Below are 72089 nucleotides of genomic sequence, written 5' to 3'. Positions count from 1 at the left end.
TGATAAGCGCAGGCATGCTTGCGCTCCTCAGTGTCTGGCTGTGACGGCATCCAGATGAGCCGACAATGAACTCAGCTCACCTCATGCACGTCACTGACAGCGTGGGAGAATTCTCCTGCGCATGCGGTGAGCGTGAGAGACTCGGCTCATCTGTATGCCGTCACAGCCTGACACTGAGGAGCGCAAGCATGCCTGCGCTTCTCAGTGTCTGCCTGCGGCATGACAGGCTGGATGGCAGCTTTCTGCTGCGATCCAACCTGTCATCTCGATGTAGCAGAGCTGGAGCTGTCCTGGGAACCATCGAAAGGTAAGGATGATGTTGGTTTATTATTTTTCTTTTATTGCAGGAGATTGTTGGCTTCAGCTGGAATGGGCGTGATGGTAGGTATGGTTTAATTTAGAACAATAAAGAATTGTGTGTTTATTTCAATTAAAGGACTTTTTTCTGGGTGTTGTGTTTTCTTTAAATACTTTACTAGAAATTCATGGCGGTCATGTCTAATAGTGGTGTGACCCCATGAATTTCGGGCTTAGGGCCAGCTGATAATACCAAGCTGGCCCTAACCCCTTTATTACCCAGTGAGCCACCGCACCAGGGCCCTGGATGAGTTGGGTACTTCTGGCGCTTCTATGAACGCGCCATTTTCTGGGGTGGCTGTGGACTGCAATTTGCAGTGGGGGGGCAGAAAGCTTGGGCCTCCCTGCGCTGCAGATTCCAGCCTCCAGCTGCGTAGATGTACCTGGCTGGACACAAAAATAGGGCGAAGCCCCACGTTTTTTTTTTTTTTTAAATTATTTCATGAACTAAATGAAATAATTAAGAAAAAAAGGGCTTCCCTATATTGTTGTGTCCAGCCAGGTACAAATAGGCAGCTGGTGGTTGGGGGCAGCCCGTTCCTGCCTGCTGTACCTGACGGGACACAAATATAGTGCGAAGCCCCACGTCAATTTTTTTTTTAATTATTTCGCACTATATTTGTGTCCAGCCAGGTACAGCAGGCAGGAACAGGCTGCCCCCAACCACCAGCTGCCTATTTGCACCTGGTTGGACACAACAATATAGGGAAGCCCTTTTTTTCTTAATTATTTCATTTAGTTCATGAAATAATTAAAAAAAAAAAATGTGGGGCTTCGCCCTATTTTTGTGTCCAGCCAGCTACAACTAGGCAGCTGGGGGCTGGAATCCGCAAGCTTTCTGGCCCCCCCGCTGCAAATTGCAGTCCGCAGCCACCCCAGAAAATGGCGCGTTCATAGAAGCGCCATCTTCTGGCGCTGTACCCAACTCATCCAGGGCCCTGGTGCGGTGGCTCACTGGGTAATAAAGGGTTAGGGCCAGCTTGGCATTATCAGCTGGCCCTAAGCCCGAAATTCATGGGGTCACGCCAATATTAGACATGACCGCCATGAATTTCTAGTAAAGTATTTAAAAAAACACGACACCCAGAATAATGTCCTTTAATTGAAATAAACACACAATTCTTTATTGTTCTAAATTAAACCATACCTACCATCATGCCCATTCCAGCTGAAGCCAACGATCTCCTGCAATAAAAGAAAAATAATAAACCAACATCATCCTTACCTTTCGATGGTTCCCAGGACAGCTCCAGCTCTGCTACATCGAGATGACAGGCTGGATCGCAGCAGAAAGCTGCCATCCAGCCTGTCATCCCGCAGACACTGAGAAGCGCAGGCATGCTTGCGCTCCTCAGTGTCAGGCTGTGACGGCATCCAGATGAGCCGAGTCTCTCACGCTCACCGCATGCGCAGGAGAATTCTCCCACGCTGTCAGTGACGTGCATGAGGTGAGCTGAGTTCATTGTCGGCTCATCTGGATGCCGTCACAGCCAGACACTGAGGAGCGCAAGTAAAGGCTAGGTAGTCAGCTGGGGGCTGATATAAGTAGCCTGGGAAGCTTCGTGGGTATTTTCCCCTTCCCAGGCTTCAAACATCTGCCCCAGCCGTCTGCTTAACTTCCGCTAGAGACTAAAATTACGGGGAACCCCACGCCAATTTTTTTTTTAATAAATTCTTTATTTTAACACTAAATGACAAGTACAGTAATCAACACTGTCACTGTACTTATTATATATGTGACTGACATGTTTCTATCTATCTAATCTATGTGTGATGCTCTATTCTTTCTGTTCTAAATTGGCGGGTACCGGTATATGCCGCTGATGAATTGCCGGTTTCACTGTGAGCACTGTTCCCATCGATTTGGGCAACCACTGTAATGCCACAACCACCATGGCTGTGGCATTAACGTCTTAAAAAAATATTAATTCCTGCTATTCCATTTAATTGTAATGTAAGGGAGATAATGTAATGTCAGCGCTTGAGCAGGAGAATTCTCCCACGCTGGGATGGCATTCTGATGACAGGCTGGATCGCAGCTGAGCGCTGCCATCCAGCTTGTCATCCTTCAGAGACACTGCAGAGCGCAGGCATTATGGGAACTTCCGATTCCGGTATTCGATATTGTAAAAATATCGGAACTCAGTATCGGAACTCCGATACCACGAATATCGGTCGATACCCGATATTTAAGTATCGGAATGCTCAACACTAGTGATAACTTGTTTTAACCAAAGAACCCATTTAATGCAAACTGCCGTAACTGTACATCCCAGTTAGAGTCGCACAGTAGATGTGCAGGAGCCGCCAGTCAATGCTCCACTATAACAGAGATAGCGGATAACAGATATTTGCATATGTCAGTAGGTGGGCCCCTAGAGTCAGTTCTCCCTGTGGGCCCCAGACACCCCAGTCCGACCCTGACAGTATGTACCCTGCGTGTCATTTCTCCCAGGAAGTCCTGTAATTGAGCTTGTTGCAGAAGCAATGGCAGCCCGTCCAACATCAACTCACACTTGTCGGTGGTGCTTTGACACACACACACATCTTTCTTTGCGCATTTAATTTCTTGAATACAGAGTTGGACAATGGCCTGATATGTAATGCTTTTTGAGAAATAACATGCATAAGCATGGCCAATCCACATTAAAAAAGCAGCCATAGAGTGTCCAGGAACCTTCCCCCACACTTTTCTTAGCCAGGGCTGCTTTTCGACAGGGTTGGATGGGCCCACCAGAGAACCAGAGACTCCTCCGGCAGGCCCTGGCTTCTCCTTCAGGAGAGTTCATAGTGCCAAGGTGAGGCCATGATGATGATAGAGACCACCATCTGCTTAGTTTTCTGTTACTTGGAATGCTAGTGCAAGTATGCAGCCAGCCACCCACCCACCCACAGGCCGCAACACGAAACTGCCAGATTTCAGGGCAGCTCTTTGCACTTGAAATATGGCCTTTTAAGCTCATGGAGGCGGAAGCTTTTCACAACCTCATGCCGGCGGCGGCCGGGTGTCCATACTCGGTCCCCAGCCGCCACTATATTTCCCGGTATCGCCTCCGCCTTCCACAAGCACGGGTCCCACAACATTACCCGTGCCCTCCCCAGTGCACTTACTGGGAAGGACCGCCTAACCACAAACACATGGACAGGTGAATGTGGCCAGGGACGGTAGGAGCCAGTCCACAACTTTTTTTGCTAAGAGTTGTATTTAGCTCGGTGAAAGGACTAGCATAGAGGGAAACCGTATCTACCCTGCGTGTCATTTCTCCCAGGAAGTCCTCTAAAGCTGCTTGCGCTTGAAATGTGGCCTGAACTTACTGCTGGTACTTTTCTGTGGGAATTTGCTTGCCTCCTACCAGCCTAGAATATTTCCAGCAAACTATGGTACGACGCCATGGTATTAGCACTGCCCCCAGTACCAGTAGCGAAGCCATCCCCAATTTCCTTCTCAGGAATTTTATTTGGTAGACTGAGTGGCTGCCCAAATACATTTTCTCACAAAGGAGCTGAAGATAGAGTGGCAGTAGGTGCAAGTTTCCCAGCCTGTTAGATATTAGAGGGTGAACGGCAGCACAGTGGATCAGTGGTTAGCACTGAAGCCTTGCAGCGCTGGGATCCTGGGTTCAAATCCCAGCAAGGACAACATCTGCAAGGACTTTGTATGTTCTCCCCGTGTTTGCGTGTGTTTCCTCCTCAGTAAAAAAAAAAGCAGCCATAGAGTGTCTGGGAACCTTCCCACACACTTTTCTTAGCCAGGACTGCTTCTCAGCAGGGTTGGATGGTCCCACCAGAGAATCCTCTGGTGTGCCTTGGCTTCTACCTGAGGAGAGTTCATGATAGCGTTACCTTTGCAGCTGCCCTGGGGCTCTTGAGCGGGTGAGAAAGGTTAGCCCTCAGAATCAAATCCTCTGGTGGGCACAATGTTTTTCAATCTGAAACAGCTTCTCAGTGGGAGTTGTATTTCACCACAGCCATATTCTTTAGCTTGGTGAAAGGGCTGGCATAGAGGGAAACCGTATCTACCCCAGCTGTCATTTCTCCATCACTAGGTTCCGCCCATTGTCACACACGAACATGCCTGGCTGTATGTTCAGCGGTGAGAGCCACAGATCAGGCTGCTGTTACAGCTTTCAACCCTGTAGCGCTGGGCGGTTTGTCAATTAAGCATTAAGCATGTTATCTTCAGCACAGCCTGTTGCCGCTTGGCCAAGGCAGTGCTGCAGTGCTGTCAGCTTGTGACTGATGTGGTCATTTCGGAGATGGAGGAGGAGGTGCATGAGCTGAACAATGTGATTACATTGAGGTTAAATTGGTGATGCTGTTTTTTATACTAAAGAAAGATCCTATTTTGTTTTGTTTTTTTACGTTATTTTTTAAGACAAATGCATTCACCGGGAAATGTCATTTTAACATTTTACAACCTTATCTGGCAATGTGGTGTGTGACACATCAGACACATCCTTTTTTATTTATGATGGAGGGACTCTGAAAGTCATAAAGCCTATTTTTACAGGGACATCAGACGGCCCTTACTATTTGTGGAGCCCTGCTGTGCACTGGTGCCACAGAGCCCAGAAGGGTGCATGGATGGACTTCTCCACAAGAGGCCCTCACTACATACAAACACCTCCACCCTACCACCTCAGACCAGCAGAGGGAGCCCTGATAGGAATATATATAGGGAGGGTGGAGCTAGGCAGCTCAGTCGGAGTTTAGTTAGTCTCTCAGTCAGAGAGAGAGCGTGCTGATGCTCAGAAAGCAGTGAAGAGGCAGCACGCTGGCTGCTGTGCTTAGGCGATCCAAGGCCTACAGCACAAGTGAAGGCCTATTGAGGGCCCTGAGTGTGGCCGAAGGCGAGAGGAGAAGGAAGAAGTAGTGAGGGGGCAGAGGAGCATACCAGGCTCCCCCCGATTTATATACAGGACACCGGGTCTGCGCCTACGGGGTCCCTTAATACCCAGTAGGGAAAACCGGAACCCCTGGAGGGCTACAGGTCCCAGGTTTACCAAACGCTGACTACAGTACCAGGGCTAGGAGTCACGGAGGCCCCAGCAACCAGGGAGAGTGATCTCCAGGAGAAGGCCCTACCACCAGGTCAGCAGGTGCAAGAGAGACAGTAACCAAGCTAGGCCTAGCTCCAGGCAGGTCAGAAGCTCAGCGAGTAAAGCCACAGATCAGGAGGCCCTATACCCGCTCACTGGGGAGAGTCCAAAAGTGCGCCCTTCATCCAGAGTACCCTGGACCGTGCCTGTATCATCACCAGTAAAGGTACTGAAGCTTACCCCCGTGTGAGTGTTCGTCTTTCCTCTGGGGCCGTCTTGCCGTCTCTCCCCTGCACCACCATCCATTACATCCCACGCTGCCCTGAGGCCCGCTCCACCTGTGGGGAGCCGTTCCATCACAAGCTGCCCTACCGTCTGCCTCAGAGGACTGCTCCGCAGCGGCGGCCCCCTTTAGCCGCATTTCACAGGTGGCGTCACAAACTTTCCAAATCCCATATAAATAATCCCCCCTTTTCATTGACTGCCCTGGGTCACGGACCAGGCCAGCCACCGTGATATCCCCTATACCGGCATCCATAGGCCCGGCTGCCGAGTACCCCACGGCCCAGGGGGCGCGTCACTATTCTTAAAAGGCCATCAGCCGGCTATGCTTTGTTGTTCCCATTATTAACAAGTGGGTCTCCTATACTATTATTGCATATCCAGTGACTGCAAGGGCTGCCAAAAATTTGGATGCAACCCAATACCCCTTTGAAGAGACATAGAGGAGGGACTCGGTAAAAAAAAATATATTCCCATTATAAAGGAGCGGGTCTCCTATAGTGGTAATGCCCATGCTGTGACTGCAAGGGCTGCCGAAATTTGGGAAAAACCCCACTAAGAATTTAAAGACACATAGAGCAGGGCCACAGTAACAACAAATTCCCATTAGAAAGGAGAGAGTCTCCCATAGTGTTCGCCTATGCAGTGAATGTAAGGGCTGCCAAAAATTTGGAGGCACTTCAATGCCCCTTGGAAGAGACGTGGAGGAGGGCCTCCTAAAAAAAAATGTTCCCATTAGAAAGGAGCGGGCCTCCTATACTTGTAATGCCCATGCACTAAGTGTATGGACTGACAAACATTTACCCCTGGGGGGTATATGACTCGCCCCCTGGGCCGTGGGGTACCCGGAACCGGGCTTTAGTGCGATGCTGGGAGTAGTAGTAGATAACTCCCCACGGGAAGAGTGTAGCCTCAGGGCAGTGTAATAGGATGCTGGGGGTGATGGTGCAGGCCGCAATAATAAGGGTTCAGAGTCTGCTTCAAACAGTCCAGGGTCTTTATTGTAGTTAGTACTAATGACCCAACAGGAGTACAGGGTAGGAATGGGCCTGGGGGTCTGAGAGCATTCGGGCGAGCCCCACTGATCAGGGTAAGTGGGTAGGCCTACCATTCTCTCTCTGCCCTTGCTGACTATCCCCCTTTTCGTGGTGTGATAGCCCACGTCCCTGAGCTGGCCGTGTACTACGCCTGTATGGCTTGCGACTCGGGCCTTCGGTACCTGTTGCTTCTCCATGCTGTACCGGTCCCTCTGTGTGGCGGAGCCTCCAGGCTTCTCAGGCCAAGGGACCTGAAATCCCTTGCGGGTTGGTTATCTGCTGCAGGGCTTGCAACCCTGACAGCCTCGGACCCCAGTGTCCAGTTGTGTAGTTCTCTCTCAGCCAGGACCGGCTCTCGTCGCCTCTGTCCCTGGCTTACTGTTCCTCCTCTGCCTCCCGGACTCCTCAGCTGCTGCTGACCTGTCCCTTTCCTCTGGGAACCCTCCTGGATGCTTCAGAAGTGGGTCCTGGTCTCTCTAACCCTGCCCTCAGTTCCAGCTTTTATAGGGGCAGCCTGCTCCCCCTACTGGCCTGGGACAGGAGGTGCTGCATGCTAATGGTCCCTGACCAGGAAACCTCCCTCCTGCTCTCAGACACAGCCTTTAATATTTGTGGCATCCAGGCCTGGGGTGACACATTCCCCCCTAGTAAATTTTAGTACTCCGGGACGAAACAAGAAACACAAATACAGGGTATAAATGCATGACCATAAACACAACAGGGAAAGAAATAACAAACAACACCACATATTGAGTTCTTTAGTTCACAGTATGGACTGTGACCGGGTGTCCATATCACCAACAAAAGAAGAGGGTCACAGTATGATCCGTGACCGGGTGTCCATTTCACCCCATAAGGCGAAGATTTTGAGCGATGTGGGGACCTGTCCCTATAAACCCCAAGTTCCTGGCCTTGGGCGTGGCGGCAAGGCTGAGCTACCTACTTTGGACCACAAGGAGGCCACGCCGGACAGGTTTTTCTTCTGTGGCCAACTTCACAAGAGGGCACCAGGTGCAACTATGTACAGTCATGGCCAAAAGTATTGAGAATGAGACAAATAGTAATTTTTCCAAAGTTTACTGCTTCATTTTTTGTAATGGCAATTTGCATATACTCCTGAATGTCAAAGAGTGATCAGCTTAACAGCAATTACTGTACTTGCAAAGTCAATATTTGCCCAGAAAATGAACTTTAACCCCCAAAACACATTTCAACATCATTGCAGTCCTGCCTTAAAAGGAGCAGCTAACATCGTTTTAGTGATTGATCCATTAACACAGGTGTGGGTGTTGATGAGGACAGGACTGGCGATCAATCAGTCATGATTAAGTAAGAATGACATCACTGGACACTTTAAAAGGAGGCTGGTTCTTGGTATCATTGTTTCTCTTCAGTTAACCATGGTTATCTCTAAAGAAACACGTGCAGCCATCATTGCACTGCACGAAAATGGCCTAACAGGGAAGAGTATCGCAGCTACAAAGATTGCACCTCAGTCAACAATCTATCGCATCATCAAGAACTTCAAGGAGAGAGCTTCCATTGTTGTCAAAAAGGCTCCAGGGTGCCCAAGAAAGACCAGCAAGCGCCAGGACTGTATCTTAAAACTGTTTCAGCTGCGGGATCGGACTACCAGCCGTGCCGAGCTTGCTCAGGAATGGCAGCAGGCTGCTGTGAGTGCTTCTGCACGCATTGTGAGGCGGAGACTCTTTGAGCAAGGGCTGGTTTCAAGGAGGGCAGCAAAGAAGCCACTTCTCTCCAGAAAAAACATCAGGGACCGACTGATATTCTGCAAAAGGTACAGGGAGTGGACTGCTGAGGACTGGGGAAAAGTCATTTTCTCTGATGAATCCCCTTTTCGATTGTTTGGGACATCTGGAAAACAGCTTATTCGGAGAAGAAGAGGTGAGCGCTACCACCAGTCTTGTCTCATGCCAACTGTAAAGCATCCTGAAACCATTCATGTGTGGGGTTGCTTCTCAGCCAAGGGAATCGGCTCACTCACAGTCTTGCCTAAAAACACAGCCATGAATAAAGAATGGTACCAGAATGTCCTCCAAGAGCAACTTCTCCCAACCGTCCAAGAGCAGTTTGGCGCCCAAAATGCCTTTTCCAGCAAGATGGAGCACCTTGCCATAAAGCAAAGGTGATAACTAAATGGCTCATGGAACAAAACATAGAGATTTTGGGTCCATGGCCTGGAAACTCCCCAGATCTTAATCCCATTGAGAACTTGTGGTCAATCATCAAGAGACGGGTGGACAAACAAAAACCAACAAATTCTGGCAAAATGCAAGCATTGATTATGCAAGAATGGACTGCTATCAGTCAGGATTTGGTCCAAAAGTTGATTGAGAGCATGCCAGGGAGAATTACAGAGGGCTTGAAGAAGAAGGGGCAACACTGAAAATATTGACTTGCTGCATTAACTCATTCTAACTGTCAATATAACCTATTGGTACTCATAATATGATTGCAATTATATTTCTGTATGTGATATAAACATCAGACAAACACTAATAAAAACCAGAGGCCAGCAGATCATGTGAAAATATAATTTTGGTGTCATTCTCAAAACTTTTGGCTATGACTGTACATGGCTGTTCCGGTTATTCACTGTCCATAACCTGTCAGTCCATTGCATCTAGGAAAACTGGAGAAACCTTTTTAATAACCAGGGTACAAACATAACACATTAAATGTATACATTATGCATTTAGATCTTCCAGCGAGCTGGTATTTGACCCCTAGTGCTCCGGGCTGACCTCCGTAACCCATTGTCTGGTGGTGATCTAACCTGGCTTTCCCCACTAGTATTAAGGGTATTGCTACTAGCTGGGTTTACAGGCAGGGCAGGCAGCTGTCTGCGGGTTCTTTGGCTTACCGCAGGCATGGCAGGCTCACTGTCAGCAGAGGGTTGATTCTCCTGAGCTGCTGGCATGAGTTCTTCCCCCTCCGGGGCTGCTTGTTCTTCTTGTTCTTCCTGCTCTCCTGTAGGCTCTTGCTGGGTAGGTTGAAGGAAGTGTTGGACGGGTACCACTATCGCGTTGTTTATTCGAGTCCAGGTCCGAGGGAACTCTCCGAGAACTGTGCTGATCATCTCTTCCTTGTCCTCTGCGGGTTCAAGGTCATCTTGATCTTCACTTGGACTCTGTAGCTGCTCGGGGCACCGTTTTAGGTGGTCTCTGGAGACGGTGCTAGTGGTTTCTCCTCCATCCTTGGTAATCACACATACCTTCGGGTTGTTGTGGTCGGACTGCAGTACTGTGTACGGGTCTCTCTCCCACTGGTCGTCCAGCTTGTGAAGCCTTCTCTTCCGCTTCAGTTCCTGCTCACCAGGTTCCAGGGGACCAGCAGGGGCTTGTTGGTTGAAGAGCCTCTCTTGCTTTTCTCTCGCTTGAGCCAGACTCCTCTCCACACTCTCCTGTACCTTCTTGTACTGTAGCCGCCGTTCCATATCCCAGTCCGCATCTGGGGAGGTGTCCTTGGGTGTCAGGACTCCCATCTCCAGGTCTATCGGCAGCTTACCTGGTCTAGCCCGCATCAGGTAAGCCGGGGTGCAATTTGTAGCATTCACCGGGATATGTTTGCACAAGTCAATCAGGTCTGGCAGCTTCTCCGGCCACAGGCTGCGTTCTTCCAGGGGCAAAGTCTTGAGGAGATCAATGACGATATTATTCATTTTCTCACACAGCCTGTTGTTTTGTGGGTGGTACGGCATTGTCTGAATCTTCCTACAGCCGTAGAGGTTGCAGAACTCCTGGAAGACTTCCGCCTCAAACGTTGGACCTTGATCTGTCAAGACCTGTTCCGGATACCCATGTGGATGGCAGAAGTGTTGCTGGAAGGCTCTGGCCGCTGTTTGGGCTGTCAGGTCTTTAACAGGAACCACCACCAGGAACCGGGAGTAATGGTCCACAATCGTGAGGGCATAGACATAGCCGGACCGGCTTGGAGCCAACTTCACATGGTCCAGAGCTACTAGCTCAAGAGGCTTTCTGGTGACGATGGGCCTCAAGGGTGTCTTCTGGCTGGTACGGTCCTTCCTTCTGAGGTGGCATGGGCCGCAGTCCCTGCTCCACTTCTCTATGGCCCCTCTCATACCGATCCAGTAGAACCGCTCTCTCAGTAGGAACTCCAGTTTCTTCCACCCAAAGTGTCCCGCTCTGTCATGGTAGGCCTCCAGGACCATTGCTGCATCTCGCCTTGGGACCACTATCTGCCAGGTCAGCTCGTGCGTCCGGTGGTTGACAATCCTTCTGCACAGCTTGCCCTCGTAGAGGAGTAGCCTGCTTTTCTCCTTCTATAACTGCTTGGCTTCCTCTGGAGCGTCCGGGCCAGGGCTAGCGTCTGCCTGGGTTAACAGGTCTTTCACCAGGCGAACTGCAGGGTCACTATCTTGCATTTCAGCCCAGCTGTGGTGGCGTAAGGGGTTGAACATGGCGGTGGTTAGGTCTTTGTCTCTTACCTGGTGAGAATACTGAGTGGCCCCACACCGGTGGAACGCCGGGAGCTCTACTTCCTCCAGCTCTTCCGAGTCGTCTTCTCCTTCAGGTCGGTGGGGCATTCTTGATAGGGCGTCTGCATTGGCGTTGGTTCTGCCTGCCTGGTATTTGATGGTGAAGTCATAATTGGATAGCCGGGCCATCCACCGCTGTTCTAGGGCACCTAGTCTTGCATTGTCCAGGTGTGTCAGCGGGTTGTTGTCCGTGTACACAGTGAACTTTGCGGAGGCCAGGTAGTGCTTAAACCATTCTGTGACGGCCCACACCACAGCCAAGAATTCTAGCTTGAAGGAGCTGTAATTCTCCTGGTTTCTTTCAGTGGGCCTCAGCTTCCGGCTGGCATACGCGATCACCCTTTCTCTGCCCTGTTGGTTTTGTGACAGTACGGCTCCCAGCCCCCCATTACTGGCGTCTGTGTGGAGGATAAAAGGCTGGCCATAATCGGGGTAGGCCAGGATCTCATCCCCCGTGAGCGCCATCTTCAATTGGCGGAAGGACTCCTCTTCCGGCTTGTCCCACTTGAAGGTGGCTTTTGGCTTCTGGTCCTAGACTGACCTATCAGGAGGTCCTGCATTGGAGCTGCCATCTTTGTGAACTCGGGGATGAACCTTGGGTAGTAGCCTACCAACCTGAGGAACTGCCTCACTTCTTTGATGTTTGAGGGGCTTGGCCAGCACTTGATTACTGTGACCTTGTCGGGGTCGGGGGCTACTCCTTCTGCACTCACCACGTGCCCTAGGTACTGGACCTTCGGTTTCAACAGGTGACACTTTGAGGGTTTCACCTTCAGGCCATAGCCTGCCAGGGCTTCGAACACCTCTGCCAGGTGTTTTAGATGGTCCTCGTAGGTCTTCGAATAGACGATCACGTCGTCCAGGTAAAGTAGGACCGTCTCAAAGTTTTGGTGTCCTAGACAGCATTCCATCAGCCTCTGGAAGGTCCCGGGTGTGTTGCAGAGCCCGAATGGCATACAGTTGAATTCGTTCAATCCCATCGGGGTGGTGAAGGCGGTCTTCTCCTTGTCAGCCTCTGCCACAGGAACCTGCCAGTACCCACTAGTAAGGTCCAAAGTAGAGAAGAAGTTAGCTTATTTTAGGACTGCTAAAGACTCCTCCATCCTAGGTAACGGGTACGCGTCTTTATGGGTGATACGATTGATTTGTCTATAGTCCACACACATTCTCATTGTACCGTCTTTCTTTTTAACCAGAACCAAGGGGGCTGCCCAGGGGCTACAGCTATCTCTAATGACCCCTGCTTCTTTCATTTCTCTCAGCATGCCCTTTGCGTTCTGATAATGTGCAGGGGGTACAGGTCTGTGTCTCTCTTTTATTGGTTGGTGGCTCCCCGTGGGGATATGGTGTTCTACTCCCTTTACTCAGCCGAAGTCTAGTGGGTGCTTACTAAAAATTCTCTCGTACTCCTGAACCACCCGGTAGACTCCTTGTTTTTGGTGCAGGGGAGTGGAGTCAGCACCCACATGGAGTTTCTGGCACCAGTCCTCCTTGTGTTTCTGGGAGCCATTACCCTCCACCGGGGGAAATGGAGGCAAGGGTTCCACGACCCTGATAGCATTGTGTTCGACGGCAAACAATTTGACTAGTGTAGCATACCGGGGCAAGTGTACTTCCCTTTCCCCAATGTTTAAGATCCGGACGGGCACCCTTCCATGGCAGACATCAACCACCCCCCGGGCTGTCAAAATGGTGGGCCTGCTGTCTGAGTACACGGGTTCTACCATGGCTTGGTAGTCTCTCGCTCTTAACCCGATTGCAGTCCGACGCCAGATCATCATTTCACTTTTGGGAGGCATGGCAATGGGGAACGGGTCGCTCATCCTCACGCTACCGATCTCACCACCAGACAGTTCTACCTGTTGCCGTCTCATCAGGGCTCTTATCTCTTTCTGGAGGACCCTCTGTTGGCTGGAGCTCGCATTCATCGCCACCTGCTGCAAAATCACAATTACTTCTGAAAGACAGTTTTCAATCACATTAGTACCCAAGGTTATTTTAGGGTGACTTTCACGACGGTCAATGTCCACAATGATCACTCCCTGTGCCGGCAGTTCCACCTTACCAATCTTGATGGTCATCTCTCTGAACCCCACCTGCGGCACGGGTTGGCCATTGCTGGCAATGATGCTTAAGTCATCGTCTGGATAACGGGTTATATCCGCGTCACTCCAGTACCGCTTGAAAAGTACGTAGGGGATGGTAGTCACTTGGAACCTGGTGTCCAGCAGTGCACTCATGGGGATACCGTCCAGCACCACGGGTAAGACCGGGCGTCCCCCCACGTACTTATCACGCCAATTAGACGGGCCTGATGACCTTATACCTGGGGGTTGGCCCTCTGCCCCAGGTCGGACCCATTTAAAGTACAGTACTTTCCTATGTGTCCTGGCTGACTGCAACGGCGGCAAATCGGCTGTCCATCCTCAGTGTAACGGTCAGCGGGCCTCCCTCTGAACGACGGGATCCTCTTCTGTCGACGCCACGGGACATCCTCCGGACTGGAAGCCAGCTTGATTGGTCTTGACGGTTCCACCTGCAACGACTGTATGGTCCTGGTCAATGCAGCCACACTCTGTTAGTTCTTGGACCTGATGGTGCAGGTTTGCGGGCTGGGATGGATTTAGGGCCTGTGCATCAGCCCCCACAAGGTCTGCGGGGTAGGGCGCTGCCTCCTGATGGTAAGTGATGGCAGGGCGCCGGGGAACTACAGCACCACTTGGTGCGGGTTCTCTGAGCACCCGGATGGCCCTATTCTTGAACTGCGCAAAAGTCAGATCGGGGTTCTGTAGGGCCATGAGGCGCAGCTGGGTTCTGTGGGCGCTGGACAGCAGACCTTCTATGAACTGGTCAGTCAACAGTTTATCGGTGTCCTGCACGCTGCCAGGGTCAGCTTGTTTAATTGCTCCCAGAGCTTCTTGCAGGTTCAAGGCATAGTCTCTGATACTATCTTGGGATCGCTGCTTACAGCCATAGAACCGCATTTTGATTTCTGCTGAGGTACGGGTATCAAAGGTACTCCGCAGCCGGGTCAGAATGTCCTTTACAGTCCTTTTCTCCTCATCTGACCATGATTTCACTTCCCGCTGGGCTGCACCGATTAGCTGCCCCATCAGAATGCTCACTTTCTGTTCTTCTGTCAGGGTATAAACTTTAAATAAACTGTGCAGTCTTTCCTTAAAGTCAGTTAACGTATGGGATTCCCCTGAGTATTGGGGCAGCCAGGCTGCTCCGGGGATGTAGGGCATGGAGAACGGCATCACCACTGCTGCAGCCACGCTGGTGGTAGAAGGTCCCTCCGCGTCCGTCATCTTCCTCCCCCCTAGTTAACCGTGGCCTACCTTCCGTTGATCCTCTTCCGTAGGCCGCGGCTCCGCTGGTGCTGCTCCGGGCGAGGACCTTGCGTCGCGTCCTGGTGACGTCAGCGTCGCTCTCACTCCTTCCAGGACCTTGCGCAGCGTCGGTGCGTAGGGCGGGGCTTCAGGTCAGGTTTGGACGTCCACGCTCCTCTTCTTCCCGCGCGGCATCCCGAAGATGGCGCCCGATGGCGGGAACACGGCTGAGGATGGCGGGAAACAGCTGAAGATGGTGGGAAACGGCTCCGGATGGCGGGAAACCTCTTTTTCAGGTAAGTGTACAGACTTTTTCAGGCACGCAATACCCGTTTGTGGTTGGTTGGTCACAATCCTGCCGACTACGCCAAAGCTGACTCGCCCCCTGGGCCGTGGGGTACCCGGAACCGGGCTTTAGTGCGATGCTGGGAGTAGTAGTGGCAACCCGATCCCGTAGCTCAGGGTGGTCAGACCAAATGCTGTGGCAGTCTATTTGTAGGGTTTTGAATGTCCGACTACGCCACCCGTGGATTGCGGTCAGAGATGACCGCCGCTGCAAGGCAGACCGCTGAGGCTGATGTTGGTATGCAGCACAGGGATAGGATAACTCCCCACGGGAAGAGTGTAGCCTCAGGGCAGTGTAATAGGATGCTGGGGGTGATGGTGCAGGCCGCAATAATAAGGGTTCAGAGTCTGCTTCAAACAGTCCAGGGTCTTTATTGTAGTTAGTACTAATGACCCAACAGGAGTACAGGGTAGGAATGGGCCTGGGGGTCTGAGAGCATTCGGGCGAGCCCCACTGGTCAGGGTGAGTGGGTAGGCCTACCGTTCTCTCTCTGCCCTTGCTGACTACCCTTTTCGTGGTGTGATAGCCCACGTCCCTGAGCTGGCCGTGTACTACACCTGTATGGCTTGCGACTCGGGCCTTAGGTACCTGTTGCTTCTCCATGCTGTACCGGTCCCTCTGTGTGGCGGAGCCTCCAGGCTTCTCAGGCCAAGGGACCTGAAATCCCCTGCGGGTTGGTTATCTGCTGCAGGGCTTGCAACCCTGACAGCCTCGGACCCCAGTGTCCGGTTGTGTAGTTCTCTCTCAGCCAGGACCGGCTCTCGTCGCCTCTGTCCCTGGCTTACTGTTCCTCCTCTGCCTCCCGGACTCCTCAGCTGCTGCTGACCTGTCCCTTTCCTCTGGGAACCCTTCTGGATGCTTCAGAAGTGGGTCCTGGTCTCATTAACCCTGGCCTCCGTTCCAGCTTTTATAGGGGCAGCCTGCTCCCCCTACTGGCCTGGGACAGGAGGTGCTGCATGCTAATGGTCCCTGACCAGGGAACCTCCCTCCTGCTCTCAGACACAGCCTTTAATATTTGTGGCATCCAGGCCTGGGGTGACACATATACATGAACATACTGTATAAAAAAAAAATTTCACGGGCATCATAAACACCCTTTAAAAAAATTATGTGGGTGTTGCATCACTGACCACGGTCACCCTGGTGATATGGTGATGGAGGAGGACAAGAGCAAATAGCCAAAATCAGGAAGCATATACCCATGTGTAGGTGTGAAGAGGTGCATGGTAAGCGGTCCTGGAACTGAATGCGGAGCACACCCCGACACGCGTTTCGGACACGTAGGTCCTTCGTCAGGGGATAGAGTTCCATAGAATCGGAGAAGTTAAAAATAGGTGTATAGCCAATCAGATGTCCCCTGCATCTGATAGGTGTATAGCCAATTTTTAACTTCTCCGGTTCTATGGAACTCTACCCCCTGACGAAGGACCTACGTGTCCGAAACGCGCGTCAGGGTGTGCTCCGCATTCAGTTCCAGGACCGCTTACCAGGTACAACATACAGTTCCTCTACCCTGCTCTTGTCATGAATCTTCTATAACAATCATGTTGCCTCTTTTCTCCCTCACATGAGGGGGCTCCATGTCAATTGTTTCGTATTTTTCTTCTCATCATAGGGTATGTGGTGGTTGGTTAGCGTTACAATATTGTTACTCATTGACTGTATGGTCTGTATGCCCATTGGTATAACTTTATCAGTATTTATTCATTATTATACACTACTACCTCAGTTACTTTTATGTGACCAGTGGGCCAATACACACCATCCAGTGTGCATCAATTATTGGTGCTTTGCTTCCCTATTTAGACATGTTTCTTCCATCAGGTTTTCTTTTTTCTGATTTTGGTGTGGCACTAAAGGCCACAACGCTCTTTATGTGTCGGCGGTCTGTCTTTTATACACATTGTTTTTATGCATAATTTTGCATTGATGTACTATATTTTGTCTGATTTTTTTGAATTATCGGAATATGGGCACTCTTGTCCTTATTGTGTCTCTGTAACCAATACTTCAATAAAGGTCTTTTATATATCAATATATACCATGTTGATAATTGGACCCTACATTTGGTGATTCTCTTGGTTGCTGTGTGTTTTTAACCGAATGGTCTGCCATTTATAATTTGTCCATATAGCACTCAATCCTGATATGATGGGTATTTTATACTGACCAACTGGTCTTTGATGAAAACCCCAATATATGTGGATTTATCCTTGGTGTCTTTTTGCTTGCTCATTTTTATAAGAGTCAGCCTGTCAGCATTTTCAGTTGACAGGCGGATGCGCTTATCAGTTATAATTCCACCAGCGGCACTAAAAACCCGCTCTGATAAAACTCTGGCAGCAGGGCAGGCCAGGACCTCCAAGGCATAGAGAGCCAGTTCATTCCACGTATCCAGCTTGGATACCCAGTAATTATAAGGCACAGAAGAATCACGGAGGACGTTGATACTGTCGGCAACGTACTCCCTCCGCATCTTCCCAAACTTTGCACTCCTTGTGAGAGTACCCCGCGCCACAGGGCCTGTCCGATGGGAGGGTCTGAGAAAACTCTCCCAGTACTTTTGACAGTGTTCCCCTGCCTCTGCTGGATTGAAGTTGTGTCTATCTCGCCTGTACTCCTTGGTTTTCCAACGAAGTGTGCCCTCTGCCGCCAGCGTTTTCAGATGGGAATTTTTTTAATAGTTCCGCAACAAGGGCCTTCTGGTACAGCCCCATTTTTGTAGACCTGTCCGCCTCAGGAATAAGAGATATAAAGTTCTCCTTGTAGCGTGGGTCTAGAAGTGTCACCAACCAGTAATGGCTGTCACCCAAAATTTTGAGAACACGAGGGTCATGGGAAAGGCAGCGTAACATAAACTCAGCCATGTGTGCCAGACTACTAACAGGCAAGACTTCCGTGTCCTCACCAAGAGGATGACTGACCATGCTCTCCTCCTCCTCCTCTGTCCTCTGGCCATCCACGCTGAACAGACGGTATGACAGCTGTGCAGGTAGTACCGTCTATAGTGCATGAAACTAGCTCCTGTCCCTCCTCTTCCTCACTGTCACCCAATCCACGTTGGGATGAGATGAGGCTTGGCTGTGTGTAATCACCCTGTATGGTTCCTTGCTCCATCTCATTGTGCTCCGCCTGCAATGCATCCTCTTTGATTGTGAGCAGAGAGCATTTCAGAAGACAGAGAAGCGGGATGGTGACGCTAATTATGGCGTCATCGCAGCTCACCATCTTGGTGGAGTCCTCCAAAGTTTTGGAGGATGGTACATATGTCTGACATCCATGTCCACTCCTGAGGTCTTATGTGTGGAGTCTGAACTGAATATCGACGGCCTTGTTGATGCTGGTACTCAACAACTGCCCTCTTCTGATCAAAAATCCTTCCCAACATCTGCAGTGTAGAGTTCCAACGCGTGGGGACATCACACACCAGTCTGTGAGCCGGAAGCTGCAAACACTGCTGAAACTCGGCAAGGGCGGCGGAAGCTGTAGCTGACTTTCTAAAATGGACACACAGGCGGCGTACTTTAACAAGCAGATCCGGCAGCTCCGGGTAGGATTTGAGAAACCGCTGAACCACGAGGTTAAGCACATGGGCCAGGCATGGTACGTGTGTGAGCTCGCCTTGCCTCAGAGCCGCCACCAGGTTCCGGCCATTGTCACACACGACCATGCCTGGCTGTAGGTTCAGCGGTGTGAGCCACAGATCTGCCTGCTCTTTCAGAACTGTCTACAACTCTTCAGCATTGTGCGTTTTTTCACCTAAGCATATTAGCTTCAGCACAGCCTGTTGCTGCTTGGCCAAGGCAGTGCTGCAGTGCTTCCAGCTTGTGACTGATGTGGTCATTTTGGAGATGGAGGCTGAAGTAGAGGGGGAGGCTGAGGAGGATGAGGTGCAGGAGCTGTAGACTGTGGGGGCAACCGTGATTGACCTTGGGCCCGCAATCCTTGGCGTCGGGAGGACGTGTTCCGTCCCAAGGTCCGACTGGGTCCTGGCTTCAACTATGTTAACCCAGTGTGTCATCAGCGAGATGTACCGTCCCTGCCCACAAGCACTTGTCCACGTGTCCGTGGTTAGGTGGACTTTACCGGTCACAGCGTTGTTGAGAGCACGGCTAATGTTTTGGGACACGTGCTTGTGTAATGCGGGGACGGCACACCGGGAGAAATAGTGGCGGCTGGGGACCAAGTACCGAGGGACGGCCGCCGCCATCAGGTTGCGGAAAGCTTCCATCTCCACGAGACTAAAAGGCAACATTTCGAGCGCAAGCAGTCGTGAAATGTGAGAATTTAGTAGTGGGGCGTTGGCTGCATATTTGCGTTTGCGTTCCAAGGGCTGGGGTATGGACAACTGAACGCTGCGCTGGGACAAGGACGTGGACGTGTTTCCTGATGCTGCTACTTGAGAGTGTGCAACGACAGGTGCAGGGCAGGAGGCATCTTCGCATGCACCATGGACAGGAGATTGGCTTGCATGCACAACAGCGGAAGAAGCAATGGTGCCACCCGCAGACACTGTTCCTGGACCCTGGGGTTCGGCCCACAAAGTCAGGTGCTTTGCTGCCATGTGCCTGATCATGCTGGTGGTGGTCAGGCTGGTCGTTTTGCCACCCCTGCTGATGCTGGTCTGGCAGGTGGTGCAAATGGCCTTTTTGGGGTTATTGGCAGAGCCTTTAAAAAACAACCAGACTCGGGAAGACCTAACAGTTGTACTGGCAACTTCCTTCGTGTTGGTGTTACGGGGAACGGTTGCCTGCCTTCTGTCTGCGGCCACCACACTGCTTCTTCCTGCCTGTTGGGGTGCTCTGCCTCCCTCCCCCTGTGTGCTGCTGTCCTCACTCTGCATGTCCTCCTGCTGGGAAGACCTAACAGTTGTACTGGCAACTTCCTTCGTGTTGGTGTTACGGGGAACGGTTGCCTGCCTTCTGTCTGCGGCCACCACACTGCTTCTTCCTGCCTGTTGGGGTGCTCTGCCTCCCTCCCCCTGTGTGCTGCTGTCCTCGCTCTGCATGTCCTCCTGCCAGGTTTGGTGAGTTACTATATCGTCCACCACCTCGTCTTCCACTTCCGCACCCTGGTCCTCCTCCTGACTTTCTGGCAATTGTGTCTCATCATCGTCCACCTCTTGTGACACTTTCCCACCGTCGCCTTCTTGTGACCGTGGCTGCTCAAATATTTGGGCATCGCTACACGCCTCTTGCCCCGCTTCGATAGGCCCGAATCTATAAATGGAAAAGTGAACAGCTCTTCAGAGTGTCCAAGTGTGAGATCAGTTGCCTCTGGGTACTCGGCATGGTGGGAGGAAGGAGGATCAGGGTGAGGAATATGCGGTCCAGACTAACAGCTATTGAGACTTGACCGTGTGGAAGACAGGGTGGTGGTGGTTAAGTGACTGGAAGCATTATCCGCTATCAACCAACAACCTTTTGACACTGCTCTGGGTTCAATAGTGGTGTGCTGCGGTCCCCTAGAAATTGGGACAGGAAGGTCAGGCGAGAAGATGTGGGTGTTTGTTGTGGCACAATTTCGGCTTGCCCACGGCCTTATCCTCGGCCTCTGCATGCACCATTACCATCATGTCCAGTTCCCCGTCCCTTGCCATGTGCCTTGCCCATTTTAAATGGAGGACAGTATCTTCCACTCTCACTACAAATAACTGAGTTTGGATCGAACTTATATGTGATCCGTTTGACAGAGAAAACACAGTTGTAAATAGCTGGATTTCTAGCGCTCTAATATGGAAAGGACCTGGCTGTATTCTGCAGTGCCGACAAGTAAATGGAGCAGAAAAAAACGGTTTTCTCTGGATTGTTTTTCAAGCAAATAATGAGGATTAAGATCCAAAGAAAAGTATTCCTGGCCCCTGAGACCTGGGCCTTTGTATAGAAATATCTAACAGCAGCAGAAGGCAGAATTGGAATGGAGCCTCTTGTGCTATATGCACTGCAGTCTGCTATATACACTGCCTGCCTATACACCCTGCCTGCCTGATATCTCAGCAGATAAATTAGTCCTCAGAAGGACTGTTTGTTAAGATGGATATGTGTAATGTACGGTTTTTCTCCCTACACTACCTAATGCATGATCAAATCTCTCCCTGACACAGCAGCAGCTCTCCCTACACTGTCTGATCTGGAGTGACTGTGATGAGCATGGCGGCACCAGGTCTGATATAGACCTGATGATGCTGTGCGGCCAGCCACTGTAATGCCCACAACCAACATGGCTACAGCATTACAGTGCATGGCAGGCAATCCCTGCATGTTCATTGGCTCTCTAAAGAGCGCCAAACATGCAGGGAGGGGACCTGATTTCCCGCCCCGAGCAACCCATAAATACTCGGCGAGCGCCGAGCATCTCAAGCAGTGAGATGCCCGGGCGAGCACCGAGCAGTAGCGAGCATGCTCGCTCATCACTAGTCCTTATTAGTGTTGAGCGAGTATGTTCTATTAACCCTTTCGTCGAGTATGCTCGGGCCGAGCTCCGAGTATTTACAGCTGCTCGGTGATATGGTTGAATCACTCCCGTGTGCATGATTTGCAACTATTTAACAGTTTTACTACATGTGAGGAATGTCTATTTCTTACACATTCCTCACATGTAATAAAGCTGTCAAACAGTTGCAAATCATGCACACGGGAGCGATTCAACCACATCACCGAGCAGCTATAAATACTCGGAGCTTGGGCTGAGCATACTCGGACAGAACATACTCTCTCAACCCTAGTCCTTATGTGTAATGCGGTTAAACTGCCTATAATCAACACACATCCTCACTGTACCATCTTTCTTTCTAACAAGAACAAATGGAGCTGCCCAGGGGCTACAACTATCTCTGATAACCCCAGCCTCCTTCATCTCCCGTAACATTCCTTTGGTGCATTCATAGTGAGCTGGGGGTACAGGCCGGTACCTCTATTTAATGGGCGGATGATCTCCTGTGGGGATATGATGTTTATACTCCACCTGAGGCAAGGGCTGACCATTGCTGGCAAAGATGTTAATATGTTCATCTGGACTGCGGGTAATGTCTGAATCAGTCCAGTATCATTTGAAAAAGATATATGGCATCGTTGTCACCTGGGAACCAGTGTCCAGTAACGCGTTCATTGGGATGCCATCAAGCACGACTGGTAGGACCGGTCGTCCTCCCACGTACTTGTCTCACCAGCTTTGTGTGCCTGGTCGTCTTACTCCTGGGGGTTGGCCCTCTGCCCCAGGGGTTGCTCGTTTAAATCGCAGAATCTTGCAAGGTTCCCCGCCTTTTGACAGCGGCGGCAGATGGGTTGTCTGTTCTGGTAGTAGCGATCGCTGTTTCTCCCTCTGGTCGGTGGAATTCTTCTGTCGTCGCCACGGGACGTCATCTGGATTGGAAGCCAGCTGGATTCTTTCCTTTGGAGACACTTGCATGGCCTGCACGGTTTTGGTTAGTGTAGCCACACTTTTGGTCAGCTCCTGGACCTGAAGGTGTAGGTCTGCAGAGGGGTCATTATCTAGGGCCTGCGCGTCAGCCTCCACAGGGGAAAAGGACGCCACCTCCTGGTGATGATGGGCGCCGGAGGGGGTGCAGTGCCACTTGGGGTTGGTTCTCGCAGCACCCGGATGGCCCGGTCTTTAAACTGCGCAAAGTCCAAATCAGGGTTTTGCAGAGCCATTATGCGCAGCTGTGTCCGGTGAGCGTTATACAGGAGCCCCTCAATAAACTGCTCAGTTAGCAATCTGTCCTCGTCTCACACACTGTCAGGGTCTACCTCTTTAATGGCCCGCAGCGCCTCCTGCAGATTTAGAGCATAGTCCCGTACACTGTCCTGCACCCTTTGTTTGCACCTGTAGAACTTCATTTTAATCTCTGCTGCTGTGCAGGTGTCAAAGGTATCCTTCAACCAGGCCAGTATTTGCTTAACAGTGCTTTTATCCCTGCCCGGCCAGGACTTCACCTCTCTGGGCCGCACTGATTAGCTGGCCTATGAGGATGCTGACTTTTTGCTCCTCAGACAGGGGGTACACTTGAAACAAACTGCGCAGTCTCTCCTCAAATTCGCTCAGGGTGTGCGACTTCCCTGGGTACTGGGGCAACCACGCCGCCCCTGGTATATACGGCATGGATAAAGGCATTACAGTGGCGGTGGCCGCGCCCGCAGCTGGATCCTCTCCAAGGTTGGGCATCTTCCTTACCCCCCACCCCTTACCCCTAGTGAACCTCAGCCAGGCCCTGGGTTTCTGCTAGCGTACCAGTATGCTGCTCTGCAGGCGAGAGGGATCGCTTACCCGGCGGTTCCGGATCGGGGCCTCCTGCTTCCCCTCCGCTGACCTCAAATCACGAGATTATACAGCTCGGCAAAGTCTATGGCACACAGTACCCGTTTATACCGGGCTTCGAATCCTGTTAGTGACGCCAAGTTGACGCGCCCCCTGGGGCCGTGGGGTGGTCGGTGCTGGGGATGTCATGGTGGCAGTGACCCGCTCCGTGACCCAGGACGGTCAATTAAAGGAAAAGTAAAAGGGGAATAAAGTTTTTAGAGATAATGTTCGTGACGCCACCTGTGGTGTGTGGCTATATGGGGCCTCCGCTGCGGTGCAGATCCACTGGAGCTGATGGTGACGCAGCAGAGTTTGTTAGAGCAGACCGGGGCACGGGTACTAGCTGGTAGTGGAGGTCCGGGAAGCCTGGAAGCAAGTTGGGGATCTACCTCACCAGGTAGAGTTGTAGGCCTTCCCTCCGCGCTATTCTCTCTTCCTCACCCGTATGGCAGGCAGCTCGGGCCTTCCTCAAGTGTCGCTCCCACGTGGCAGTGCTTGGCCCTATGATGCTGCTGAGCCTCCGGGCGTCTGGTGGGGCCAGGAGACCTGCAGTCTCCTGCCCTCCGGATTTAGCTGCTGGGCCTTCAGTGCCCCACAACCACGGACTCCGGTGTCCGGTTCACTTGCGCTTCTCTCTTGGGACGAGTTTATCCACAGCTCCCTTCCCCAGGTCCTTCCTCGTCGTCCTCCTGTCTTCAACTCCTCAAAAAATCACTTTCTAACCCCGCCTCCAGATTCCAGTTTGAAGGGGAGGAGCTCCCCTTTCTGGTCTGGAGCCAGGAAAGTGTTGTATGCTGGTATACCTGATTAGGGGACCCCTCATTGCTTCCAGGCATGGCATCACCCCCTGTGAGGGAGGCAATGCCACTGTGGCAACTGGACCCCTGGGGTGCCACAATATTCTAATTTTCTCGCCAGATTTGGACTCTCACCAGGAACATGTCCGGGTTGTGCTACAAAGGTTAAGGGAGAACTCTTTGTTTGCTAAATTGGAAAAATGTGTTTTTTCTGTTCAGGAAATTTCGTTCTTGGGGTTCATCCTGTCTGCAGAAGGGTTTAAGATGAACCCTGGGAAGGTACAGGCCATAATTGACTGGGTTCAGCCCCGTGATCTTAAGGCTTTACAGCGTTTTCTGGGATTCGCCAACTATTATAGGAAATTTATCAAGGGGTTTTCTCAGATTGCTAAACCTCTTACTGACTTTACACATAAGGGGGCAAATCTCAAGATCTGGTTGCCGAGTGTTATCAAGGCTTTTGAAAAATTAAGAGTGTTTCATGTCTGCCCCCATTCTGATCCAACCGGATCTCCAAGAAACATTCATTGTAGAGGTGGATGCTTCGGAGGTCGGAGTAGGAGCGGTTTTGTAGCAGGGGCCCAAAACTCTGACTAACTTGCGTCCATGTGCTTTTTTGTCTAAGAAATTTTCGCCAGCGGAAAGAAATCATGATGTTTGGAATCGTGAATTACTTGCTGTAAAATTAGCCTTTGAGGAATGGAGGCATTTTTTGGAGGGGGCGGTTCATCCAGTTACTGTGGTCACTGATCACAAGAATCCAGCCTATATTGAGTCAGCTAAAAGGTTAACTCCTAGACAAGCCAGATAGTCCTTGTTTTTTTTCTCAAGGTTTAATTTTTCGATTACATTCAGACCGGGATCGAAGAATGTGAAAGCTGACGCATTGTCTCATAGTCTCGATCCAGTATCTCCTCTAGAACCTCCATCCTCCATTATTCCTCAGTGTATTGTGGTTTCTATGGTAACCTCAAAAGTGGAGGAGGAGATCCGTAATGCCCAATCATTGGCTCCTCCCGCTACTCCTGGGTCTAAATTATTTGTGCCTGTGTACCTAAGATTGCATGTGTAACCGGAATTTCATGATTCCGTCTTGAGTGGTCATCCTGGGGTTACTGCTACACGGAAAGTCATTGCCAGACCTTTTTGGTGGCCATCCATGCTTAATGATATCAAAGATTTTGTATCTGCTTGCGAAGTCTGCGCACGCGCTAAAGTCAGTCATAGCCGGCTGGCTGGGGAATTGGCTGCATTGCCAATTCCAGAAAGACCATGGACTCATTTGTCCATGAATTTCATCACGGATTTGCCTCTGTCTGATGGGAAAACTGCAATCTGGGTGGTAGTGGACCGATTCAGCAAAAAAGCTCATTTTGTTCCCTTGTCTGGATTACCTAATGCAGAGACACTCTCCAGGTTGTTTATTTCCCATATTGTAAGGCTACATGGTATCCCTCTTAACATTGTGTCCGATAGGGGAGTACAATTTGTCTCTAAATTCTGGAGAGGTTTTTGAAGTAAACTCGAGATTGACTTGTCATTTTCATCTGCCTACCACCCTGAGGCCAATGGTCAGACAGAGGCAAATCAATCTTTGGAACAAATTTTAAGGTGCTTTGTGGCAGGACTGGTCTTTGTTTTTACCTCTCGCTGAGTTTGCCTTTAACAGTTGAGTGAAACAGTCTACTGGAACCTCTCAGTTTTTCTGTACTTATGGGTTTCATCCCCATTTTGGTGAATTTTCTAGGATTAGTTCTGAATGTCCTAGGGTGGAGGTCACTGTACAAAAACTTGGATGTTTGGATGGAGGTTCAAAAGAATAATGGGACTGCTCAGACTCGGCAAAAACTGATGGACGATAGACGTTAAGTGGGTCCTGTTTTTAAGATTTGATATAAGGTTTTTGGTTGTCATCCAGGAACATTAAACTTTAAAGTGCCGTTGGCAAACTTGGGTCCAAAGTTTATTGGTCCTTATGAGATCCTTGAGGTGGTCAATCCAGTGGCATTCAGATTAAAGCTTCCTCCATCCCTTCGCATCCCTAAAGTCTTCCATAAATCCTTATTAAAGGAGTTTGTAACCTCGCTATTGTCTCCCTCATCCCCGCCTCCTACAGTTTCAGTCGACGGTGGCTTAGAGTATGAGGTTCAGAGAGTGGTGGATTCTTGTAGGGTCCGTAATTCCCTCCAATACCTCATGCACTGGAGGGGATGCGGACCAGAGGAGAGATCATTGGTCCCTGCTCGAGATGTGAAGGCTGATCGGTTAGTCAGGGCCTTCGATCTAAAGCTTCCTGGTAAGCCTGGGGGTCTTGGTGGCCCCCCCTTAGAGGGGGTACTGTCACGGTTCCACCCCTCACTGTGTTTGGGATGCAGTTACTGACAGCTCAGCCGTCCAATCTTGTACAGGATATACAAATTCAGATACACGTCACTCCGGAAAAAATGGTGCTCGGAAAGGATACCACTCCTGACTAAATATAGAAATTTATAATCCGGCACTCGTATAATGATATGAAAAATGAATTCTTTAATGAAATGTTCATTGTTCTTAAAGGTAATTTTTTCACAAATAGCAATCCATACAATGTGTAGATAATTTTTTCACAAATAGCAATCCATACAATGTGTAACGTTTCGGTCGTCAAACTACGACCTTCATCAGACACGAATTGCTGGTGTATTGTGTTATGCAGAGAACGCCCAGGGTAACGGTCACCCAGACCTCATGCAGTAAGAGCGCAATCTTGTACAGGGGCGTGCTGGAGCTGTCAGTACTGTCATTGACAGCTCGACCATCCAATCTGGTATAGGGACCTGCAATAGCTGTCAGTGTGATGGTTGACAGCTCGGCTGTCCAACCTGAGACTGGGAGGCACTGGCTAACTTCAGGTGTTCATTATCCCAGTTGAATGCCTGGCTACTTAACTGAGCTGTTTCCCCCAGATCTCTGCCAGACGTACATTCAGCTAGTGTGTGGTTTGTTCTCTGTTCCTTGAGTTCTGTTCTTTGATCTTCTGTTGCCTGACCTTGGACCTTGTTCTGACCATCCGTCTGATGATCTACGGAACGTTACCTGACTATGCCTTTGCCTCTTCCCTCTGTTTATGACGTACCCTCCTGGCTTTTACTTCGGACTCATTGACTATCCCGTTTCACGACCTGGCCATGAAAAGTGACTCAGCATCACACCGACTTTATAAGGTCATGCCACAGCATCCCAATCGGATTAAGGTCAGGACTTTGACTAGGCCACTCAAAAGTCTTAATTTTGTTTTTCTTAAGCCATTCAGAGGTAGACTTGCTGGTGTGTTAGATCATTGTCCTGCTGCATAACCCAAGTGTGCTTCAGCTTGAGGTCACAAACAGATGGCCGGACATTCTCCTTCAGAATTTTTTGGTAGATATACGCGTTTCAGAAAAACCTTCCTTAATCCTTGTCACAGACAAGGATTAAGGAAGGTTTTTCCGAAACGAATCTGTTTCTGAGCATTTCTCCAGTGTTTCACACTTTTTTGTCTTTTGGAATTTTCCTTTTAATATGTTTCTAATAAAACATCCATTTTAGAAGTCAATTACGCTGGATTTTTTTCTTTCCTACACCAGAATTCATGGTTCCATTTACCACAGCAAGTCTTCCAGGTCCTGAAGCAGAAAACAGCCCCAGACCCTGACACTACCACCACATTTTACTGTTGGTATGATGTTCCTTTTCTGAAATGCTGTGGTACTTCTACGCCAGATGTAATGGAACATACCTGCCAAAAAAATTCAACTTTTGTCTCGTTACTCCACAAAGTATTCTCCCAAAAGTGTTGGGGATCATCAAGATGTTTTTTGTCAAAACTGAGATGAGCCTTTATGTTCTTATTGCTGAGCAGTGGTTTTCATCTTGGAACTCTACTATGCAGGCAATTTTTGACCAGTCTCTTTCTTATGGTGGAGTTATGAACACTGACCAGGGGCGTACATAGGAATCATGCGGCCCCATAGCAGAAGTTCTAATTGCCTCCCCCAAAAAGTAAATAATTGTCGGGGTCACAGAAGAGCAGATCTCACAACTTTCCAGCCTTTACATAGTAATTTTCCTCCTGCTGAAGTCCTAGATTCCTTTTTCATTGCCCCATAAAGTGTGATGCCAATAAAAGTGTCCCCAAATACAGTATGATACCCCCATGGTGAATTCCTCCACATTCACAGTATAATGACCCTATTGTACCCCACCTCAACTCCCAAGGCAAAGTATGATCCCCCAACTGTGACCCCCCAACACAGCCCTCCATGCAGTATAATGGGCCTACATACAATATAATGGCCCCACACCTCTCCACATTCCAGAGTATAAGGCACTCGCCATGGTCCTCCATACAGTATAATGCACTCGCCATGGTCCTCCACGCAGTATAATGCACTCCCAATGGTCCTCAACACAGTATAATGCACCCCATGGTCCTGTACGCAGTACAATGCAGCCCCCTATAGGGTAAAATGCAGCTTCCCCCCACCATAGGGTAAAATGCAGCCCCCAGTCCTCCAGTTTTATCAGTACTCATTGATTTATAAATAAATACATACTTACCGCTCTTCGCTCCCCGCTGCTTCAGTCTCTGCAGCGAATCTATCATCACCTCAGCAACTGCCAGCTCCACTGTCTGACAGAGCGTGGAGCGTCATCACGCCGCTGCGTCAGACACAGAGGAGGAATGATGAGACGTTCCCTCCTCCATCATTGCTATCAACCAGGGCCGACTCCAGGTTTTCGTGGGCCCTTTAATACATACCAACATTCATGATGCCCAGATACGGCGGAGAAATATAGGTATAGTACACAGGGCCCAGGCTGTCCCCTCATCCTTCATATACGCAGACATATGCAGACATGCGTGCACACAGTACACACACGCACGCGCACACACAGACGCGCGCACATGGTTTACTATGTAAACTATGTAAGCAGACGAGCGCGCACACGGTAAGCAGACATGCACATACAAACAGACATACGTACATATTTGAACACATTCTTAAAAACACATAAAACCGACTATATATCTATATCATACACACTGACATACACACAAGACACATTAGAAATATATTTAATATGGGGATTGGGGAATCTGGCGACAAGCCTCACTCACCAGCCCCTTGGCCTGTGTCCAGTCCAGCTGTGCAGGGCCGCCGGCTTGTCTGATGGCCATCACAGGCCCTGGACCATCAGAGGGGCCCACTCGCCGTTGGGGCCCACACCGCTTCCCCAGCATCTCCGCAGGGAGGACCTCCGGCGGTGTTTGATTGCCGACACTTCATCAGGGCCCCCCTCCTGCTCCCACCGGCGCTGCTTAATTGATGGCACTTCATCAGGGCCCCCCTCGGGGCCTCCCTTCATTAGGGCTTCCCTTTATCAGGACCCCTTCTTCATCGGGACCGCCCTCCTGCACCCCCCCCCCGCCCTGCAGCTTGATTGACGCCACTGCCCCCCAGCACTGTTTTCAGGTATGGCCGCGCGCAGTGCGCTGTGTGGCTGTGTCTGCTAGTAATGATGGCAGGGGCGACACAAGCACAATTAAAGGCGCAGTGTCGCCCCTGCCGTGTCATTACTACAATACACAGCCGCACAGCGCACTGCGCGCAGCCATGCCTGAAGACTGCTGCCACCCACCGGCACTATCAAGCAGCTGAGCGGGGAGTGCAGGAGGGGGTCGACCGCTATGGGGCCCCCCCAGCTCACGGGCCCCATAGCAGTCGCGTGGCCTGCCGCCATTGGCGGTACGCCACTGATACTGACCTTGACTGAGGCAAATGAGGCCTGCAGTTCTTTGGATGTTATTGTGGGGTCTTTTGTGACCTCTTGGATGAGTTGTCGCTGCGCTCTTGGGGTAAATTTGGTTTGCCGGCCACTCCTGTGAAGGTTTACCACTGTTCCATGTTTTCGCCATTTGTGGATAATGGCTCTCACTGTATTTTGCTGGAGTCCCAAAGCTTTAGAAATGGCTTTTTAACCTTTTCCAGACTGATAGATCTCAATTACTTTGTTTCTCATTTGTTCCTGAATTTCTTTGGATCACAGCATGTCTAGCTTTTGAGGATCTTTTGGTCTACTTCATTTTGTCAGGCAGGTCCTATTTAAGTGATTCTTGATTGTGAACAAGTGTGGCAGTAATCAGGCCTGCGTATGGCTAGGGAAATTGAATTCAGCTTCCCAAAAATTTGTTTTGTGATCTGAAATATTTATATGTGACAAACATGTAAAAGAATAAGAAATCAGGAAGGGGGCAATCACTTTTACACACCACTTTAGATATGAGATAGATATTAGATAAATTATAGATATTAGATATGAGAGAGATACAGGTGCATCTCACTAAATTAGAATATCATCAAAATTAATTTACCGTATTTTTCGGACTATAAGATGCATTTTTTTCCTCAAATTTTGGAGGAAAGTGGGGGGTGCGTCTTATAGTCCGAATACTATATACCTGGTGGTGGGTGTGGGGGATCAGCATGGCACAGGAGGCAGCAGCCGCCTGCGGCAGCCTACGCTGTGCCCGTTACTAAAGAAAATGAATATTCCCTGCTCCCCACGCCCATGGGCGTGGAGAGCAACGAATATTCATTTCTCTCAATAGCCGCCACACTGGAGCCGCGGCGCGGCTCCTGCTGCCGCTCTGCGGTCTGTGTGCCCGCTATTAAAGCTCATGAATATTCCCTACAACACACTCCCATGGGTTGTAGTGAATATCCATGGTCTTTAATAGCAGGCACACTGACCACAAAGCGGCAGCAGGAGCCGCGCTGCGGTACAGTGTGCGCGCTATTGAACAGACTGAATGGTCACTGCTTCCCACGCACAGAGTCCCAGGGTGGGGAGCAGTGACTATTCCAGCACAGTGTCTCACACTGTGTGAGAGCGCATGGCAGTGACGCCATGCGCGCCCTGCCATGCGCGGCTCACACAGTGAGAGTGTCGGCAGCAGAGCGGGACAGCGCTGGAGGAGAGAGGTGAGTATGATTGTGTGTTTTCTTTTGGTTTTTTGTGGGCAGCGTAATGGGGGCTCAGGGGGTGCCATGCATACCAGGATGGGGGCTCAGGGGGTGCCATGCATACCAGGATGGGGGCTCAGGGGGTGCCATGCATACCAGGATGGGGGCTCAGGGGGTGCCATGTGACTCGCCCCCTGGGCCGTGGGGCACCCGGAACCGGGCTTCAGTGCGATGATGGGGGTAGTAGTGGCAACCCGATCCCGTGGCTCAGGGTGGTCAGACCAAATGCTGTGGCAGTCTATTTTTAGAGCTATGAAATGTCTGACTACGCCACCCGTGGATTGCGGTCAGGGATGATAGCCGCTGCAAGGCAGACCGCTGAGGCTGGTGTTGGTGTGCAGCAGAGGGATAGGACAACTCCCCACGGGAAGAGTATAGCCTCAGGGCAGTGTAAGTGGATGCTGTGGGTGATGGTGCAGGCGCAGCATAAATAACACAGAGTCCAATGATGCAGTCCAGGGTTTTTACTCACAGTTGTTATCCATGTCACTTCTGTCAGCAATGACTGCCCAAGCCGTGCTGCGTCCACCAGGTGAGGGGCTCGGTCAACCCCCAGGCAATTCAGGAGTATGGCACAGGACCCCCTTCTGTCCTTTCTCTGGCCTCTCGTGCCCCACCAGTGACCAAACTTCTGTCCAGTTGCCGCGGATCTTTGCGGGCAAACGTTGGCCCCCGTTTCCCGCTATCCTATATGGTGCCTTCCTAGCAGGTTTGGCAGGGGGTCGCACCAATAGATGATCACGACCTCCGGTTTTTGTCTGAGGGATAATTTACCTCCACCAACTTGGGAATCCGGTACCCTTCCACGACCTGACCCTTCACCCGATATAACGCGAGTTTGCAACGATTGCTGTCCGTTCTGCTCTCTCTTAGGGTCCCTTCTGCCTCCTTGTTTCTGCAGCCTTTCTACTCCTCTGTCTCTCCTCTTTCCTTCCTTCTCCTTCTCCTTCTCCTCTCTGGCCCCGGCCTTTTCTCTAGGCCTGCCTTCTGAGCAGAGCTCCTACAGAGCCCCTGCTCCCTGTCACTTCTCCACTGTACTGACTGCTGAACTAAGATGGCTCCCACCTTTTATCTGCTTCTGTGTGTGAGCTCAGGTGACCAGCACCCAACGAGCTCCTTCCTATGCTCCAGAAACCGTCCCCTCTGCTCCTACATCACTGGGTTTTCCTCCCCCCTCCCCACTCCAGCCAGGGACATGGTCAGTTGTGCCTGCAATAAATGGGAGCACCGTCGAGCTGTCCCCCGGAAATGGGAAGTATGTAAGTGTAGGTATGCAGCTAACTGAGCCCTGGTCCATACTCCATCCTTACCTGGGAGTGAAATATCACACCTCTGGTTGAGGTGCAATACCCCTGTAGCAACCGAACCCTCGGGGCGCTACACATGCATACCAGGATGGGGGCTCAGGGAGTGCCATGCATACCAGGATGGGGGATCAAGGAGTGTCATGCATACCAGGATGGGGGATCAAGGAGTGTCATGCATACCAGGATGGGGATGGGGGACCACGTATACCAGGAAGGAGGGGCCATATATACCAGGATGGAGGATATTAACAGAATTGGGGGACATTACCCCAATACCAGTGTCAGTAGCAGACTCCCTCCCCCATAACAGGGCATCATGACCACATTTTTTGCTTACATTTTTTTTCCCTATTTTCTTTCTCTAAAACCTAGGTGCGTCTTATGGTCCGGTGCGTCTTATAGTCCAAAAAATATGGTATTTCAGTTCTTCAATACAAAAAGTGAAACTCATATATTATATAGAGTCATTACAAGCAGAGTGATCTATTTCAAGTGTTTATTTTTGTTAATGTTGATGATTATGACTTACAGCCAATGAAAACACAAAAGTCATTATCTCAGTAAATTAGAATACTTTATAACAGCTTGAAAAAGGTTTTTAAAATCTGAAATGTTGTCCTACTGAAATGTATGTTCAGTAAATGCCCTCAATACTTGGTCGGGGCTCCTTTTGCATCAGTTACTGCATCAATGCGGCATGGCATGGAGGCGATCAGCCTGTGGCACTGCTGAGGTGTTATGGAAGCCCAGGTTGCTTTGATAGCAGCCTTCAGCTCCTCTGCATTGTTGGGTCTGATGTCTCATCTTCCTCTTGACAATACCCCATAGATTCTCTATAATAGATTCTCTATGGGGTTAAGGTCAGGCGAGTTTGCTGGCCAATCAAGCACAGTGATACTGTTGTTTTTAAACCAGGTATTGGTACTTTTGGCAATGTGGACAGGTACCAAGTCCTGTTGGAGAATGACATTCCCATCTCCAAAAAGCTTTTCAGCAGAGGGAAGCATGAAGTGCTCTAAAATTTCCTGGTAGACGGCTGCGCTGACTTTGGACCTACACCAGCAGACGACACGGCTCCCCAAACCATCACTGATTTCACAATCCTCAAGCAGCTTGGATTGTGGCCTCTCCACTCTTCCTCCAGACTCTGGGACCTTGATTTCCAAGTGAAAATTGGAACTCTGTGACCTTGTGGAGTGTGTCAATGACTGCCTTCTGGACATCTGTCAAGTCAGCAGTCTTCCCCATGATTGTGGAACCTACTGAAACAGACTAAGGGATCTTTTTAAATGCTTAGGAAGCCTTTGCATGTGTTTTTTGTTAATTATTTTAATTTACTGAGATAATGACTTTTGTGTTTCATTGGCTGTAAGCCATAATCATCAACATTAACAGAAATAAACACTTGAAATAGATCACTCTGTAATGACTCTATATAATATGAGTTTCACTTTTTGTATTGAAGAAATTAATTAACTTTTTGAAGATATTCTAATTTAGTTAGATAGATATGGGATGGAGACAGACGCACTTTAGATCAGACCTGGGCAAAGTGCGGGCCACATCCGGCCCTCTGGCTGTTTCAGTGCGGCCTGCAGACCGAGACAGCCGAGGGGCTGATAACAGCGACCCACGGGCCGCACTGTGCCCTTTCCTGCCCGCACGCCGTCACCGCTGTCTCCATCCACGGTGAATCTGCATCCGCAGTGAATGCATTGGTGGATGAGGGGTCGCGGCCCCCCCCTTTCACCAATCAGCGTGAGAAACCGCTGACGCGATGACGTCATGACTGCGGAGAGTCAGTTCATCGCAGACTCAGCAGAGGCAGAGCGCCGGGGGAACGGAGAGAGGTAAGTATGTGGTGGTCTTTTATGTGTATGGGATGTTTGGCTGGACACTGGGGGAGGCTCTCATGCTGGACACTGGGGGAGGCTCTCATGCTGGACACTGTGCAGGCTGTGTTGGGCTCATGCTGTATATAGGGGGGCTGTCAGCACACTTAATCTGCTCAATATTAAGTGATACAATTAATATTAATATAATCATTAATAATATAATAATTTGAATTAATATTAATATTGAGCAGAATTAATTTCAGCCTATTGATTTGGCCCTCCCCAACAGTCATGGTCTCTTATGTGGCCCCTTGGGAAAATTAATTGCCCCCCTGCTGTAGATAGATGATAGATATTAGATAGATAATTAGATATAGATAGATAGATGTCACACACATACACATGGCACCACTATAATGATTAATAAGTCACATCTGGACCATTTTCCCGCAGTCTTTGGTTGTATTGCAGTGATGAGTTTAATGTGGCTGCAAATGACACAGTTCTAACCATGGACGTAACAATGTATTTACAAGTTGCTTCATTAAACACTATTTACCCAACATAACAAAATAAACTGCAATTTATCCTTTTTTTTTTTTTTTTTTTTTTTTACAAAACATTTTATAAATATTTTTTTTACAAAATGTATACAAAGCAATTCATGAGACATTCTATACAACAAAATGCGTATCAGTAAAATGAAAATTCAGTAAAATGCTGTCCATGAGATATGTTATGCCTTTGATTTCTATGTCAAAAAGTATCCTCGTCGCTCCAGTTAAACTCAATCAAGGAAATGTCAGTTTTAAAGTGTTGTGGAAGCAGCTGGAGATAAAACCACAATGTATCTGCAACATTTGATCTCCACTATCCACTTTGGGGCTTTACTTCTATGTATGTGATTTAGATGCAAACTTTTTGTTCATGATATATACTTTTTTCCATGTGTGTCCAGATGAGTGGTCTCAAACCAAGGGGTGGTAATGTGGTGCCTCTTCTGATTTGTAGGCCTGGCATGATGTCATCGTTGCAGCACGACGTTGCAGCACCTCTACTAATCAGAAGAGGTGTCAGAGATGTCGGCAAATAAGAGGAGGTTTGCAGGACTCTGCTTGGAGGACACAAACACTGGAGCAGCCTCATGCAAATCTTTTTGTTCACCTCTACCCACATGCAGATTTCCTTCCAATTTCACCTTTTGCATTGCAAAAAGTAAAATCCGCAACGAAAGCAAAATACACAAAGAATTGACATTCTGCAAGTGTTAAAATCTTCAAAGCGTGTCTAATTCCACGTGCAACATTAAAGGACACGTTCACATGATGTGATTGCCCAGCATTTTTTTTTTTTTTTACTGATTATTTGAAAAATGCAGTAAAAATACATGGGTTTTGCCATGATTTTCAAAAATTAGCACAACTTTGAAAAACTGCAACAAAAATAAAAAGCAGGAACATATTTTATACACATCAATTTAAAGAGATTTTAAAAAAAATCTTATCTACTTAGTTGGTAGTGTGTTTTTGCATGTAAATCGAGCAAATATTCTACAGGTACATTTCCATTAAGGCCTTACAATTAGGGATGAGCGGACCCATAGAAGTTCGGGTTCTAATACCCGACTGAACTTTATGTCCCAAATTCGGTTCGGATACCAGAACTTTACCCGAGCTTGAACATAAACCCGAACTTCATTGAAATTTAGATCTAAGGCCAAATTTGATGTCTGTGAAGCATGGTCTGAGTATGGGCAGACTAACCGAGGGTCTCCTAACCCGAACTTGACAGCATTCTAGGCATATATGTGACTGCTAAATTCAGGAAAACCGTTGGCTAGTACGTGCACCACGGTTCGTACTTAGACCGTACTACACAGACATGTCAATGAGCCCCTACTGATGTGAATAAGACCATCTCAACTATAAAGTAATCATGAGGCCAACATCTAATCCTGAGCCTTGCACTTAAGCCAGGACCACAAGCATCTGTCACAAATTTTCTATCACCGGAAACATTTTTTTTTTTGCAAATGCTTATATTTAAAGCTGACATTTCCTCGTTAACATGGAATGTTGCTACAGAGTAATGCAAACATTAAACTTGGCACAAATCAAAATAAAATAAAAAATTAATGTGAACGTACAAAGACATCTTATATCTTCACATTACACTTGATAAACAACATGTTTTTTCACACTTACATTCCTATTGAAGAGCCTCTGTTACACCTCTAATATCTGCTATATTCTGTAGTATTAACTGCAAAGACCTAAACCATGGAAGTAGGTTTCACGACAAAGACTGTTTTCTGACCGGCCCCCCACCATGTGCTAAACATAACTGTCTCTACTCAACAGTCAAAAGGCAGCATATGATGTGAGTAAACTCTTAAAATGAGACCTATGCGAGCCCAAACTTGATTTGCTTGGTTATGTACAGGGCAACCTCAAAAATCCTATTCTTTTAGGATAGATCAACAGTTTGGCTCCTAGGCAGGCAGTACTTGTACAGCAACTAGCTAAGCACCCAACCATGACCCAGGAAGCTCTGTAAAGTCCCTACTAGTTAACCTCCATGCCAGGCGGCTGCCTCCCAGCATTGTTCTGCCTGGTAGAGGGCAAAATGATGGAGACATGTTATCCCCTCCCAGCATAATGGTCTTTATAACAAGTAAATTTACAGACCAGTAAACCGAAAATTTAAGGAAAATCTGCCATTAATATGTAATTTTTGTACCTAGTGTAAATGCTGCTGTTCTCCTGAATCTGGCGATGTTTTGCTATTGTTCCTGTGACTCCTCCATCCTGAGATATGGCCCCTCTGTCCTGTGTGTAAACCTTGTCCCTTTAGCCAAGTGGGTTTGGTCCTCAAAATTCTCTGTGGGCATCTTCATAAGGACCAGAGCTTACTTGACTAAGAAAACTCGATTCCTATACAGCATCAAAGAAAAAACACCACTAGATTCATGGGAACAGATAAAAAAAAAAATTACATATTTATGGCAAGTGACAGGTCCTGCTTAAGATGGCTAGAACCAAAAACTTTGCATCTAAATGGTCATTATCTACAATAAGAAAAGAACCGTAATTCAGCTGAATAATCAACCGCCACTTGAGAAGAATGGAACTCGGACGCCTACCGAAAAAAGAGAAAATGACTGGACCTAGAGATGTAAAAAAAAAAAAGATTAAAATAAAAAAAGGAGTTCAAGAGTGTTCTAAAGTTTTGTTATGAATTTATAAAGAGTAACATTTATGGAACACCCTAAAAAAACTGATTCTGATGCTTAAAACCAAGACATGGTAATTAAAGGATTATTCCCACAATCACATTATTTTTCACGAAACACAGTAAATGCATACTTATTGTTAGTATACATACTCAGCCAAACATAACATGTTCTCCTTGTACTTTTATGCCTTTTTCATTTTTATCTGCCACTATGTGCATCCAGCTTCACAAAGCAGAATGGGCAGTCCTATGCTTATCTGATAAAACTACATTTGCCAGCAGCACTTGCTTCTCCTCAGTGCTACAGCCCCCCCTCCTGTGTGCTCTTGACTAGTCCCATCACTGAGTGATCCGCGAGCTAATCTAAGTGTAGAGGTCATTTAATGTTTCTGCACAGTGCCCTGCCTGATTGATTCTAAGTTATGTAATCTAGATCAGTATAGCTGCAGTGTGGTTTTTCATCATTAGCCTGTTCTAGCAGAGCTCAATTCTCCTGCCATCCGCCATTCTCCGCAATGGAAACGCAGACAGAGCTTGGTTTTTTGCCTGCTGCTGACCTATCAGTTTTGTGAAACTGAAAATGCAGCTCTATTGATGTATAAGACAGAAGATAATCCTTTGTAATATGCATCAATAGATAGCATTTGCAGTTTCACATTACAGGTCTCTCAGCAGCAGGCAACAAACACAGCTCAATTAATATCAGCCTCTCTATACAGTCCCCTCCTGCATTATATTCTCTCCATACAGAGCCCCATCCTGCAGTAGATCTATCCTTTCTGTCCCCTCTTTATACAGCCCATCCTGCAGTACATCACTCCTCTTAGAACCTCTGCTGTAAACACAGAATGGCTATGCTGGCTGAGAGAAACTGCACTGTTTAGGATAGATCAAGGCCCCTGGAAATACAGGATAGTTCCAATGGTAACAAAAGGTAAATAGAGCCTGGAGAGTCATCCTTAAGGGGGTGATATGAGCAAAATGGGACTGATTTAAAAATAGCCTACATTGGCACAAATTAATGAATATGAGTACATTTTAAGATCACATTTTGAGTTTGGGAATAACACTTTAAATGGCCGATGGTAAGGTTCAAACACCATATATTCATGCACCCACCATAAAGGTCTTACCCTACACGTAAAACAGTGGGTTTTTATCTCTTGGAGTATTTTTTACATTTATATTCTTAAGTTAAAAAAATTTTTTTTTTTAGATACTAAACCAGATTTGACTTTTAAAATTACTGACTCTATTGTTTATCTAATACATTTGTCTATGCAAACTACATTGACTTAGGCAAAAAGGAATTACACTAACCAGCTGCAGATCAACATACAATACAAATACTATACTAAATGTGTTACATGTGTTGGTAAATTTGCACTTGTATGATTGTTTGATTTGATTCTCTATGACCTATAGGAAAGTTAGAATAAAAAGAAAATTATTGTTATGGGGTATTCCCGTCTCATAAAGTGACTGTATTTAGTAAGTATATGTTAGGTTTTTATTATTGGTGGGAGCCTGACCTCTGGGACACCCACCAATCCTAAAGTTGAATGGACAGCAGCACTAAATCGGTGCATAGCCCCTTTATGTTTTTTCCTTGCATCCAGCTGTAAGACCGAATTCAGATGTCTGTGTATCCTGGTCCGACTATTGATCAGGATGCACGGGGTGGCCATGGTTCTCCTGACCCAAATTCCACAGCCTCATATGCAGAAACTTGCGGTCAGTCGGTGCATTGCAGTCCATATTCAGACAGTGATACACTGTTGTCTGAATAAGGCCTAACAGAAGCAGCTGCCGGCACCATTCACTTGAATTAATCCGCACTGCGGCCACTTTATTCTCAGGATTGATGTTGGGCCATGAGGTCGGTCCCCCGCCAATCATAAAGTAATGAGATAGTCAAGCATTGAACTATGACTTTAATTAGTAAAACTCAAGCCTTATGGAAAATTATATGTGTTTGTACTTGACGAGTGACATCTACAAGGCATCCACAATCGGGCTCTGTGTGTGCACATTACAGTCCTACTCCATACAGTCCTGAATGTTGTCTATGGGACTGATGGAGAAAGCAGAGTGCAGCTCTTCAATACGCCTGCTCCCATGAAAAGGGGGACTTAGGAACTCTGCTCTTAGGGAGCACTCACACGAGCGATGTTCTCTCTTAATAGAAAATCGGATCGATTATGGTAAAAACACTCGACTCAAACTCTGATCAGAGTTTGCACCGATTGTCAGTTTACTGTGATCCGATTTTCTCGCATGAGAGAATTGTATCACATGTGCGGAGAAGATGGAGAACGGATTTCTCCATCTTCTCTATTCTCTGCATCCGCGGTAATCGGACTGCACTTGGATGACCTCCGAGTGCAGTCCGATGTTTTACACACACCCGTAGAAAATTACGGAGCCTCTCGCATAATGCCGAATCAGCATGAGAAAAAAAAACTCCGATCTGCACTGCCCCACAGAATAATATTGGTCCAAGTGCTATTCAATAAAACATCAGATAGCACTTGTCCGAGTTTTACGCTCGTGTGAGCGAGCCCTCATGATCATTACAAGACCACCAGTGATCATAAATTTATTACTGATCCTGTGGATAGGTAATAAAGTCTCAATCTTAGCACAGGCCCTCAATGTAACTGCATCAAAAGTATTATTTTGTACATATTAACTGATAGTTTGTATCTACTTTTGGGGTCTATTGTAAGCTCAATACTTAGGCCAAAGATTACTGTTATAGAAATATTTGTGACTCAAATGCAATTTGATAAAACTGCATGCACCAACCTATCCATAATGGGTGCTATAACCGTGTTCAGACAGGGACACTTTTCTTGCAAGAGTTGATGAAACTTATGAAACAGCAGATTCATAAAAAAACACATTGAATGTAAATTCATACAGGGCATCCAAATGGACGCAGCCATGCTTTCCCAGACTACCACATTTGTGACGTTCAGATGGCAGTGATTTGCGATATCATACAGAGTGAAGTCCTAGGTGAATCGTTAGTAATATCACTGGTATCAGTGTATGGAAAAGTGTCTAAGGGCGCGGACAGAAGGCCGTATAAATCAGAAAGAGTGTACAGACTGGCCGGCCGCTCTCCTGACCCGAGCGTGGCTGCGGCATAGAAATATATGAAGCCGTCGCACTCAGGTCGGGAGAGCCACCGGCCAGTCTGTGCATAGCGTTTTCGATTTATATGGCTGTCTGGCTGCAACCTAAGACCTCCAAAGTCCATTATGTGTGGGTTCGACACGCTACGACTTATACAGGGAAGAGACATATGTTGGAAAGATTTGCCCCTGCTCTGGAGAGTGTATATACAGGATAGATAGATAGATTATTAGAAAGGAATATTTCCCACAGTAACAAATATTCTTCATATATATGGACTTTCTTGACCGGTGTCTGATGTTAGAACTTTTTCTTAGTACAAACATGGATATCGCTAGAATATGTCATCACTTTCCAATCGTTGGGAGTACAACCTCTATAAAGGAAATTTTCAGCAAAGTGAAACTTCGCTTTTTCCAGCCAGTACATGATGGGCTTCTCACTGCTGCATAGGGAGATAAAAGGTACAACTAACAAGGCATCCATAACCCCCTTGCCTCGTTTCATGCACATCTGACAGGTACTATACCTTTATCCTAATAACAAGAATAGGACAGGTGCACAATACTTGCAGATACCTTACAAGAAGTTGATGACAAGTTAGTAGGACCTCAAACCTTCTGATAAGACTTGGAATGACTCTATTAAATGTTTTGATCAGAGAATTTAACTTTTACAGCAATGAAGTTGTTAATCTGGCATATAAATGATAGGGGTGACCCATGTAGATGACCATTGGCAGGAGAAGTCCTGCTCAAGCTATCCCTTTCTTCCTTACCTATGGACATGAGCTCATTTTTTTTCCTGCCATCAGAGCAGTGTTAGCTTGAAATGAAGCAACAGGGGATGTCCTGCCGGCGGGTTGCAGGTTTGGTAAGGAGATACACAACAGATCTTGCAAGTGAAGTCCTAACAATTAGAGCTAATAATCATTTACGAGTGAACTGTTCTCTTTATATGTCCCATAACTTCAGGCTCTGCTATAAATTAGTAATGTGTTGTTGTGGCATAGAAATGACTGTAACAATTAGCTGCACTCTCTCCCTTTCTTAGTAAGATGGATATGACCACTGTATCGATTGTATTGCTTACGGCAGAGGCGATTCTCACACACAATAAACCATCCTGGACCTTAACATGTACAGAACATTGCCGATAGATGACGTACACGTAGTCTTACATATATAGATATAAAATGTTGGATGGCACAAGGAGTCTCTGACCGCAAAACCATCTCTCGACTGAAGTTGAGGACACTTATACGACATTTCAGAAAAGGTGCAATCTCTCAAATCATATTTGGCATCGCGTACAAAAATAAAAGTGTAGCTCTAATATTAAAGGAGACCTGTCACTAGTCATAAACATGTCATTTTTTTAACCCGGTGTAAATACCGCTGTTCTCTTGAATCCGGCAATGTTTTTCTTTTGTTCCTGAGCCTTTCCGTTCCAGAGATATGGCCTTCTCTTGCCAGTATGTAAAGCTAGTCTTTTAAGCTAAGGGGGTGTGGTTATCATGAAGATGCCAGGAGAAACATTGATGATCACGCCCACTTTGCTAACAAGACTAAATTTACATACAGGAAAGAAGGGGCCATATCTCAGGAATGGAGAGGAGCAGGAACAAAAGAAAAGCAATGCCAGATTCAGGAGAACAGCAGCATTTATATCAGGTAAAAAAAATACATATTTATAATACTGTCCTGTTGTATGTAAATTATATTGTTTTGTCTATTGCTTACCTGCTATTTCTTTTTTTTCAATGTCAACTGCTCAGTTTAGGTGTGCTGTTTTAAGAGATTATAAAGGTAATGGTCTGAAATCCACCTTGTGTCTCATCAGAGGCTAAGTCTGCAGCTCTTTCTTCCCCCCCATGCTCTACACTGTAACTCTGCTTGCTCCAATTGACATCTGTGTATGAACACAAGCCTCCCACAGGCTCATCATGAACTTAATATATGGAGAACTGATCTCTATTACCATGTTTATCAGGTAAATGCCACTGATCGTAAAAAAGGAGGAACATGGAGATCTACTTGCAACTGAGTATTGAAACATGAGAAAAAAAGGTCTCACAACATAAAAGGAATGTGCGACATACAAGACAAATTTTTCTGAAAAGTGGGTGTATGTGGAAATGCTGAGGGGAAGGAGGGGAGCTTGTTGGCCATTTTGGAACAACATAATAAATGCCCAAACTAAGTTTATACATAAAACACCAAAATAAGCCACATGAAATGATAATACTTAAGATGAATGTTGACATGAACCAGTTTTTATTTAGTTCACAATGACTTATATGTTTTTTATTTGTGTATTTGTTTTCTTTAGTTTTGATTGTTTCTAAAAACAAAATTGAAATGTGAATGTATCTTGATTTTCACAATAAAAAATGATCTGATTGGAAAATACACCACATGATCCCAGATTAAAATTTAGGCACCTTAATAAAAAAAATCCCATGGATTTACTGTATTTATACCTATTATGTTTCATTCTATTATAGGTGGCAGTGCTTTACCTCACTCATCTAACACTGTAGAAATAAGTCTGCTCCAGATTTGTAATAGAGATTGCATCTTTAATGAAAATGTGGAAAAAAAAAAAGAACAAATATATTTTAAAACCCTTGTATTACTAATGAGACCTGCTTTTTGTAGATCCGTCCTGATTGTCTAAAGCAGGCTTGCTTTCATTCAGTAATGGCTGCCTCAAGCCGCTGTGTGCCGTTGCCAATCTGGCTTGTGAAGAAAGTCACTATTGCTCACTGGTGGCATGCATCCCACAGACAAAATGTGAAAGTTGTCCTTTAGCATTCTAATATACTATTTACAGCTGCTTCTAAAACCGAATCCGTTTCTGGTGCACCTTCTCTGGCATCAGAAATGGGTTTGTCCGTGCAGTTTTGCTCCAATGCCGGAGCTGATGGTTTTACAAATTGTAATTCTGCTGAATTGCTGCTGGAATTGTCACTTTTGAAGTGTTTTGCACTTAGTTTAAGTTCCAGGACATTTCTGACTGTCGCTTTTACAGTTTCACTGGGAGTTGAAGTTTTGCAAGGTTTTCCGGGACTTACTGCAAGCTCTCCTGGCTTGCATGCAGCATCTTGAGAAGGTCCCGTCGCTTTACTGTGGAAATGCTCTACATCGCCTGTCTCCATATTTGCGCCAGAAACAGGGATGGTCACCGGAGTGTCGGCAACAGGGTAGGGATTCTTAGATGTCTTACAAGAAGCATCCGGATCTGAAGAACATTCAGTGTACTTGCGCTTCAGTTTATAAAGGCTTACGAAAAGTTGCTTTTGTGGTAAAAGACTTATATTCTTCAACTTACTATCTGTATTAAGGCTGTCTTCATCCTCAGAAGGGTCATTGGGTTTATGGGATGCTGAGTTGTTCTTAGGCACTGATAATGGGGAGTCGTGTACTTTACCCACGGTTGTCATGTCCTTAATATCATCAACCGGTGAACAATCATCTGATAAGTTAGCTTCTGCATCGACGTCGGTATCCTGACTGCTGGGAACCTTCTCATCAGAAGAACTGTCTTGAAATGTATCAATGCAGCAAAACTCTGACAAGTAACCATCTGTGAAAAGAGGAGACTTTTTTTTTTCTCAATGCATAATTGTCTGATGGAGGTGGAGTGCTGGGTGTCACACTGCCACCTATCTGATATAAATGAACAACCATGAGGCTGCGTCATCAATATAATAAGTCTGCACATCCCCTTTTAAAAAAAAACAAAACCTTTTTAACCAGTTATGGACCACCTGAAAATTTTAAACGTCCAGACGGTCCACACTTTGCTCTGCAATGACATTCTAAAACGTCAGTGCAAAGTACGCTATTTGCACAAGATCGTGCAGCTGTAGAGTCGGTTGTCAGACACAGCCAGACTTCCCATAGTGAAAGCAGAGAAGGGTTATTACCATCTCTGCCTTCCTGATCACTGTATACACAGCGCTGAACAGTACTCCTCCCATCTCTCTATGCAGTGACCAATTGGATGCTTTGCATACGTACAATGAGCGGCGGGGAGATCTCTCTTATTGAATACATCAAGCTCATAAACTAGGAGTCCAGTGTATTTTTTTCATTGCGTTTGATAGTCAAACAGCAAAATAGGTTTGGCTACTAGGAATCCAAATGTAGGTGTAACATGCAGTTCTTAGGTAGGGCAGCATGTTAAGCTGATAGATCAACTCTGCTAGGTGTTGCTGACAAAGATTAAAGAGCTCTCCTCTCTTCCCCCTTTTATAGAGCTTGTTTTCTTCTATCTTTCTCTTGGTTATTATTACATCATTTCTGCTTTGTAATAAAAAAAGCAGTAAGTAAAAAAACTTACCAGGATCGACTAACGCCATCCGTTTTTCACGTGTTAGCATGGCTCTTTCTTCTTGGTTGAACATTCTGTCTAACATTACCATCTCTGCAGAAGGAGTGGTCCGCTAAAGTAATAACGCAGACAACAGATCAATATATTAATACCTCACCCATCAAATTTAATTCAGAAATATGACATTTCCTTGCATATTTCGCTGTTGGATGCCTTTGTGGACCTGGACACCGGATTATCTGATTTTCCTTTTGCTGCACAGCTTTGCTTCACTACCTGAACCTGGATACTTCCCTGACTACGCTTTTAATATCAGATTCTTACATCGTCTCCAACTTGGACACTACGCTTTTAATATCCGATTCGGTCATCGTCTCCAACTAGGACAGATTTGTGACACCTATATATTGGTAAATGCATACTGATGACTTATCTGCGCATTATATGTACATTACACACCATTGCATCATCTAATAGCAGCATTCGGTACTTGTTGAGCATTGCCTGGGTCTTCTTTAAAAGATGTGTGGCCGCAGTCTCAAATTCATTGTCCACTGTAATATAAAGAGAATAAGTAATCAATAAAAATTACAAAATAAAACTAAATAAGAAGCCGAAATATACTATAAAGGGGATGACCACCAATATAAAACTGTTTTAAGATCACAAAAGTGTATTTTTGGTCTGTGTACTGTTTTGCGTGCAAGGGACCGTACAAGGAACGCGCGTTTCGCCAGGGGCTTTGACGAGGATAACGTCATATCCTCGTCAAAGCCCCTGGCGAAACGCGAGTTGGATCCTGTCACTTGGGGGTTAGTATTGGCTTTTCATTTTCTACTTTTTCATACATGCCTTTAGAGTATATTATTTCTTCAGTACATGACCTATGTTAGTCTATTATACACTAGCTACATGGATGTATTAATGATTGCCACTCATGACAGCTTAACTACATATTGGTCCTTATAGATCTTACATTTAGCACTATGCACTTTACTTCGTAATTTATCTATTGGCCTTATTATACCTATCATGTATGCTTCTATATATTTATAGTTCTTGGTATCCATGGCATCTCTATATATGAATGTATGAATATAATGCATTATTAACTACCCCCATCTGGCTTTTTGTTGTGACACTTTTCCCTTACATATTTTTTATTGTATACTTTTTTATATACATCAATAAATGTTATATTTTATGGCACTCTAGTTCCTGTGTTGTACATGTAGGTTATATATATATTACTAGCAAAAGGCTTGAAAGTGGCAGGCTGCTGTGCTGAAGCAGAGACAGAAGAGGGAACTGGCTTAGCTATCGAACTGAGCGAAATAGCCAGCCCACCTTCAAGCACAGAGGGGAAAGATATATCTATCTACCTTTGCAGTATAGTATACAGTGATGAACTACCTTGCTGTAAATCCTCCTCACTTGGCAGTGATCCTTGAAATATATGGAATGGGAAGAGCCTTTCACAAGCGTTATCAATAGACTGGAATCTGCTTCTATCTGGCAGCAGGGATCGCTCGTGCTCTTTACGCAAAAGCTGAAGAAATCTAGAAAGAAAAAAAAAAGAAAAATTTCGAAATAGAAATGAAAATAAAGATTTATAGCACAATTAAATTACTGATTAAAGGGCTGTAATACTCACAGAGCTTGTTTTGAGGCTGGCCTCTTCGGTACACCAGGGCACCCATCAACCTATCAAAAAATATACAGGAAACGATCTTTACAAAAAAAGAGTTTTCAGTTTTAGGCAATTCTTAACCCCTTCACGACCTTGGGATTTTCCGTTTTCGCTTTTTTGCTCCTCTTCCTCCCAGAGCCATAACTTTTTTATTTTACCATCAACATGGCCATGTGAGGGCTTGTTTCTTGCGGGACGAGTTGTACTTTTGAACGACATCATTGCTTTTACCATATTTGTACTGGAAAACGGGGTAAAATTCCAAGTGGGGTGAAATTGCAAAAAAAGTGCAATTCCACAATTGTTGTTTTTTTTTTTACCATGTTCATTAAATGCTAAAACTGACCCGCCATTATGATTCTCGAGGTCATTAAGAGTTCGCAAAAAATCCCCCCCCCCCAAAAAAAATGGCGCCATTTTCAGAGATTTGCACTGTCTCCATTTTTTGAGCTCTGTAGGTGGGTGGGGGCTTATTTTTTGCGTCCTGAGCTGATGTTTTTATAGATAGATACAATGTTTTGGTTGGCTGTGATTTCATTTTATTGCCATGTAGCGGCGACCAAAAAAACTTAATTCTGGAGTTTTGATTTTCTTTTTCTTATTACACTGTTTACTGATCAGATTAATTTACTTCATATTTTGATAGATTGGACATTTCTGAAAGCAGCAATACCAAATATGTGTATTTTAATTTTTTTTTATTGTTTTATTTTGAATGGGGCAAAAGGGGGGTGATTTGAACGTTCATTTTTTTAAAAAAAAAAACATTTTTTCTCTACTTTTTATTTGCTTCAATAGTCCCCTTAGGAGACTTGAAGTTGAGATCATCTGATCGCCTGTGCTTGTGCCTGTAGCAAAAATCATCATCTCCTATGAACGCCGGGCACAGGCTGGCGTTCACAGAAGATGTGCAATGGCAAGCACGGAGGTCTTCTGCAGACCCCCAGTTGTCGTGTCAACCCATCCGTGCTCCGCGATTATGTGACAGGGGCACCGATTGGCGGGGTGTGTGACGCGCTTCCTGCGCGATCGTGTTAAATACCAATGTCAGTGATTAACAGCGGCATTTAACATGTTAACAGCCGAGGGTGGATCGCGATTCCTCCCGTGGCTGTTAGGGGCTGATTTGATCAGCTGTCACGCCAGAGCCTGCATCAAATGCCAGGACACGGCCTATGACGTACCTATGCGTCATAGCTTGTGAAGAGGTTAAAGTTTCAACTACCCGTGGCCCTATACCTCTGTAGTAAAATGTTAGTGGCCTTTGATTTCTCTCTAATTAATACTAAAATTCTTTCTACAGTTTTTAACAATTTCCTAATAAACGATCTATCGCCAAACAGTTTTTATTGGTTATTTTAAGGTACTTACGATGATTTGATCCCATTTTCTTCCATTTTTTGGGGGGAGTGGTGGCGATCAAAAAAACTGCAATTCTAAAGTTTTGTGGAGTTTCTAAGCTCTATCGAATTTTCCTTTATAGGTTAAATCATTTTATATTTTGATAGTTTGGACTTTTGTGGACATGGCAATACATTAGGATCACGATTCACTATTTGTGGGGGGGGGGTTCAAGTCACTTTCCTTTTTGTCTTGTGGTATTAGTTGCTGTTTTTGGTGCCAAATTCATTAAAACTAGTACACGCAATTCATGAATTTGGCGCAAAGTCACAAATGGGCTTTTTTTCCTGTCTTGAACTACTTTTGTGATTTTTGGAGGAAAAAAGTCACAATTTGGTGTCAAAAGTCACAAAAATTGCATGAGGTGGGGGGCAGTGTGAGTGATACTGATGAATCAGGCAAAAACATCTGGAACTGATAAACTGAAACCACAAAGCATAAAAAAAGCAAGCACATATAAAGTAGACTTTACTATTATATAGAATTATGAACTGGGTGCAATAAAAAAAGGACAAAACTAGACAAAAAATATCAACAAAGGCGACTAGGAAACGGGACCAAAATGCTTGATTTTTTAAATTGTTTTATATTTAAGAAAAAAGGTGGATAATGGGATTGATATATATATAATCAACTTAACGATCTACTATAAAGGCCAGCTATGGGCTGCCACGGCAGCCTAGTGGCACCACGTAATCATTTGGGATGTGGAAGTGCCTGAATCTGTGAGCTAGGGAGATCATGATACATAATTTCTGTTGTCAGTGATTGACAGCAGCAATTAAGGGGTTAAAAAGCAGCGATCATTGCTGGTGCCAGTAGATGCCGTAAGCTACGGGGCAGCCTGTATTACACAGCCAGCACCCGCTGTGTGTGGAACGGGCCCAGCTCACACAACTACACCTGACATGCACCGTACATGTATGTATGCTGCATTTATTGCTCATACTATCTGTAATCCAGAGACATTTTTGCATATTTCTGGTATAGTATACTGACAACAGTAAAGCATATATGTATTGAATATACCAAAAGTTAGCAATTACCTCCGCATTCTGCATTCCCACAAGAGCTTCTTTTGACAATGATAAATGATGGTGTAAATGTTTCCCTACAGCACTGTGATCTGCAATAAAAGAAGTGAATATTCCTCCTTAGACCAAGGCTACAGAGACTTTTTGTGGTGCTACTTAATAACGTTTCAATATCGCATTACAGCTGCCGTCCAAAGTTGAATTAACTGCAATCTTGTGAACGGCTGCGGTAATTTGAGTAGCAGTTCTCAACACGCAAGAATTGTTGCTGCCTCATGGTTCGTTCAATGGGAGCTCACCCCTATACTTAAGATTACAAATTTATGGATTTCCCCCATAATGACCATCCAATATGAGGTATAATGCGGGGGAGATAAGCATTGCGTAGATTCGATTTCAAAGGCTCAAGCCTCTTGTTCTCTGAGATAAGCAGCCATGGCTTTCTGGCAGCGACTTTCTCCCCCGTGTAAAAGCATAAACTACTTGGCCAGGACAATTACTAATGTCAATGGAATTGGAAGAATCGGCTGAATGAGCTTATTAGGGGTTTTTTTTTGGCAAACATGGAAACTGTCACGTATAGGAGGGCTAAGCTGCGAGAATGAAGAGAACTTTGGTTTTAGAATCTCAACATAATGTGTCATCAGAAAATTTCCTTTTTTTTTTTTTAATCAGATTTTATATAAGTTTTTGCTTGAGATGGTTTTTTTCATCTTACTATATTAAAAAAAATTTGAAATCTTGAAACGCCCACTGGGCCTAATACTCTCTTTTCTTTGCAGAATACTTTTCAACAACCTCATTATCATCACAGGCAGGATTACAATGAAAGCTAACCTCTGTATCTCTGTATTGTGACAAAGTCACTGGCAAAGTACTGGCGGGGAGATATGGAGAACTGAGATTGTTAGCTCCAGTAAATAAACATAGAAAAAATGTTCCAGCACACGAAGTAAAGAGAGGGGTTAATCAGCCATGCCTAGTGCTAGGGTGATTAAAGGGAACCTGTCACCAATTTTGTCACAGCAGCTTAAACTATCCCCTTATTTAATGTCTGCACTGCTTTCTCCAAATCCATATATAACCCCCTGACTACCTCCCCCCACTGTATGGCCCCGAAAAAACTTTTTCTAATTTCTCCCGCGCTGCAGTCTAATCGGGTCCGTCCGGTCCAATGGACGTGGCTTCAGACTCTCCACCCCTCCCCCCGGCTGCTGCCCGGCATCCTTGACGTCTCCTGCATCATTCTCATCGCTGTGAGAGATCTCGCGCCTGCGCCAGACAAATCACATCTCGTGCCTGCGCAGTATGCTTTGCCCAGTTTGCAGTTGGGCAAAGCATACTGCGCAGGTGCGGGCAAAGAAAAAACAGAAGTGCGCATTTGTTTTTCGGCTTTGCGGGAGAAATTAAAAAAGTTTTTTCAGGGCCATACAGGGGGAGTCAGAGGGTTATATATGGATTTGGGGAAAGCAGTGCAGACACTAAGGGGATAGTTTAAGCTGCTATGTGACAAAATTGGTGACAGGTTCCCTTTAAACACTTGTAGAGAGGGAGGAGGTCAGAAGATAAATTCCCAGCCTTCTAGAGCATTTGGTGTGGGGTGGGTCTGGAGGCACAAGCTCTGGAGCTGTATTGCTATGTGAAGAAAAGCTAAACATTGGGTTGTTTGTTCCTGAAGTGGGCGGTTACCAGTAGCAACAAGGACTGTGCCATATGTTATGTTTTCCTGTTATCCCAGTATATAGGAGATAACACAAAAGCCATCATTAGCAATAGGCGATGTCACAGCTCACCTCCTCCTCCTACTGAACAATGACTGATAACAACTCTATATACAGTAGATAACACCGGATCCACCATTCACAATAGGTGCTGTAACTGTTCACCTCCTCCTCCTCCTACTGAACAATGACTGATAACACCTCTATATACAGTAGATAACACAGGATACGCCATTCACAATAAATGGTGTCACAGCTCACTTCTTCCGCCTCCTATACAACGACCTGATTAAAACAATAGGCCATTTTCTGATTACACATTTTCTTTAAGTCCAACGACTGTATCTAATTCTGAAAATTGTATTTCATAGACTTAGTCATCAAGAATACCAAATCATACCTGGTGTATTTGACTGCCCATCTTGGTTTTTCATTAATGAACCTGCAGACTGATGATTCAGAATATTTTTCTAAATACAAACAAAAAACATTTAAAGGTTACATCTGCCATATTACAGTTTATATCCAAAAATATATAACCTAAAAAGTTGAGTGACTTTTGCATATATTGCATTTCATATCTTGCAATCATCCTACATTACAGCCTTAATTATAGACCTGCGCTGCATTCGGTTGGTTTTTAATAAAAAACTTTCAACTACTCTGTCTAGAAATGTTATTCACCTCTCCTGTCTGCCATCATTGTACCCCTATTAAACCCATAGTAAATCGTCCAAACGACAATATACAGCAATAAAGAAGTATTCCAGTCTATTGTGCCAACCATCAAGCGATTGCAGGTGAAAGTCTCATATATATATATATATATATATATATATATATATATATATATATATATATATATATATATATATATATATATATATATATATATATATATATATATATATATATATATATATATAATTTATATATATTTTTTCCATATTTCTAAACATATTAAAAAATTAACATTTTTTTTTAAAAGTTCGAAAGAAAAAAAATCCCTAAAAATTTAAAGTCACATCACTTTTCACATTCTTTTCACATATATGTATACATATGCGAAAAACAAATTACCGTAATATCCCATTCCGTAAGAAGAAAACAAACAAACAGCAAAAAAATAAGACATAAGCCTAATAGAAGGTACAACCCTAATAGAACAATACACTGCAATTCGTAAGTATTTCAGTGTATTTTACCAGCAATCAGGTGATTGCAGGTTCAAGTCCCACTGGAAAGTTAGTAAAAAAAAAAGGAAAAAAATAGTTTAATTTTTTATTTAATAATCAAAAACAAGCTAAAAAAAATTAAAATTACCTCAAGTTTCCCAATCTGTAAGTTAAAAAATAGCTAATATGCTGGATTTTATTTATTTATCACATATACAGTTTACAGCAGACTGAATTCTGTTAATGGTTTGATTAAATAAGTTGGCTAGCGAGATAAGCATTATATAAAGAGTTTGGTAGTAATTTCATACCTGATTACAGGAGAACGGCTGTTTAGAGATTGTGTTTGAGCAGAACATGCTGTTGGATTTAGCATTAGACCCTGAAATAAGAGTCTCGTTCACTACAGGATGGTGCCTGTCGTTTTGCTGTTCGCCATAACCGTCTCCAGATCCAGAACTCTGAAATGATGGTCCCATACCTTGAAGAACAGTGCTTGGATTTACAACAGTAAAACGGTTTGTAGTTGTCATGTTTGAGCAACCAGATGATGATGATGATCCTTGGACTTTATTTCCTTGACCGGGAGATAAATGTAAAAGTGTAGGAGATCCTTGTGCTACCTGGCCGCCTACCATCTGAGATGGTCCTTGGTTCAAAATGACTTGTCCTCCGGAGCTTGAGAAGGTCTGACTGGAAACAAGCTGTACAGCAGTTCCTGGGCTGTGTAACATTTGCCCAGGATAATGTTGACTTGGCCTGACCATGCCACCCGTGTTTCTGCTCAACATTATATGTTCGGTAGGGACTTGGTGAGGACCAAGTTGTGGAGGCTGTGTCTGGACAAATTGGGTATTTATGGCCTGAATATGCTGGAGAGAACTGGAGTTTATGGAAAGACCTGCAGGAATGATGAATTGATTATGATGAGTGTGTGCTTCCCCTAAAGGAGAATGGATAACGATGCTGCTACCTGACTGCTGGCTCAATGGTTTATGGGAACGTTGATGAGTTACAGGAATTTGCTGACCCATTACAGGGCTTTGTGCTGAATTTCCAGGACCACAATGAGGTCCTTGATGTCTGTGATGGTGTATCCCCAAATTACTTACGCTGTAGGACATTTGCTGTCCCACCTGCATAGGCTTTGGCTGAATATTAACGGGACCTTTTATAGAATTTGGTGCTGGACCTCTATGAATAATTATGTTGTGGACCGGTAAAGATGTTTGGAAATTCCCACTAGTGAAAGGGACCGTGACTTGCTGTCCTGCAGGACTTACATTTGGACTGGCAAACATCGTACTGCCATTTGGAGTATGACTCTGCACAAGTACTCCTCCGCTTGTACTACTAGGAGGTGCTTGCTGACCACTTTTAAGGATAATTTGAGATCCATCAAGATTATTAATCGTCATCACTGGAGACTGGTTGTTGATTGAGCCAATAAGATGGATCTGTCCGGAACCACTGTGACTACTGGTAGGAATATGCTGGTTGGGAAGAATTCCAACGGGTTGCATAAAACTATGTTGTACACCTACTGTATTGCTGGCAAATGATGCACCCACTTGCTGGGGGACAACAGGCACGTGCGTCACTCCTACAGGATGTAATGTTTGACCTGAGTAACTAGCGGCATTAGTAGCCTGAGTTAGGGATACTGACGAATGGGCATGAGGCGAAATATTGGAAAACTGCTGGCTTGAGCCTATGCTGGCATCCAAATAAGCCTCTTCTGCCAATATCTGCTCTGTGATATTGGCCTCCTGGAGTGATTTCTGTAAAATGTCCTCACTGAGGTCTGGGATAGAGGAAGATTCAAGCTCATCTTCAAAGAACTGAATGTTGTTCGACAGCTGAAGTCCCTCCGCAGATTCCTCTTCAGTCAGACTTTGAACACATTTAATGGATGACTTGGAATCGGTCAGCTTCATGGAAAATAAAAAAGTATTAATTAAATAAACTATAGGTACAAGGCCATAAAATAAACTAATAAACCATAGAATAAATGCTAAATAAATCTTTTTATTTTTTGCATTAATAATGTAATATTAATATATCAATTTATTATACTGTGTATGTGTGTGTGTGTATATGTGTGTATATATATATATATTTATATATACATAGTATATTATATATAATATTTTAATATATTTATATTATTATTATTGATTATTTACTATATTGATTCTTTTTTATTTTTATTATTATTAATTATTTATCACATCCTACTGAGAATAGACTAATCTAATTTGAAGATTATTACTGTTCAGTAGAATTTATTTTGTTCTTGTTATGTAGGATTTGCCTTAAAAAGGTCTTCCCCTTTCAGAAAATGTTCTGCTTTAAGCTAAGGTAGTTCCAAAAAAAAATAAACTGAATATTATAAATATTATATACCCTCCCTGGGTCCAGCACTGACTCTCTGCCGCTGCCCCGGTCTTTGTTGTCACAGACCTGAGCTTACTGACTGACTGCAGCACTGTCTATATGATGTCAGCGCTGCTGACAAACAGTAGAGACCAATGCAGCGGAGGAGACACCGAGCTGGACCCAAAGAGGGTAAGTAATACTCAGATTATATTTTAATAACTACCAAAGTTTTCTTAAAGGGGACAACCTTTCTAAAGGCATTTATGAGTTTATTTATAGTGACATATTTTTTTTAGTTATCTATTTTTTTTTCTATTTCTGGAAAAACCCTTGCATAAAGCCAAAGTAATCTGTAATAAGGCACCAATTAACAGGTCTTTGTCTTATACTATAGTTCCACAAAGCTATGCAGCGTTTATTCCTTACTAGATTATGTAAAAAAAGTGCCATGTTTCAACACATGATACATTACAGGAGTATTATCCCAGGACTACAACTCTTTACTACCAAGCCATAAGGACTCCATATGCCACCATACAGTTTTTGTGCATAGGCTATTTTTCACTTTGCGTTTTACCACCAGGTTAGGCATACACACTGAAGTATATGGTAATGTATTTATAGTATAATGGACAATTACATAAGTAGTGGTCTGGATCTGCTCTCTGGGACAAAATACCAAAACAAAGCACTATGCATGCCTTGCTTGTTCAGATTTGGTATGTATTGGAAAAACTATAGCACTGATTTGCGCTTTGTACTTACACTAATATTAGCGAAAATGGAGTTTGAATTAGATGCAGAAAAATCTGTATTTGCTAAATCTTCAGCAGCCTGCAAGAAAACATATGGATTTTAACTGGCTGAAAAATTAATCTGAGTGAAAAGCAAAATGGGCCACAAAAAATATAAAATTTAATATAATTAACACCTAACACCACAAAAACAGAAACAATAAATTATCTTAAAGGGTTTATCTCATAAACAATATATATCCTCAAAATAGGTGATAAGAGTAAGAATGCTGGGGAATTTCACTGCTGGGACCCCGACCAATGATAAAAAGTAGCAAAGTCCGCTGTGTGAATGAAGTGGTAGTGAGCATGTGCGACCACTGCTCCATTACCTGTCTATAGGAGTGATGGTCGCACATGCTCACTACCGTTCAATTCACACATGGACTTTGGGACCCCAATTCTTTAGATTGGAATGGCTTTAAACAGTGAGAAACCCGGCAATCTTACATTTATCATCTATGCTGTGGACAGATGACGGGACAGTAATCTAGTAAAAGTGTACAGTATCAGTTGTCAGTGGTATGATGGAGATAGGGGAGAGCGATGGTTACACAGGCAAAAAAGGGAACTAATCTCATATACAGTGCCTACAAGTAGTATTCAACCCCCTGCAGATTTAGCTGGTTTGATAAGATGCAAATAAGTTAGAGCCTTCAAACTGCAAACGAGAGTAGGTTTTATGAACAGAAGCATAAATCTTACAAACCAAAAAGTTATGTTGCTCAGTTGAATTTTATTAAATTTTAAACATAAAAGTGTGGGTCAATTATTATACAACCCCTATGTTTAATATTTTGTGGAATAACCCTTGTTTGCAATTACAGCTAATAATCGTCTTTTATAAGACCTGATCAGGCCGGCACAGGTCTGTGGAGTTATCTCGGCCCACTCCTCCATGCAGATCTTCTCCAAGTTATCTAGGTTCTTTGGGTGTCTCATGTGGACTTTATTCTTGAGCTCCTTCCACAAGTTTTCAATTGGGTTAAGGTCAGGAGACTGACTAGGCCACTCCAACACCTTGACTTTTTCCCTCTTGAACCAGGCCTTGGTTTTCTTGGCTGTGTGCTTTGGGTCGTTGTCTTGTTGGAAGATGAAATTACGACCCATCTTAAGATCCTTGATGGAGGAGCGGAGGTTCTTGGCCAAAATCTCCAGGTAGGCCGTGCTATCCATCTTCCCATGGATGCGGACCAGATGGCCAGGCCCCTTGGCTGAGAAACAGCCCCACAGCATGATGCTGCCACCACCATGCTTGACTGTAGGGATGGTATTCTTGGGGTCGTATGCAGTGCCATCCAGTCTCCAAACGTCACGTGTGTGGTTGGCACCAAAGATCTCGATCTTGGTCTCATCAGACCATAGAACCTTGAACCAGTCTGTCTCAGAGTCCTCCAAGTGATCATGAGCAAACTGTAGACGAGCCTTGACATGACGCTTTGAAAGTAAAGGTACCATACAGGCTCGTCTGGAACGGAGACCATTGCGGTGGAGTACGTTACTTATGGTATTGACTGAAACCAATGTCCCCACTGCCATGAGATCTTCCCGGAGCTCCTTCCTTGTTGTCCTTGGGTTAGCCTTGACTCTTCGGACAAGCCTGGCCTCGGCACGGGAGGACACTTTCAAAGGCTGTCCAGGCCGTGGAAGGCTAACAGTAGTTCCATAAGCCTTCCACTTACGGATGATGCTCCCAACAGTGGAGACAGGTAGGCCCAACTCCTTGGAAAGGGTTTTGTACCCCTTGCCAGCCTTGTGACCCTCCACGATCTTGTCTCTGATGGCCTTGGAATGCTCCTTTTGTCTTTCCCATGTTGACCATGTCTGAGTGCTGTTCACAAGTTTGGGGAGGGTCTTAAATAGTCAGAAAAGGCTGGCAAAAGAGATATTTAATCCACACATGTGAAGCTCATTATTCTTGGTGCCTGAACTACTTCTTAATACTTTAGGGGGACCAAACAGAATTCTTGTGGTTTGAGGGGTTGAATAATAAATGACACTCTGAATTAACTTTTAACGTTTTTAAAAAAAAAAAAAAAATTTGCTGCAGTGCATTTCCCACTTCCAGGCTGATCTACAGTACAAATGTCACAATGCCAAGTTAATTCCACATGTGTCAACCAGCTAAATCTGCAGGGGGTTGAATACTACTTGTAGGCACTGTATGTGTATGGATAGATATCTCACAAATCATAAATAATGAAACCCCATATTTTCCTGCATCACTTTCACTAGTGACATCTAAATTTTCCTATCATGTATTAAAGTGGTTGTCCACTACTGTAGCATTGATGACCTATCCTTGGGATGTTTGATTGGTTGGGGTCTGGCACCCCCGCCGATTAGCTGTTCTCGGTGTCGGCGGTGGCCACCGGCCGGAAATACTAAATTGCTGAGCTACTCAGTCTTCTGATAGTGGGCACGGCCGGGTACTGAACATCCGCCTCGATTTGAATAGGAGGTAGATGTGCAGTACCCAGCCACGGCCATTATCAGAAGATGGAGAAGCTCCGCAACAGAGCATTTCCGGCCGGCGGCCGCCAACACCAAGTGCAGCAGATCGGCGGGGGTGCCGAGTGTCAGACCTTGACCGATGTGGTATTGATGACCTATCCCAAGAATAGGTCATCAATGAAAAAGTACTGGACAACTTCTTTAAATATTCTGTGATGTTTTTAACAATACTTATTTTACTTTTCATTATTATACACTTCAACTAATGTTCATGTCATGTACATAGATGATGGTGCGTACTCACTATCACAAGGATATGAGTGTACTTTGCATTTAAATATGCCCTCCGCTAAGTAACTAGGTATGTAATAAAATAGTATTACCATAAATATGTGCAAACATCCGTGCCGCCAGTTAATCAAAATAAATGTAAGAGAAAACAACTTACTGATTTACAACCAGATCCATGCAGAAAGTATCTTAAAGCTTGTGGATCCCTTGAAGGGGAAAAAAAAGAAAATTAAGAGAAAATTGCACTAAAACATTGCAGAGGTGTATTAGAAGCTACACTGCTCAAAAAAATAAAGGGAACACTCAAATAACACATCCTAGATCTGAATGAATGAAATATTCTCATTGAATACTTTGTTCTGTACAAAGTTGAATGTGCTGACAACAAAATCACACAGAAATCATCAATGGAAATCAAATTTATTAACCAATGGAGGCCTGGATTTGGAGTCGCCCCCAAAATTAAAGTGCAAAAACACACTACAGGCTGATCCAACTTTGATGTAATGTCCTTAAAACAAGTCAAAATGAGGCTCAGCATTGTGTGTGGCCTCCACGTGCCTGTATGACCTCCCTACAACGCCTGGGCATGCTCCTGATGAGGTTGCGGATGGTCTCCTGCGGGATCTCCTCCCAGACCTGGACCAAAGCATCCGCCAACTCCTGGACAGTCTGTGGTGCAACGTGACGTTGGTGGATGGAGCGAGACATGATGTCCCAGATATGCTCAATCGGATTCAGGTCTGGGGAACGGGAGGGCCAGTCCATAGCTTCAATGCCTTCATCTTGCAGGAACTGCTGACACACTCCAGCCACATGAGGTCTGGCATTGTCCTGCATTAGGAGGAACCCAGGGCCAACCGCACCAGCATATGGTCTCACAAGGGGTCTGAGGATCTCATCTCGGTACCTAATGGCAGTCAGGCTACCTCTGGTGAGCACATGGAGGGCTGTGCGGCCCTCCAAAGAAATGCCACCCCACACCATTACTGACCCACTGCCAAACCGGTCATACTGAGGGATGTTGCAGGCAGCAGATCGCTCTCCATGGTGTCTCCAGACTCTGTCACGTCTGTCACATGTGCTCAGTGTGAACCTGCTTTCATCTGTGAAGAGCACAGGGCGCCAGTGGCGACTTTGCCAATCCTGGTGTTCTGTGGCAAATGCCAAGCGTCCTGCACGGTGTTGGGCTGTGAGCACAACCCCCATCTGTGGATGTCAGGCCCTCATACCACCCTCATGGAGTCGATTTCTAACAGTTTGTGCAGACACATGCACATTTGTGGCCTGCTGGAGGTCATTTTGCAGGGCTCTGGCAGTGCTCCTCCTGTTCCTCCTTGCACAAAGGAGGAGGTAGCGGACCTGCTGCTGGGTTGTTGCCCTCCTATGGCTCCCTCCACATCTCCTGGTATCTGCTCTATGCTCTGGACACTGTGCTGACAGATACAGCTACCCTTCTTGCCACAGCTCACACTAATGTGCCATCCTGGATGAACTGCACTACCTGAGCAACTTCTGTGGGTTGTACTGTAGACACTGCCTTATGCTACTGTACCTCTAGGGATGAGAGTAATGGCAAAATGAAAAAGTGACCAAAACAACAGCCAAAAAGGATGAGAACAGAGAAATGGTCTGTGGTCACCACCTGCAGAACCACTCCTTGCTAATTGCCGATCATTTCAACCAGTTGTCTGTTCCATTTGCACAACAGCTGGAGAAATTGATTCACAATCAGTGTTGGTTCATAACTGGACAGGTAGATTTCACAGAAGTATTATTGACTTGGAGTTACATTGTGTTGTTTAAGTGTTCCCTTTATTTTTTTGAGCAGTGTATATTAAGTCTCCTTTGACATATTAAAAAACAAGCCAAAAATAAGAAAAACAAAGAGCCCAAACTTTGCAACATTTTAATCACTTTTACGCCAGAAATTTTTAATGTTTGATGAGTCGGGCTGAAAGAAACTAAAGTCATTACAGCATCAATGTAAATTCTCCAGACGATGAGATGACATATTGTGCTTGTGACGCGCCCCTGGGCCTGTGTCGCGCTGCGTTGCGCACGCGGGAGCTTACCCGGAGCCGGATCTCTTGAGGGTTGTAGTCTCGTGGCGGTGATCCGGTCCGTGCCCAGGGAGTCAGACTATGTGGCGCTGTATCAGCGGTAGATGATGGACGACTACGCCACCCGTTGAATGCAGCTATGGAGCTGCCGCTGCAGGGCAGACCGCTGAGGCCGGTGGAAGGATGGTGCAGCGTGGATGGTATAACCCCCAACGGGAGGGGTATGGCCTCAGGGCAGCCGACGTGGATGCTGGGGGTAGCAGGAACCACTCAGAGACGATGCGGTGTAGTTCAGGGTCTTTACTGGTGACAAAGATAGACCCTCCCGGAGTACTGGCTAGCGGTTGGGGCCTGGTCAGTCCTTGAGCAGATGGGATCTCCCCTGGCCAGGCGGAGTTGTAGGCCTCCCAAACTAACGATACTCTTCTGGCTACCTTGCTAGAAGCGAGTATAAGTAGCCCACGTCCCTGAGTGTACCGTGTGGTGCTCACCCGTATGGCCGGTGACTCGGGGCCTTCTAGTAGCTTCCGCTCCACGACGGCGGTGCTGGTCCCATGCGTGTGACCGTGCCTTCGGGTTTCTTGGCCAGAGGACCTGAAATCCCCTGCCTGACGGATTCTGCTGCTGGGTAGGAGTTAGTCCCCACAGCCTCGGACTCCGGGTCCGGTAAGAAATCTTCTCAGTCAGGGCGAGCTCTGCAGCTGCCAGCCCCTGACTCCTTGTAACACTGCTCCCACAGAGCTCCTGTTGTTTCTTCCTATGCTGCTTCTCTTCTCTACTTCTGGCATGGCCCAGGAGCTGGGCCCAGCCGGAGCCACAGCTCCCTGTCAGCCCTCCTGGCTGAACTCTCCCTCTCAACTCTCTAACCCTGCCTCAGCCCCAGGTTTATATAGGGGAAGTCCTTCCCCTCCCAGGACTGGGCAGGCAGTGTGGCATGCATAGGATTCCTGACCAAGAGACCTCCCACCTGCTCTCAGACATAACATTGCATTACTGTGGAAACCAGACCCCTGGGGTGCCACACTTGCGTTAACAAATATGAGCCTGAAGAATTGCCACTGAGATGGAGTCATCAGCAAATGATCAGTGCCTTATATGCGTCACTATGATTTCGTACCAAAACACAGAAGAATTTCTAACTAAATCATCCAATTGGTCAGGAATCTTGTTGAGCAACAGGTATTATGGCTTCTGATTGTGATACAATTTATATCAAAGAGAAATTATCTGGATTAATCCTCTATCAGTCTGAATAGAGGGTCACAGTGTTTCACTGTACCACTTCCTAGGTCTGCCTTAAAACTTTAAAGAGGCGTTCCGATCTTACAGTAGACGTAGGTGTTTCACTTTCTTGCACTTTAATTTATTCAGAGAATGGGACCTCCATGTTCATTTGACACTTTATAGAAAAGGAATCAATACTGCTACAAATAAGCTCAGTTATCTCTATTGTAGTATATGCGAGTTACATAAACAGCCAAGGGTTTCACATCCCTTGTGCTGTTCAGTCATCCTCTGCAGAACTTATAGCAATTGCAGGGACATATGCTTAATGATATATCTGATCCTATTCATCATTCTGGTTGCACAGTCTTTGTATTCCTTGGGACTATCTACTGGTCATTATAATTATATGTTTTCATGTATTTGCAGCTGTAATATCACACCATGCCTTTCTCTGTAACTCATCCTTATCTTGTTTCCTCACATCATGTTCTTTCTGGTCAGTGTCATCTTGGCAGGAACGTGCATCAGAGCTGGAGAGAGGATTTTCCTGTTACTGCTATCCTTCAATTCTCCATTTCTTCATCTTCTCTAGACATAAACTAGCTAAAGGTTTCCCACTGCATCTTCCTCTCTGGATTATCTACCTACAGCTGGTCAGGCTAGAGAGGAGAGGATAGCGAGTATCCTATCTACCATTGCTTGTGCCAAGTTCCATGCTCACATCCCTCAGACACCTCTCACCTACGTACATCGGTGTTTGTTTGTCTCCCTTGTTGTCTTTAATTTATAGAGGGGACTGACCAGTGCTCACCCCCCCCCCTCCCTATCTAGGGCCTAGCCCTAGTGATATACAAGGCTTAGGTTTCTTGCTCGGCGATTGGTGTAGAACCAATATAGGGATGGTAGGGTAGGCAGAATGTCATTGGATCAGCCTAGGGATCTCCACTCCCCCTTTCCCTAGTATCTGGGTTTCCTTCCACTCATCCCTTTGTGTTGCACTTAGTCTTTCTCACACTGTGCGTGACATTCACATGCTAAAATATTTTTTTCTCCTTTTATGATTTGTGCAATAAAAAACAGTATATAATGGATATTTTTTTGGTCATTAGCCTCATTGCTTTTACTTCTATGCTTTTGTTATATCTCTTAACAATGTGTGTGTGTGATATAAAAGTTGAAAATTCTAATTATTTATTTAATTGAAATACAGTATGTTACCCTTAAAACAATTCTGAGCTCAAAAAAAAAAGTTTAAAGACAAACAATTTTTTACGCTGTTTTTAGCAGGTTTGATGCAAAGAAAGTGTTTAAATATAATTCACTTACCCGATAATATCAAGAAGACCGGAGTCATCATCATCATCCATGTCAGCTACACAAAAAATACACTTCTGTTTAATGTCCAACCACAGCAAATTTCAATGTCCAATATAACGGGTCAAATCCACTTAATTACTGGTAAATACCCAGATACTTCACGGGTGCGGTAATATTTTTCTATGATTCCAGGAATAGGTTTCATATAACAAGGAATTCCAAATTAAAACAACATTATGTGCTGGCTGACTGCCAGCAGGGTTATTCTTTACTTCTAAAAAAACAACATTCACCAACTAATTTTGTATATAAATAAATAAAATTTAGATTTCTTTCACATGAGGAATTGCAAAAAAAAAATACCTTGTGTTCCAAAGTATTACCACAATTTCTGATCAGGCCATTGATAATAGGCGCCATATTGAAAAGGATTCAGAATTTTCATTTTGACAAACAAATGCTGTTACTGAAGGTTGGGACCTGGGAGAATAAAATATTACAAATTGTAATAAATTGAAGTCAATTTCAAAAAGTGCACAGGCAGATAAAACGAATAGCTGAACACATTTGATTAAAAATCAAAATACTAATTTAATAAATCTCTATTTACATAGGCAAACATTCAGTTACAGGACCCATTCGTTTGAAAGGGTTTTATTTTTCCTAAAACGTCATCATTTTGATACCATTCTAAAAAAAAAAAAAAATTATAGCACACAGAATGGAGACTTCATTTTTTTAAAAAAACATTAAACTGTATGGAAAATGGATCATAACGGATGGTCATCCAATATGTCATCCATTTAACAGATATGCTTTTAACCACTACTTGTGACAAAAGCACCAGAGATGTTCAGAGGCGCCTCAATGATCCATTCAAAATGGATACAAATCAGAAAACGGATCCATTTGATGGATCTGATTAAAGAAATGGAAATTTTTTGTTTAAGCTTGGTGTCATCCTTTTTACGTGTCCGTTTCTTTTTTTTTATTGGGCCCGTTACAAATAGATGCCAAAGGGACATGTGAACGTACCCTACCTAGCTGTGTAGTTTCCATAACTCCCATTCATTTACATGCGAATTACGGAACCAGAGAGAATGAGGGAGATATTCCTGTCTCAGTCCTGAACGGCTGATTTGGAAATGTTCCTTTGCTGTTTTCAGGAAATTTTGATTAAATATTAAAAACCTTTTTCTGAATGTTGGAGCATACACGCTTCTTCAATGAAGGTTTTAACCACTGTACATTACTGTTATTACGCATACAATGAGGGGTCACACTCCTATCAACTGTGGATGATACACAGCAAGGGTTGTCAACCTTTTTAGTGTGGAGCACGGATTAATAAAGAAAAAAAAAATAGTAGCTTCACTATGGAACCAAAAATCTGCTGCATTTTACAATTGGTAAAGAGAAGACCCGAGAATATGACATCGGTAGCCTGACAAATCATGCAGTGCTGGGAGGTTTTTAGCAGAATTCACCCTTTGCATTCAGGTAGTGAAATTTGTGGAAAATAATATCCACACATCCCAAACACGTGTCTCTCTAGCCTCCCTGTGACACCATTTCTTCCAGTCCTTATCTTTCTGCCTGACAATACTCTGCACTGCTAGTTCAGGAACTCTATCTGACCTGTGCTTAGCTTCACTCCTGACTTGAATCCTTTTCACTTGCAGGGGTGCTTCTGTGAGATACAGATCACACACACCACGTTTTCCTTCAGCCCCAGCCAGACAGTAAACAAGTTCCCCACAATCCCCCTGGGGCTTTGCTAAAACACTCCCCTTCTCCTGTGACTGTGTTAACCCCTCTAGTTGCTGGATGCTTCTGGAGCACAACACTTCCTGTCTCATGTGCTTGTGTCACTTCTAATAGTTGCTGAATGCTTTTAAAGCAATAGCACTACTTCTGCATGTCACAATCTGCTGCATTTTACAATACCTAATGAGAAGACCCGAGAATATGACATCGGCAGCCTGACAAATCATGCAATGCTGGGGAGGTTTTTAGCAGAATTCACCCTTTGCATTCAGGTAGTGAAATTTGTGGAAAATAATATCCACACATCCCAAACACCTGTCTCTCTAGCCTCACAGCCAAACACCCAGAAGCATTTCCAAGTAAAACATAGCTATCTGTAAGGGCTTGTTCACACATAGCGTTTTTTTCCCATGAGGAAAAAAATAAAGTACAGCGGCAAAATAAATTAGATTTCTAAAAGCTCATTCACATGGTGTTTTTTTGTGTTTTGTTAGCTGTGGTACTTTTTCATTTAAAACCGAAGCATTTATCCATTCTTTTGAATGCATAAAAAATGTAAAAAACACTCGTGTAATGTACTCAGCGTTTTTCCTGCCAACAAAAACGTTGCAATAAAAGCATTATGTCAACATACCCTAAGTAGGAAGCATGCCAGGATCGCATGCTACCCAAAGACTGCTAACAGGCTCCCTTTAATATGTTTTTAAGCACTTATTGTAGACATGGCTCTGCCATTTCAGCCAGGTATGTTTTACATTGCAAACGCTGCGGCATTTCAGAAAAAAACTACATTTAAAAGCCGGCCATAGGTGGCTTTTCTCTGACCAACATGTGTATATGGGGAGAGACTTGTCACTCAAAGGGAAAAGCTGTTGGGACCGGCCTATAAGACTAATTACTTGAGTCCCATAGTCCCCATGTCGCTTTTAAATGTATGTTTCCTCTGAAATGTCACAATATATGTTAATCAGTATCTATCACCAAATTTCACTATACAAACTACATACTTTGTTTCATTTTTAATTGATCTTACACCCGACGAGACTCACTCGAGTTCAGGAACCCAGAATAACTGTATAAAAACTGTTTTGAAAGTTTAAACTCAACGTCTGCCCACCTACCCTGATTGAAATCTCCTCAGTGTCCCACCTCCAGAAATCTCACACTGCTCAGTACAAGCTGCAGCTGTCAATTAGCCAGGGTGGGAGGAAAGTGAGTACATTTAGACTAAAAAAAAAAACTTTTCCTGCTGAGGTTTATACAGCCATTCTTACATGGATTTAGTAGTGTATGCAGCTTGTGTTGGTAGATCTGGTGACAGATCTGCGTTAAAGGGAACCTGTCAGGTCCAATAACGCTATTGACCTACAGATATAGAGTAAATCTGCAAGTTAATAGCGTTATGAAGGTGCCCGGCCGCTGTACTGAAAGTGCGGCACCCAGGAGAAACTGAATTTTAGTAGTCTCGGGAGCCGCCCGGAGCCAGGGCTGTGGAGTCGGAGTCGGGGTCCATTTTGGTGGAGTCGGAGTTGGTATAAAATGGATCAACTCCTAAAATATATCATAAATTGGGTACAGTAGTTCAATGCAGTTTGTGGGGAATATTTTTTCATAAGAATTTGGGAAAGTTATGAAATGTCCTATAAATGTCTGTCCTATTCCTGATCTAAGGGTCTAGACTTTTAGCTGAGATGAATCTGTGCTATAGTAAATTTATCACTTAAACATGAGCCATGTATGAGGGAGTCGGAGTCGTGGAGTCAGTGTCATGGAAATTGAAGAATCGGAGTCGGAGGTTTGGCTTACCGATTCCACCGCCCTGCCCGGAGCTACCCAATAAGTCAATACCGAACCTTTATTGAATATTTCAACACAACTAAGGAAGTTAAATTAACCAGTCTCCTCCAAAATGAAATGACACCATCTGTAGACAGTCATAACACACTTCTTACCTATTGTCGGTACAAAACAGTGTACTGGTTGGCTACAATAGAGGTCGCTGACATAGGTATGCAAATTGGGTCACCTTCAGAGAGAAGGAAATCGCTTTAGTGCCACCTATTGAATGTTGCTACCTTCTTGTTGATGTCTAATCCTTAATTAGACTTAAAGGATCTGTAGACAGGTTTTTTTCCAGGTTTCTGGCCTCTTGAAAGCGTTGAGGTTGGCTATGTGAGACCTTTAACACTGGCATCAGGGAGATTTGATGGATTCCCTTTAAGAAGCTGATCGAATCTTCTGCCTTTTCAGCACCGACACCTTTCCACCTAGCTGTCTGCTGCAGTAAAATATCTCACCTTTGTGCGGTCTGGATATCCTTTATCATTATGTGCGTAATCTGTGTTTCGTAGACTGCTCTGCTCCATGACTATTTCAGACATTCATGTCTCAAAGGAGTTTTGATCTGTCCCCATACAGTATCATGTTATCGGCAGCAGATCACCTGCTTCCGCGGAATGATGTGCTGATAATTTTTTTTTCCAACACAAATGATCATACGGGTGATCGCCGGCATGTTTACACAGGCGTATAACGGAGATTGAGTGTTTGCCGTTTATCTACTCGTCTAAATTCATCAAAGCAATTACGCCAGAATTCTGGCGTAAATCTTTTGTAAAATTTTGTGACTTAACGTTTTCATGCCAATTTCGCCCGGTTCCACCAAAATAGGCAAAGCTCGGGTGGGACAGGGGCGTCATGTCACAGCTCATCTAATTCATTAATTCATGAAGAGCTGTGGCGTTCCTTACACCAGAAATTTTACTCAGATCCCAGACTGGAATAAGCTTTGTTGCGAGGTGCAGGGAGGTGCATGCCACTTGTCAGACCCTCATAATGCGCTTCTTAATAAATCAGTAGCATCTGACTCCAACACGGCCCCCTCATCAAATCATAGCGTGAACATCATCGGTCTTGATGAATAGGGACCATTGGGTTTTTGTGGAACTGTAGAAATGTGGGCAAAGTACAACAATTTAACAAATTTTTATACATTTTTATTTAATTAAAAGACAGGAATTTGTGAAAAAATAGAATACATTTTTTTTTTTTAAACAGAAGGATAAATCCCCACAAACTAGAAGTTTGAAAGCATAAGACTTTATACTAAAGGGGATTATCCAAGAACATAGTGCTTTTTAATCAACAAATCTTGGAATAAAATTAAGTTCCACAATGGGATGTGTTAAATAAAATGTTCCTGTGCTGAGATAATCTTATAAATGTGCCCCTGCTGTGTACTGTGTAATGGATGTGTATGACCGTACAGGGACATAGTCTGATCATACCAGAGCTCTTGGACAGGGGAGGATGGAAAAGAGAGTATACAGACAGGATAGCAGGGGATCACAGCTGATTCTTTTTGCGAGTTAAAACATTTCCCTGCAAGTTCTTAAACAATGTTTTAGCTAAAAAAAAATAATAATTTGAGATCCTACTCTGTCCTGTCTGTATACTCTTTTGTGTCCTACACCGGGCGATGATCAGACCATGTTCCTGTACGTTCAGACACAACCATTACACAGTACACAGCAGGGGCACATTTATAAGATTATCTCAGCACAGAAATATTTTTTTCCAACACATCCAATTTTGGAACTCATTATTATTCCAAAAACTTTTGTACTGAAATGCATTCACTTTAAAAACTGAAGACTAGTGATGAGCGAACGTGCTCGCCACTGCTCGGTACTTGCCCGAGCATCACTGTGCTCGAAGAGCTCGGTGCTCGGCGAGTATTTCCGGGTTGCTCGGGCGGGAGCTCGGGTCCCCTCCTTGCATGTTTGGCGCTCTTTAGAGAACCAATGAACATGCAGGGATTGCCTGCCACGCACTGTAATGTCGTAGCCATGTTGGTTGTGGCATTACAGTGATTGGCTGGCCGCACAACATCATCAGGTGTATATAAGACTGGGCGCTGCCATGCTTGTCACAGTCACTCCGGAATCAGGCAGAGTAGGGAGAGCTGCTGCTGCGTCAGGGAGAGATTTGCTTCTTCATAGTTAGTATAGGTATTCCACAACATATATATATATATATCCAACTAAACTAACAGTCCTTTTGAGGACTAATCTAGCTGCATATATTCAGTGGTGATAGCAGGAGTTAGGCAGGCAGGCAGTGTATGTGGCAGACTACAGTGCATGATACAGCACAAGAGGGTCCATTGAACGTCCTGTTAGTATATGTATTCCACAACATATATATATATCCAACTGAACTAACAGTCCTTCTGAGGACAAATCCAGCTGCATATATTCAGGAATGATAGCAGGAATTAGGTAGGCAGTGTATGTGGCAGACTGCAGTGCATATAGTGCAAGAGGGTCCATAGCACGTTCCAGCTGCTGCTGGTCTTACAGATATTTGTAGACATAGCCCCAGATATCAGTGGCCAGGGAAAACATTTTTTTGATCTTAATCCTGGTTATTTGCTTAAAAAGCAATCCAGAGTACACAATTTTTCTGCTCCATTTGCTTGTTCTCACTGCAGAATACAGCCAGATCTGTTCCATATTTCAGCGATAAAAATCCAGAAATTTTAACTGAACGTGGAAAATATTGGCCTCCTTTTCCAGTGTGTTGCAGTGTGTCGGTCAAGCTATTCACACTAGGTTTCTGTGGAGGATAGTATTAGCAAATTACAGGCCTGCTATTTAAAACTGTGGTTCTCTGTCAGACATAACACCTATAAGAGTGTTCCAAAATCAGACATTTCTTTCATCTTTATTCCGTTGCAGTGTGTCGGTCAAGCTAATCACACTAGGTGTCTGTGAAGGATAGTATTAGCAAATTACAGGCCTGCTATTTAAAACCGTGGTTCTCTGTCAGACGTATCACATATCACTGTGTTCCAAAATCAGCCATTTCTCGTAAATGTGAAAACTATTGTCCTCCATTAAAAATGGGCGTGGCAAGGGATGGGGAAGTGGACGTGATGGTGATAGTGCATGCAGAGGCCGATGCCAAGCTGAAATTGTGCCACAACAAACACCCACATCTTGTCGCTTGACCTTCCTGTCCCAATTAATAGGGGAGAACACCACTATTGAACACAGAGCAGTGTCAAAAGGTTATTAGTTGGATAGCGGATAATACTTCCAGTCACTTAGCCACCACCACCACCACCCTGTCTTCCACACGGTCAAGTCTCAGTAGCCGTGAGTCTGGACCGCATATTCCTCACCCTGATCCTCCTTACTCCCACCTGATCCTCCTTACTCCCACCATGCCGAGTGCCCGGAGACAACTGATCCCATACTTGGACACTCAGAAGAGCTGTTCACTTTTCCATTTGTAGATTCGGGCTTCTCGCCCGGCCAGCTTCAAGCGAGTCAAGAGGAGAACGCGTGTAGCGATGTCAAAATATTGGAGCAGCCACGGTCACACGAAGGCGACGGTGGGAAAGTGCAAGGAAGAAGCAGCGTGGTGGCCACAGACACAAGGCGGGAAAGCGTTCCTCGTAACGCCAACACGACGGAAGTTGCCAGTAAAACTGTTAAATCTTCCCAAGTCTGGTTATTTTTTAAAGACTCTGCAGATAACCCCAAAAAGGCCATTTGCCCCCACCTGCCAGGGCAGCATCAGCAGGGGTAGCAACACTAGCAGCCTGACCACCACCAACATGATCAGGCACATGGCAGCAAAGCACCAGACTAAGTGGACCGAACATCAGGGTCCAGCAACAGTGTCTGCGTGTGATACCACTGCTTCTTCCGCTGTTGTGCGTGCATGCCAATCCCCTGTCCATGGCGCATGCCAAGATGCCTCCTGCCCTGTACCAGTCATTGCACACTCTCAACTAGCACCATCAGCAAGCACTAGCACCATCAGCAAGCACGTCCACGTCCTTATCCCAGCGCAGCGTTCAGCTGTCCCTACCACAGTCCTTGGAACGCAAGCGCAAATACGCAGCCAACGCCCCACAGGACACACTGCTAAATTCACATATTTTGCGAATGCTTGCGCTCAAAATGTTGCCTTTTAGGCTCGTGGAGACGGAGGCTTTCCGCATCCTGATGACGGTGGCCGTCCCTCGGTACTCGGTCCCCAGCCGCCACTATTTCTCCCGGTGTTCCGTCCCCGCATTACACGAGCACGTGTCCCACAACATTAGACATGCCCTCAACAACGCAGTTACTGGGAAAGTCCTCCTAACCATGGACACGTGGACAAGTGCTTGTGGGCAAGGACGGTACATCTCGCTGATGGCACACTGGGTTAATACAGTGGAAGCCGGGACCAAGTCGGACCTTGGGACGGAACACGTCTTCCCGATGCCGAGGATTGCGGGCCCTGGGTCAATCAGGGTTTCCCCCACATTCTACAGCTCCTGAAACTCCTGCTCCTCAACATCCATCTCCGAAATGACCACATCAGTCACAAGCTGGAAGCACTGCAGCACTGCCTCGGCCAAGTGGCAACAGGCTGTGCTAAAGCTGATATGCTTAGATGACAAACCGCACAACGCTGAAGAGCTGTGGACAGCTCTGAAAGAGCAAGCAGATCTGTGGCTGACACCGCTGAACCTACAGCCAGGCATGGTCGTGTGTGACAATGGCCAGAACCTGGTGGCGGCTCTGAGGTGAGGCGAGCTCTGAGGCGAGGCGAGCTCACACACGAACCATGCCTTACCCATGTGCTTAATCTTGTGGTTCCGCGGTTTCTCAAAACCTACCCAGATCTGCCGAATCTGCTTGTCAAAGTACGCCGCCTCTGTGCCCATTTTAGAAAGTCAGCTTCAGCTTCCGCCGCCCTTGCCGTGCTTCAGCAGCGTTTGCAGCTTCCAGCTTACCGACTGATCTGCGATGTCCCCACGCGTTGGAACACTACATTGCAGATATTAGGAAGGATTTGTGAGCAGAAGAGGGCAGTTGTTGACTACCAGCATCAACAAGGCCGTCGGTATTCAGGTCAGACTCCACACATAAAACTTCAGGAGTGGACATGGATGTCAGACATATGTACCATCCTCCAAAAGTTTGAGGACTCCACCAAGATGGTGAGCGGCGATGACGCCATAATTAGTGTCACCATCCCGCTTCCCTGTCTTCTGAAACGCTCTCTGCTCACAAATAAAGAGGATGCATTGCAGGCGGAGCATGATGAGATAAGGAACCATACAGGGTGATTCCACACAGCCCAGCCTCATCTCATCCCAACGTGGATTGGGTGACGATGAGGAGGAAGAACAGGAGCTAGTTTGTTGCGCTATAGACGGTACTACCAGCATAACTGTCATACCGTCTGTTCAGCATGGATGGCCTGAGGACAGGGAGGAGGATGAGGAGAGCATGGTCAGTCGTCCTCTTGGTGAGGACACAGAAGTCTTTCATGTTAGCAGTCTGACACACATGGCTGAGTTTATGTTACGCTGCCTTTCCCGTGACCCTCGTGTTGTCCAAATTTTGGGTGACAGTCATTATTGGTTGGTGACACTTATAGACCCATGCTACAAAGAGAACTTTCTGTCTCTTATTCCCTTGCAGGACAGGCCTAATAAAATGGGGAAGTAGGAGAAGGAACTTGTTGCGGAATTATTTTAAAAATTTTCATCTGAAAATGCAGGCGGCAGAAGTAACAGTTCGTTGGACAAAGAAGGAGTACAAGCGAGAGAGACACAAATGCAATCGAGCAGAGGCAGAGGAACACTGTCAAAATTCTGGGACAGTTTTCTCAGACCCTCCCATCGCACAAGACCTGATGCGCGGGGTACTCTCTCAAGGAAGGAAAGTTTCGGAAGATGGTGAGGGAGAACCTTGACGACCGTACCAACGTCCTGCATGATTCTTCTGTGCCGTATAATTATTGGGTATCCAAGCTGGATACGTGGTATGAACTGGCTCTCTACGCCTTGGAGGTCCTGGCCT

At 45.6% G+C, this 72089-nt stretch overlaps 1 protein-coding gene across 1 annotated transcript; it reads right to left on the bottom strand.

Annotated features, from left to right (window-relative positions):
• Positions 1-42077: 42077 nt before the first annotated feature.
• On the bottom strand, positions 42078-62935 carry BICRAL (BICRA like chromatin remodeling complex associated protein). The gene is made up of 12 exons (XM_073672020.1): positions 62818-62935; positions 62464-62509; positions 58005-58053; positions 55074-55142; positions 52241-53860; positions 51155-51224; positions 49046-49125; positions 46563-46612; positions 46322-46467; positions 45368-45462; positions 44918-45020; positions 42078-44158 (listed from the first exon to the last, which is right to left on the bottom strand). The coding sequence occupies exons 2-12, from the start codon at positions 62502-62504 to the stop codon at positions 43380-43382; spliced, it is 3102 nt and encodes a 1033-aa protein (XP_073528121.1). The 5' UTR covers positions 62505-62509; positions 62818-62935; the 3' UTR covers positions 42078-43379.
• Between the last annotated feature and the right edge of the window lie 9154 nt (positions 62936-72089).

Source organism: Phyllobates terribilis, unplaced genomic scaffold, assembly GCF_046119375.1.
Source record: "Phyllobates terribilis strain yellow unplaced genomic scaffold, ASM4611937v1 Scaffold_3__8_contigs__length_932513732, whole genome shotgun sequence".
Classification (NCBI taxonomy): domain Eukaryota; kingdom Metazoa; phylum Chordata; class Amphibia; order Anura; family Dendrobatidae; genus Phyllobates; species Phyllobates terribilis.
This window is presented reverse-complemented; position numbering and strand designations above follow the sequence as displayed.

Coding starts and splice junctions, on each gene's coding strand:
- BICRAL (XM_073672020.1), bottom strand. CDS start 62,504: ATGGATGATGATGATGACTCCGGTCTTCTTGATATTATCGG. Junction 45,021..45,367: donor TGCTATTAGATGATGCAATG/GTGTGTAATGTA, acceptor TTATTACTTTAG/CGGACCACTCCTTCTGCAGA. Junction 44,159..44,917: donor GATGGCGTTAGTCGATCCTG/GTAAGTTTTTTT, acceptor CTCTTTTCACAG/ATGGTTACTTGTCAGAGTTT.